Consider the following 72,089-nt stretch of genomic DNA (forward strand, 5'->3'; position numbering starts at 1 on the left):
CTGATCAGAAGTTGTAGGTTAAATCCCAGCACCACCAAGCCTCCACTCCTGGGCCCCCAAACAAGGCCCTTAACTACTCAGTTGGATAAATGAGATAATTGTAAGTGGCTATAGTAAAGGTTGTCTGACAAATGCCCTAAAAGTGAAACAAGGTAAGGACTAAAATTCCAATTCCCTACAAGCTCAAATTTTTATTACACAAGTCATATTGGCAGAAATGCTGTCAGATTAGTATTCACTCTAGATAATTTTAGAATTAAATCTAGATCCAGACACTATATGTTCATACATGGGTGAGATATGGGTGTGATTTTCCACCCACTGAATAAAATGTCACTTGCATCATTGCTATTTCTGTGTAAGAACCTGTAAATCTCTGTTTTTAATATAACACAGAGACAGACTGTGTGAGTGTGTGTATAAAGGTGTGTACAGTGACTAGTTTTTCACAATGTTGTGTTACTCTGCTCCTCCCTTAGACACCCGTACACACCACATCTCTGTTATTTTCTTAATTTATCCACTTGTTGTTATCTACAGATGATTAAACCTGTGCTAACTGTAGTTTTACACTTTTCTATCAAGATTACTAGTAAATAAACCCCTCACACTGTCATGTTGTATATAGGAAAACCTCCGCTTGACTATGATAGAGTACAGCAATCATAGTAAAGTTAAATGTATTTAAATTCAAACTGTCCTGATAAATGACCCGATGTTTGTGTGTGTGTATGTGTATAGTGTGTACAGTCAGTGTGTGGGTGGGATGTGTCTTTAGCTGTAAGGGCTCAGTCCTCACACCCTCATGCCTGTCCATGCACACTACCCACAATCCTCTGCCTCAGTCAACAACCTGTAACATTCCAACATTGAGGTCTTCAGTAGGAACGATGACGTCATGGCTTTAAATTTGCCCTGCAAATCCAGATGACACAGCCACATCAAACACGTGCCATCTTCACGGATGATAAAGAAGAATGACTTTCATTATTTACAGTAGTTGTATAAAGGACCGAAAATAAACCTGCTAGCTCACTCATCTGGGACTTTCTTTCTTTCCTACTGCTATGGTCTTTGCAGCCTGTCACCTTTCAGTGTCAAAGATTACCGTGGCCCCTCTGCTCTGTTTAGACACTTAGGATGGTGTGTGTGGGTGTGTTTGCGTGTGCATCTGTGTGCATTTGTGTGTACATGTGAAAACCCCTGTTGATGCCAGACACATTCTGTTCTACACAAGACAAAGGACAAACACATGAATCATAATACAGTGGCAAAATTTGACACAGAAATTGAGGAAGATGACTAGCATAGCCGTGTTAGAAGAAACACACACATCCTAATCTTGTACATGTGTGTGGGCTCTTGTCTTCCTATGGAGCATTGGTCACGGTTGTTAGAAAACCATGCACATGGCCGTCAAGCCCCATTTGGTTTAGACAGATGAACCTCTTTCCATTTTCCTTCCATTCACCCCAACATATGCACAAACAAACCCCAACATAAACACAATGAGTGATTTTAAATGATTGAGCCACTTTATTTCTTAAAACAGGAAAAGGCGCATATTCAGACGCATATGCTGTATGCTGCAGTGCAGCATATTAATATTAATGTTCTGAATGGGCACAACATATTTGCACAACACATACAGCTATTACATGCATTGGTGGGAACATGTATACATTATTTTCACGAATATACTGCTAAATAATGCATACTTTGATGTTTTTACACTCTGTAGTCATTTAGTTAAATGTGTATTTGAAATACAAATCAGTTGATTTTTGATGAAATAATGCAGAACTAACTAAGATGGAACTACAGAACTGCATAACATTTACATATTTGTGCAAAAAAACACAATGTCCCAGGTAGCAAAGACTTCTGGCCCTGATTTGACATGAAGCCGCCACAACTGGAATTCAGTCACCACTGGCGTAAGGCATGTAAACCGAACATGGTCAGGTTGTGTTGGAGATGGAACCATCTTCAAGGTGGCAAACAAGATATGGGCCAGTTGTTAAGTGGATTATTTGGCCCAGATTTAAAATATGGAACTGTGAGCCTTATACTGTGTATATATATATATATCTCTCTATCTAAAAAGTATAGTAATTTAATTATAAAACCCTTTATAATCTATAATAACAATCAACTAATTTCAGATTTTCTGCACAAGGCAAGGCCAATTTTCACACATATTCCTTCTCTCCTAAAATGTCCTATTATGGCAGAAAATCAATTAGCCAATCAATTAATCAATCAATCAATTAAAAAAATCTACCAATCAAGTCGCATCTGCGCAATGGTTCTGGGTTTGCAGTTTTTTCTCATTGTAGTGTTACACACGTAATCTTCGAGCTTTATGTTGTGTGTTGTAGCTCTATGTTTAGTGTAGCACCAGGGTTCTGGAGGAATGTTGTCTTATTTTCACTGTGTACTGTGGACCACTATGTATGGTAACAATGACAATAAAAGCCCCTTGACTTGACTTGACTTGATTTGACTTGACTTGACTTGTACGTTTATCTTTTTGCTCTATTTTTAAAAATTATTTTCTTCAGTTAAAAATTTTGTATCTTGTGATTTAGCTGGTTGGTATGGTTAATGGTTTATAATAATTTGACAAAAAAAACAAAAACAAAAAATAATATATATATATATATATATATATATATATATATATATATATATATATATATATATATATATATATATATATATATATATATAAATAATGAGAAAACTACTTCCAGAACCAGAGCTGTTAAAGAAGTGGGCGAACACCAATGCATTCTTGAATGCACTCACAGAAAAGGAAATTGATTCCAAAGTGATGGTGGCAGGAGAGAGAAGATAAAGAGTAAGGAGCTTCAGGAAAGTACAACAGGTTCACCGACTTGTGACTTGTTTGGATGTTGAGTTGTGTGCACAATGCCGCTTGTTCGTGAACTGAAACATAGTTGTTTTGTTTGTTAAAATGTACAATAGTTTGAATGTAAAACAATAATCAATACTGCTGTTGTTCAGGCATTTTTCATCTGGGCAAAGGGTGTGAATAAAGTCGCTGGATTAAGGTTTTGTTGCGGCTGACATGTGAAACCAACTTGTTGGGTCCCACTTAGAAACAGAATTGGTCCAGCTATAGTCATTCATTTGGCTGAGATATGGCTATGCCATGAGCCATATCTGGCCTGGGTTCTGGCAATCAGACCTGATCCAGTCATGTACTGTAATTCATTGATGTATTTGGAAGTGAAGTGAAAGTGGGTTGTGTGGCCCATCACTGGCCAAACCAATCTTTCTATGTGGGGTTATGCAGTGCAATAATAACAACAGCACAGTGAATGGCCGTGCAGCGCTGACCTGTACACAGTAAGCCACCATTAATATGATGTGGCGTCAAGTAAAGTCAATAGGATTGGCAGACCCTCGCAGCAACTGCAATCACCAACTGCATAATTCAGAGACGGACTGAAACCAGCTGTATAGATTTCCTTTATAACAAGGACCCATGTTTGTAATCCCAAGAAAAACTCTTGGATTATTTATTCTAACTATTAATGATGAATGCTTCTCTTGTGGGTATAATTATTATATAATTTCTGTCTGATGAAAACAGTCTGGCCATTTTCTCCATAAATACACAAACCTGTAGCCTGTTGGATGCTTTTTCTTTTCTTTTGCACACGAAGCAGAGTAAAAGTCAAAATCAATAAACCACAATCCTTCCTTGTTCTGTTATTTGATGTGAGCACTTGATCTGTTGACCTGTATCTGCATGAACTCATGAATTTATCAAAATACATACTGACCTCATGGTTGGCTGATTATTAAAAATATTGTGTGCTTATCCATTTAATTGAGTGTTCAGTCAGTTTATATTGTATGCCTGTATGAACATACAATTTTTCATTTATAGTGACTACTGTATCATATATATATATATATATATATGTGTAAATACATTATATATGATAATATATTTAAAACAATGCATTTTGTTTACATAAGACACAATTTTTTATAAATCATAGCATGTTATTAATGCCCGTTGCTGTCCAAGTGTGTTGCTACTGAAAAGGAGAAAAGAATCACCTTTTCTACCAGTCTGATGACAGATACTGTACAGAAAGAAATGTATTGTTGCTACCCTACCCCACCAATAGATTACAGGTTACAGCCTATGCTCTGTTTATTTATAGTTCTGTTCTTCACATTTATTATCTTGCACTTGTCTTAGACTGTTTTTGTATTAGTCTTGAACACTGTGTTGTGTTGCACTATGGTTCTTGAGAAATTACATTTTGTTTCAATGTATACAAACTATATTGAGAACAGACAAAAAAAAAGTCCTGGCCTGACATGACTTGATGTACAGTTCATTGCATCATGTGCAAGAGAGACAATAACTCTTCAGAAAACTTTAGCACCTGAAAATGTAGTTGCTGTGTGAACAAATCCAGGAGTAACTACACTGTACTATCAATTCATAAAGTAAGTAATACCTAATGTATCTGACAGCCTTAAACTTTGATCAAATACTAGTACTATGTTTTTGTTTTAGTCTTAGGCTTCATTTGTCATTCATGATTTAAATATCCGATGTTATGTGGTGATTTTTTTTTGCTATAGAACAAGCTCAGGTATATGGGGATTCTCCAGGTGTAGAGAAAAAGTTCTGCATAAAGCAACTCGTGACTATGGATACAAATTTATTTTCCCAAAAGTTTAATCTAAAGTTTAAACTATGTGGCATAGTTATAGGTATTTTAAAATTATATTTATTGAACAGTCAACCTGCAGAACAACTACCTTCTGCTCTTAGTTCTATTTTAGTTGTTCAAGGAATAACATAGTTTGGAATTTATGGTGTGCTTCCTGGTCCAGAACATTCTATAAAGTGTCCATGTATAGCTATTTAATTTAGAAGGCCAAACTAAATATTTGGTGTTATTTTGGGCTGTATAAAACCACTATTGTATGTGTGGGGTGTGGAGTTTATTGGTATCTTGTAATGTGATGTGGAACAGCTGAAAAACCATAAGGTGCATTTGGTCCTGTGCATCTGGTCCTCATATGCCTTGGCCATTGCATGGTGTTGCTAAACAATTATCATACTTAATGAGATCCAGGAAATGGCTGTCTAAAACAGCATGGACCCACCTGCATGTTTAACTGTGCATAAAAAAACATAAGCCAGTTAAAATCTTCGCTGAATTAACACCGACTTCATGCTAATACACCAAAGGCAGATTATTAACAGCTTGACTAGATCTGTAGGAGACCATTAAATCGAAATGTATATATTGTATATGTGTAAATCTGAAAATAAACCCAGACAAAAGAAAATGCTACTTTAAATTTTTTGCACTTTTAATTCATTTGTGCGATAATTTATGTCATAAATTCTGGCTTTTCCTTAACTACTGGGATTCTGTTGAGTTAAGCCTGTACCTAACTTTAATCCAAACCCCAAACATAACCTCAAACACTAACTCCTAACCATGACCCTGATGTAACCCTTAACCCTAACTTAAACAACCTAATCTTAATATAACCCTTCCCAAACCTTGACCCTAAATTAACCTAACCCTACCATAACCCCAGTATAACCCTACATTAAACCTAAACATAACACTAAATATGACCCCAAACCTAACCCCTAACCATAGTCTTATCATCCAAAACACTAAATTTACTTTACCCTAAACCTAATCCTCAACCCAAGCCTTAACATGACCCTAACTTAACCCTAAACTAACTTAACCCTAACCCTAAAATTAACCCGAACACTAGCTTTAACATGACCCTAACTTAACCCTAACCCTAATATTAACCCTAACCCTAGCTTTAACATGACCCTAACTTAACCCTAACCCTAATATTAACCCTAACCCACGCTTTAACATGACCCTAATTTAACCCTAACCCTAATATTAACCCTAACCCTAGCTTTAACATGACCCTAATTTAACCCTAACCCTAATATTAACCCTAACCCAAGCTTTAACATGACCCTAACTTAACCCTAAACCAACTTAACCCTTACCCAAATAGTAACCCTAACCCTAGCTTTAACATGACCCTAACTTACCCCTAACCCTAATATTAACCCTAACCTACGCTTTAACATGACCATAACTTAACCATAACCGTAATTTTAACCTTAACCCTTAACATAACCCTACCATAATGCTAATATAACCCTAGCATTATTAACCATAACCCTAACTTTCCACATAACGTCAACCCTATCATAACCTTAATATAACCTTAAGTGTAACTACAACCCTAACCACTAACCATAACCATTTTATTAATACTCTGACCATAATTTTAACTTAACCCCAACACTAACCTAATCTAACCTAACCATTTGTTTTACTAATTTTATTGTTTGTTCAGAATTGTTTAGTCAAGCATGAATTGGCATGCATTTTGTTAATGTTCCTTCCCCACACATATAATATGAATACTTTGAATGGTGGGGTTGTGAGTTGTTTCTTCTATTTAAACCTACCAATTTAGCCTCTAAAGCATTTTTGGTTTCTAGTGTTTCTGGGAAAATTCCTGTTACTGTATTCAAAGTGTTGCTGAGCAAAACTTTGTAGATGATCTAAGGTGACTTACACATGTAACTAGAAGGTAGTTGAAAAAAAAACTTTCTTTCGGCTTCTCCCATTAGGGGTCGCCACAGTGGTTCATCCTCATGTTTGATTTGACACATGTTTTTACGCTGGATGCCCTTTCTAACGCAACCCTCCCCATTTATCCGGGCTTGGAACCGGCACTAAGAGTGCACTGGCTTGTGCCTCCCTAATGGCTGGGGTTGGTTCCCTGACTGGGGATCGAACCCGGGCCGCAGCGGTGAAAGCGCCGCATCCTAACCACTAGACCACTAGGGAACCTAACTAGAAGGTAGTTGAAAGAAACAGTAAAATGCTCTAAACTAGTTTTATTAGTTTGTTTGTTTAATGTATCTTTGCACTCGGGACCAAATTGGTCACACGAGTAAACTAATATTGAATAAGACTAACATAACTTTTGCAGCTCAGACTCATTTATAGACAAATGTGTGTAGTAATAAAACAAAAGATTTAAAAAGTATACCTCAAACGTCAGGCTCAGTGCTCTGGTAAATGTGTGGCATTTATTATGTGATATATGAAGAGTTTCGACTTCATTAAGTTTATATTGACCTGTTTTTTTAGGTCTCTCTCAGGAGAGACTGTAAGTCCTTAAGGACGTTGAGGTAAAATCAAATATATTGCTGTGTTGAGAGCAGTAATGACAACAAGTGACTAATATACAGTGGTGGACAATAAATGTACCTACTGTACACTTTTTTATTTACTTCTTGCTTTACCACAAAACATCAACACATGCTGTTCCTTGCTACTTCGACACTAACACATAGGTTGTGTTAAATAAAAACCTGTTGTGTTGCAAAAGTTATAACTCGAAGATTCTCAAACAGTCCAACTGTGTGTCTGTGACTGTATTAATCTGTATTAAAAAAGTATAATAAATAGAAGAATTAGTTGCAAACATTATTAAAATAAAGCTCTCATAGACACAGTACATACATTTACTTTTTATATTTAAGTTCATTTAGGATGAATTTTAATGGTTACTTTTATTTTTACTACAGTCATATTTAAGCAGAGGACTTTTACAAAAGTACACAAATCGTGTACTTCATCCACAACCGCTTATATATGAACAGAGAGAATGAACAATCACAGTGGAACAAATCCAAGCAGACATTTTACCAACCGCATGCTGTATATGTTAGTGGTCAGGAAATGAAGGCAAATTATTTGGAGAATATATAGAAAAGAAACAAAACAACTAAGCTAAAGTAATAGGTCAGAGGCAAACCTTTCAATTTATTCAGACAAGTATGCTCACATTTATATGTATACATTAAGAATAAAACACTCCAGGGCATGCTGTTTTTGGAAAGTAATCCGTCCTGAGCTTGGCTTTATTAACAGCATATTGCAAATAGGTTATTTCTTTTAAAGCATGTCAAACATTTTATTTTTTAATTTATTTGTTAATGACACTTAATCATTTTAATGGTTTACAGAAATATTTATTTATTTTGTAAAGCAAATTACTTTGTTATTATTTATGAAACACTCCTGGACAAGAAAAATGGGCCAAGCCTTGAATTGCAAATATGAAAATTGTCTTAACAACAAATCATTGGTCAGGAAATGGACAAGAAAATGCTCTCCCCAGAGCTCCTTTATCAGCATTTGCTATTTATTTTTTGCTGTAATGAACTGCTAGGGAAAGCCATAGACTGGGAAATTCACTTATAAAGTATTTTTTATAAAAAATGACAACAATCATGATAATGGGTAAAAATTGTTCGTGTGCAAAATGTTTCCCAAAAGATCTTATGGAATTCAATTTTTTTATGTTAGTCATCTGATTTCCTGCCACAGCTTATGCAGGTCTAATAACATAATAATGATACTGGGAGAGATAAACAGGATTTATTTCATGTTTGCTAATTGTTTGATCAATGATACCATTAACACCATGTGTACAAGTGTAATCATTTGTAATACTTGGATTATTTTGCCCAAGACTGTGAGTCTGAATGGGGGGTAGGGGTGGGGAAAATGGGGGAACTTATTGACTATTACAAATTGCTGACACTGGTGGCTCTTTTTAAAATGTTAAATAAATATATCTTTACTGAAAACCTTAATTTACAACACAAGTCAGTGTGAATTAGCTGTTATATAAATGGTAATTTGCTACAAGTCCATTCATGCAAACGTGTTATTTAAATTACAGTCGACACAACTGCCAGAACCAATGCTGCTTAGGGAAATCAACACTGTCTGAGCTGGGAATAGGGCAACAGCTGGATTATACATGGGAAAAATAAAAACAGGTATATCCTAAAGACAAATGTTTGCAACATCATGCATTATGATAATTACATTTAAAATTTTTAAGATTAGTTTCAAATTTATTTCCATTTTGCAGGGTACATGTTCAGAGCCAGTAAAATGCAGTTGGCATCTAACCAGATGTGCAAATAACAATGTACAGTATTTCACAAAAGTGAATACACCCCTCATAAACATTTAGCAACTATTTTAGTATCTCTTCTCAACGGTCAATACAACAATTAGACATATTTAAGAGTAGTCATTGTGTAGCTTGGATAGCAGTACATATTTACTGCCCTCTAAAAAAAACTCAACATGCAGTCATTATTGTCAAAATAGCTGACAACAAAAGTGAGTACACCCTAAGTGATAACAGCTGTACATCATGTAACCGTGCAAAGCCACATGTCCTCTTCATTACGTTCATGTTTTTGTTTGCTTGACAGAACCATACAAATTTGTGTATATTGTATTAGAGCAGTTAAAATTTGTTGCTTTGAGTACAATTCTCTCATAATGACCACTCAATGTTCCACATGGCACCTCATGGTAAAGACTCTCTAAGGATTTGAGAATTAGAATTGTTGCTTTCCACAAAGATGCCAAGGCAGTAAGAAGATCTGTTACACCCTGAAAGTGAGTTACAGTGCAGTGGCCAGGGTCATACAGAGGTTTGCCAAGACAAGTTCCACTGAAAACAGACCTCGGAAAAGGTTTGATCAGAGAAGTTGAGTCCTTGTGCTGTGCATCAGGTGCAGAAGCTGATTAAAAAAAGACGCATGAGTGCTGAAGCATTGCTTTAGAGGTTGCAGAAGCGGAAGGTCCACTTGTCAGTGCTCAGAACATATGCTGCAAACTGCAACAAGTCTGTTTGCATTTGCAGAAGGAATGGTCTTCTGAAGCTGGCTCGCAAGAAAGCCTGCAAACAGTTTGCTGAAGACCACCTGCTCAGGAGCATGAGTTACTGAAACCATGTCCTGTGGTCTGATGAGAATAAGATCAACTTATTTGGCTCACATGGTGTCCAGGTACACCCTGGTGAGGAGAACCAAGAAAATTATGTTTTGCCTACAGTCAAGCATGATGGTGGTAGCATCATGGTCTGGGAACTGCGGTTCACTGAGGGAATTTTGGATTTCAACATTTACTGTGACATTCTGAAGCAGAACACGATGCCCTCTCTTCAAAAACTGGACCGAAATGGCAGTTTTACAACATGAAAACAACCCCAAACCCCAGCAACAACCTGTGCAGCTCTGGTGAATTCCATACCCAATAAGATTAAGACAGTGCAAGATAACAATGGTGCTTAAACAAAATATTGACACTTCACACACAGTTTTGGCATGTTGTGGGTGTACTCACTTTTGTTGTCAGCTATTTAGACAATATTGGCTGTATGTTGAGTTATTTTTAGAGGACCGTAAATCTGTACTGCTATACACATTGACTACTCTAAAATATGTCCAATTTACAATTTACAATACCCATTGCAAATTAAATACAATCATATTATATGTACTGTATATTTAAAAAGAGACAGATTACTGCTATTACAAATGTTCATGCGAAATCTAAAGCCAACATATAGCTTCACAAGTCAGATACTGCATGAGGCCCCTTACATGCACTCATACTGAAAGGGGATTGTGAGTAACACCAAGGTGGAAAAATGTGAGGAATGTTCACTACGTTTACCTGGGACAAAGCACATATGCACACACACACACACACACACACACACACACACACACACACACACACAAGAAATCTTTGTTTTTTCTACAGATTTATGACAGTATATTCAGATATTCTGTGTAAACTAGGGCGGGTTCTCTGTGACTCGGAGGTTGGGAAATTATTCCCGCAATTTCCCAAATTTCCATTCACTAATGAGTTCTCTTAGCAAGCTAGCAGGTGCTTGCAAAAGCAATTGAAACCAGCTACCGGTGCATCTTTTCAAGCTGCGGATCATGCTACGTCGCAGAGCAGCTGAACACACTTGGAGGAATGCGCTAATTGCATACATGAGCTCACAGACACCCATGACTCAAAAGTGTCACCGTGACTGACAGGGGAAAGACTCATTCCATGCTTCTCTCAGAGACCACGTGCAATTTTGCTTCATAGTGCCACAAACTCTATCTGTATTTGTTTAGTGCTCGGAATATTTGTGAGTGAATAAAAATGTATGAGTGGATAAAAACTTAAGTGGTTAAGCACTCAGCAAGCCACCAATCAGGGTAGAGCGTGCGCTGTTTTAAACTTGTTTTCATTGTGGTATGTGGTACTTGTTTCATTGGTGCTATCTACTTAGCACAAACAAACAGTTCAGCATCAGTTCAACAGCAAGCAGAACATTTAGAGAGGAATAAATGATGGAAGAAACTCCTGACTCTAAATTGGCACAACAACTGTGGCCTTATTTGTGCGATTATTTTTAAGTAGTTGAAAAGAAGGTTTTGGGCTCATGAAAATTTTAATAGATATCACTCAGTGTTTGACTCATTAATATCATTCTAATAATAGATGGGTGTGCTGGGAGTAACATTAGAGTTTTTTCACATAAAGTGAGTTGATTAAGCAAAGAGTCTTGTGACAAAACATTATAATAGGAGTATTATAGCCATAATAAATCATAGTACTTTGAATACATAAGTACATTTAAAGGCAAATATTTTTTTCACTTTTACTCAAGTAAAAGTACTTTTACTGTAGTAATATTTTAGCAACTGTATCTCTACTTTAACTGAAGTACATGCTTTGTGTAACTGGAGTGTGGGTGCGGTGAATTCTGATGTAATGATGTGGTCATGGTATTTTATAGTTTGTTTTGTTTACCAAATCCCCCAAAAAATGTCAGAGGATCAACTGTTCATTGCAAAGATGATTATTATTATCATGCACAAAGTCATTACTAATAGGGTTTTCTAGATGGTTATAATCCATAATCTGTGCCTTTCTCTCAATGATTAAGGAAATCTTGGTGGCATGAAGACACACACCAGCTTGAACAATTTCCCCCAAACTTGTTTTGTTAAATAGCCAGCTCCCGTGATATGTAGTGTATTTGTCCTTCTTCTGTTTATAAAATTCACCTTATTGCTGAATTACCTTTTTTTTTTTTCCCCAAACATCTAGTTTACTTAAAGTAACTAATTTGTCACATATATGTCAAAGTTCTGGACATGGAGCTTCTTTTGAGAGCAAGGTCCAGGATGAAGACTTGTTCTTCATGTCAAAAATGATTTCACGTTAATCACAAAGGTAAGCAAATCAAAACATAATCATTTCCCTATTACATGAGACTTAAATTACAGCATACTGTGTCTCTGCTTTTGATAAGGGTTTTCATGAAGGGAGATGAAAAAAAAAAAAAGTCAGTGAGCTACTGCATTGTCTACAGAAGAGACAAGAGACGAAGCTTTAACAGGGAAAGTATTATTATGATGATGATGGGAAGGATACTCTTTATTAATTTTTATATTATAAACATATAAATATAATTATATTCTATTTAACATTTACATATATTATTAATTATAATATAAGTAATTATTATACACACAAGACTACATTTAACACCTCATGATAGGTTTGGAAAAGGCAGGATTCACCTTTGACCCATTTTAACCCAGTTGGTTTGAATGTAATACAAAAGTAAAGTAAAGAAAATAATTTTTAACAAAAAAAGTCTAGTTGAAATAAATTTTCAGATAGCATAGAAATCATCCTGATTAGAGTTTCTGGTATAATTTTTAGTAAATATACGCTATTTCTTTAACAAAAGTCTCATACAATCAGCCGGTAGATCGGCAGCCTGTGGATTGTGTGTCAACATTAAAGAAAAAAAAGAAAAAAGAAAAAACACAGTGAAACCCTAGTTGTAATTGACATGACATATTTGCACACTTTCAAAATAGCACCATGAAATCGGAAGAACAGTGTGAAACTCTATTCAACCGGACTGGGAGGTGAAGAGTCGCCTGCAGTCTGAGGTAAAATTTCACACGTGTGCATGTGTGTGCATAACCCGTGTGCCTAATGTTGTCTAATGTGAGAACCCAGACAGACTTCTAAGAAAAATACACAACAGATGCAGACAGAAATCTGAAAAAAAACGAGAAAGTCCTTTCTGTAACACACACACACTTAAGGAGATGGCCTGTCTACATGTCAAATATATGTGAATGTTTGCTTGTGTAAATTACTGCAAATCGAAGTGTACTGTTAGAGCCTATTTTACACAATTACAAATATATTTGTTGTTCATAGACAAAAATGCATAACCTGACAACATTCAGTTGCTCCTAAATAAAAAAAAAACTATCTATCTATCTATCTATCTATCTATCTATCTATCTATCTATCTATCTATCTATCTATCTGTCTATCTGTCTATCTGTCTGTCTGTCTGTCTGTCTGTCTGTCTGTCTGTCTCTTTTGAATCTGAATTCTTGAATCGGATTTGTCAGAAGGCATCAATCAATTTCCTATAAAAGCATAGACATGAAATGGAACGTTAAATTGGCAAAGCAAAAATTGATCAATAGACATAAAACAACATAAGGAATCTACCGTAGTTGAAAAATTAACAACTGTAGTGTGGTTACAGTAACTCTAGAGCTTTAATATATAATATCAGAAAGAACGCATTAAAGTCCATGAATAACTTTAACCTTGTAGCAGGAAGGAATGAAACATGGAGTAGGGAGCAGGGAGTGCTGTAATACTAATAATACTTATATTAATCCACAACACTGTGGTGTAAAATCTTTACCACAGCATTTTGGACTCATTTCCAATTACAGCACATGTTAAAGTGTTTTATTACTTGTATATAACAGCAGTTGGAGACTTAAAAAAAAATAAAAAAATTATTAGAATACACTTACACAACATAAACATCTACTGAGTATTTCAGCTGAAACTAATGTCAGAACTACATTTATTGAAAGTAGATCACTGTGTGACAACCAATTCCAATCAAGTATTTAACATACACTGTGTGAACAATAGTTTGTGGACACCTGCACATAAGATTCAAATGTGCTTTTTGAACATCCACGTCCACATTTAGTTCCCATTTACTGTTATAATAACCTCCACTCTTCTGGTAAGGTGTTCCACTAGTTGTAGTTGTAAGTAAGCTCGTGGAGATTTGTGTTTTTCTCGGTTAAAAGGGTGTTAGTAAAGATACTGATGTAGAGTGAGGTGAGGAGGCCTGGGGTGCAGGCAGTGTATAAATACATCCCAGAGATTTTTATTATTGTTGAGGTCAAAGCACTATATCAGGCCATTCAAGATCTTTCATGCCAACCCATGGGAACAATATATACATGGAGCTTTGTGTGCAGAAACATTGGAACAGGTTTGGGCCTCCTAGTTTAATTGAAGAAGAAATGTAATTCTGCCAAATTCAATAACATACAATACAATCGTGTGCCTCCAGCTTTGGTATAGAACCACTTACAGCTGAAAAAGCCAGGAAAATACTTTTTCCCGGCTATGTACGTCGTTGACATGCTTTATGAAACTGAATATACACACACACACACACACACACACACACACACACACACACACACACACACACACACACATATATATATATATATATATATATATATATATATATATATATATATATATACAGGTATATATATATTTATACACACACACACACACACACACACCGACACACACACACACACATACACACAAATTATATATTATATATAAATATTATTGAAACTGACTATATATGTATTTCAATACTATTTCAATACTATTATGAACTGCCAATTTACGACCCACTATACAAAGTTTTTTCTATTTCATGACACACACAGTAAAGTAAATGGGTAGAAGGGTTTCTATTTCCTGTGATAGACGATGTGTGACAGACTGAAGAGTAAACTCCCACAGTGGGACATTTCATGCACATACACACACATACACACACTGACACACACACATCATCTTGAGCAGAATGTTTGTCAAGGTGTGTCTTTTAACCACATATCTCCCTAACGGTCTTTCATGCATGTACAAAGTTCCTTGGTTTGTATATGTATTTATGTGTGTGTGCTGTGTGTCGATTCGGTTCTGCGCATATGTGCGTTTTCCATATGCGTCATGAAAGGATGCTTTGTCTTACTGATTTTCTCACCAGGTGTGTATCTGCGTGAGTAAGAAAAATGGAGGAAAAAGGAGGAAGGATGGTAGAGACAGAAATAGAGAGGCATCTTTCATTAAATCTGGTACTGAACATTTTTCTTTCAGACCATTTCCTGTATGAAGATTAGAGGTAAGGAAATTAGGTGTGATTGTGTCTGGTACATGAACTCTAGATTACCCTTCCTCTAATATACTCTGACCTAGAAACTATCTGTGATATTTATTCGAAGAAAAAACATATATTTGAAGACTAGTACGCACCTTCGGCTACACACAAACACACACACATACACAAACACACACACACACAAACACACACACACACACACACGTATCCACACAGCGTGTAATCAGTATTTTCAGAGGCGTGCATGTGATAGCACTTGACTCTCCTGGGTTTTTTCTTCTTAGTACTTACTACAGCCTTGAGCAAGTTGAGAGACACTTGACTGATGAGCTCGTCTTCAGCGATGAATTGCTATGATGTTTCTCCTCAAATACAGAATCAGCAGCATGAAGAATCTGTGTTTGCATGTGATTTATTTATAATCAACTTAAGAAACCTACTTACTATGCAAACCTACACATAATTTGGTTGAGTTTTCTCTATGTATGTGTGTTTGTGTGTGTGTGTGTGTGTGTGTGTGTGTGTGTGTGTGTGTGTGTGTGTGTGTGTGTGTGTGTGCATAAAAGTGTCGATGTTCTGCTACGTCTCTCTTCAAATTTGGTTTATTTATCTGCAGATTTTTCACTACAGAAAATCAAAGCATCGTTACACAAACCATCAGCCATCAACATGATCACTCCAGCGCTTATGCATTCCTGTAGCATTGTTATATAAAATGCAGTGTTATCCTTAACAAAAAGCCTATAAGTACATGTTGTGTTCAAGACAGAATCAAGACAGAAATACTGTATGTATCTGTAATGTAGACTACAAAAGGCTAACCCTTGTGTTTGTGTTACATCAGTAGTTAAGATGTCAGAGTCCTAATCAAAAGGGCATGAGTTCAAACACCAGCACTGCCGAGCTGCCACTCCTGGGCCCTTGAGTAAGGCCCTTAACCCTCAGCAGCCCAGTTAAATACATAAGCGAATTGTAAGTCACTCTGAATAAGAATGTCTGCCAAATGCTATAATTGTAAATGGTCACACTTTGGCCAGTACATTTTAACAGAAATTTGTAACCATTTAATTCACACATTTGTTTGTAAATTTCCTGCATTTCCACGGTATTAACAAGGCATCAGTTTACAAGCATTTTTTATATCCGTTATGCTTTGAACCAACCCCAAATTCCCCAAACTGTAAATATAATTGTATGCATAGACAGTGAAAACCTACCCATGTGTTTAAATATTTTGCCCACACAAGTCAGCAAAAAGTATTAATTTACCCCAAAACTGCATTATTTCCACTCATAAATAAAGCTTGACATATGAAGCCACCATCTGTTACATTTTTATGTTCTCTCTTTTTTCATTTATTTTCAAACAATTTGTCTATCCAATGTAGCACACCAGTACTTTCAATACACCAACATCTCTTAACTAGAATTTATGTATTGCTGGGTCTCACTCTCTGTCTTGACACACAGCCATGAGAGTGGTTGTGCCTGCTCTGGCAACCTGCTGATCACCAAAGCACATAAGAGGCTTTATGGTGAGATATGCGGAGTGCTTTGTTTTACCTGACTGTAGCGAATAAGCAGGTATGGGAAGTAAATTGATTTACTTTTATTTGTTGAACAGTTAACAGCAGCTTTACAAAGATCCAGGTGTAGATATAAATCCCTAATGAGCATGCCAGAGCCAAGGAAAGGAACCCCCCCTCAGACAATGTAAAAAAGAAACTTGGAGAGGAACCAATTGTTTTCTGAGTGACACAGAGTAGTGGGGTTATATATCATTACAGTGTAGAAGAGTAATGGAAACTGGTACTTTGTGTGTGGGAAGGAAGTCCTGAGAACACCTTTATGTTGTTCCTGGGGAGAACTCTACAGTGTTCAGAGGAGATTATCTGCTGAAGCGAAAAAGTGTAAGCTGTTCTTTTAGTGTATCCACATGGGAACGTCTACAGCAAGTGAGTCATAAAGCTGGAAGCAGAAGCAGCATAGAAATGGAGTGTGAGGGGAACCACATCACCTCCACACCAACCTCAACCTCATCAAGCAGCAGATGAGCATGTTCAAGTAGATTAAAAGCTTTTATATCAGGTGTCAGGTGTGACATTTAACAGGGGGTGTAATTAGTTTGGATCGATGTTGGGTATTGGATTCCTAAATGTCCAAAAGCGCATATAATATATGACAGCCACTTGACAGCACTGGAGTTAGTAGTGGAGAAGCTTTACTGGTGGTTTTATGGCTGTAGTGCCTCTGTGGTGCTCCTGTGAGGATGACTGTATTCAGTCAGGGAGCCACAAGAGGGGGTCAGAGACTGTAATGTCACGATGTATAAGGGTTAGTGTGCGTTCTCACTATTTCCCCATCTCTCTCTCTCTCTATCTCTGTCTTTTACACACACACACACACACACACACACACACACACACACACACACACACACACACACACACACACACACACACACACAGTTTGTGTGGACACTTCGGCAGAACTGATAAGATAGTACTTGTGGCTGAAGGACTCTGATTCACTACAGAAGCATGCCAAGGACAGGGAACGAGTGAGCTTGTTTTTCAGGGGAAGAGACAGTAATTGGCTGCGGCAGGGGCGTTTGATAAAGAATAGTCCACTAAGCCTGCGCAGCAGTTTTTTCCCTCCCTGTAAATATCAGGCTGACATTTTGTCCTCTAGGCCTGCACACTCAGGACGAGTGTACACCAGTGAACTCTCTGGTAAAGTACATTTGTGTGAAAAAAGATAAAGCAACTGGTGAGTCCAGATGCCCCTGTGAGAGAGACTGGTATGCTCTATGTCTGACTTATGAGGCAGAGGTGATATTAAATCCCAATTCAAAAATAGGATCCTGAAGAGCTACAGCCTGCTCTTTCTGGACAATATCATCTAAACATTAACAAGTTCGGAGCCCAAGTAAGAAGAAAAAAGGAATCATTGTTCATCTCACAGTTGGGATTTCCTCTCATAAATTTATTTCCTTTGGTCAGATTTCAGGCACTCGATATGGTTGATTTAAAAAAACAAAAATTGACTATTGTGTTGAAAGAACCTATCTACCCCCCCCCCCCCCCCCCCCACTCTCTGCCTACCAACATACATACTTGTCATCTATCTATCTATCTATCTATCTATCTATCTATCTATCTATCTATCTATCTATCTATCTATCTATCTATCTATCTATCTATCTATCTATCTATCTATCTATCTGTCTGCAAACCCCTGTTAAAATAGAAGGCTTTTGTGATGTAAATAAACAAACAGATAGACAAATAAATAAATATATACCCCACCTTTAAAATGATAAAGCAATCAACAAATTTGTACTGAACAACAATAGAAATGATTTAATAGGGGAAAAGGTGTATTTAAAAAATATATTTTTAAAAAATACTGTTTCATAAACATGCACACACTTTTCGAATAAATCTGTGCTCAGGATGAACCAATCACATTCAGGTTTAAATGTAACTGTAGTACACCTGCCATCAATTAGGTGATTCTCAATGACCCCAAATAAAGTTTGGCTGTCTGTAGGATAATATTTACATCTTGGTTCCTTCCAAATACTGAAGCCAGAGTCTTACAAAGCAGGTACGGGATCTCACTGTTGAAAGGTATCGATTAGGAGAGAGGTATAAAATAATTTCCAAACCGTCAGATGTATCATGAAACACTGTAAAAATCCATTATCAAAAAAACAGAAAGAATGGGACTCCACGGTGACATTACAAAGAACAAGATGTCTCTCCAAATTTGATAAAAGGTCAGAAAGAAAGGTTATCAGAGAGGCCACCAACAGACCCATTAAGAGCACCAGTAAAGGGCTGTATAGATAGAAATCTATACAGCCCTGTAGAGAGAGAGAGAGAGAGAGAGAGAGAGAGAGAGAGAGAGAGAGAGAGAGAGAGAGAGAGAGAGAGAGAGAGAGAGAGAGAGAGAGAGAGAGAGAGAGAGAGAAAAGAAAACATAAAACATCCAAGCCAAGCTAAATTTTGTCTAAAACCAGGTACCTAAAAGGGCTGTGGTCAGCTAAGTTCAAAGTAGTCAAGATCTAAAAGACCAGAAACTTAAAAAAAAAGAAAAAAACTGATCACCAAAAGAACCATTTCTGTGGTGAAGAATGGTTGTTTGCAGCATGCTGCTATGAGACTGCTTCTCTTCAGCTGGGATGGTTAGAAAAGACAAAAAGGAATCATGCATGTACAGTGGGTCAAATAAGTATTTGATACACTGCAGAGTGTTTTTACTGCTTACAAATAACAGCGAGACAGAATCTAAAAAAAATAATAATAATAAAAAAAAAAAAAAATCACATTGTATGATTTTTAAATAATTTCCATTTTATTGCATAAAATAAGTATTTGATACAATAGAAAAATAGAACTTAATATTTGGTACAGAAACCTTTGTTTACAATTACAAGTCAAGTCAAGTCAAGTCAAGTTTATTTGTATAGCGCTTTTCACAACAGACATTGTCTCAAAGCAGCTTTACAGAAAACAACAGTGAAGGTGAATGGTGTGCGTTTGTCCCTGATGAGCAGCCGTGGCGACAGTGGCAAGGAAAAACTCCCTTAGATGATATGAGGAAGAAACCTTGAGAGGAACCAGACTCAAAGGGGAACCCATCCTCATATGGGTGACATCAAAAGTTTGGTCATAAATCTTTCAACAATACAGAACAATTTGTGATCATCATAGATCCAGCATCAGCTTCTCCATGCCAGGGCCTTTAAACACTCGGCATCTACTTCTCCATGATCATCCATAGGTCCATAATCACGAGGTGGGACGTGACTGGAGCTGGCCAAACCTCAGGATGCCTCGGGATGGGGAGAGAAAGAGAAGCAGTGGAGAGGAATTAGCGTAGCTGCTGTTCATGATATTAACAGCACAAGTTGATAATGTGCATGTGATCAGATGTTCTGGAGCACAAGGTTGTGATGTGATGTGTGTGATGTGTGTTATGTGTAGGCTTTGCTAAAAAGATATGTTTTTAATCTGCACTTAAACTGGGAGAGTGTATCTGAGCCCCGAACACTGTCAGGAAGACTATTCCAGAGTTTAGGAGCTAAATGTGAAAATGCTCTACCGCCTTTAGTGGACTTTGCTATTCTAGGAACTACTAGAAGCCCAGAGTTTTGAGATCTCAGGGAGCGTGACGGATTGTAGCGTGTTAAGAGACTGGATAGATACATGGGAGCCAAACCATTTAGTGCTTTATAAGTGAGTAGCAGTAGTTTGTAGTCTATTCGAAACTTAATAGGAAGCCAATGTAGGGACGATAAGATTGGGGTTATATGATCGTATTTTCTTGACCTAGTAAGAACTCTTGCTGCTGCATTCTGAACTAACTGAAGCTTGTTTATTAATGATGCAGGACATCCACTTAGTAATGCATTACAGTAGTCTATTCTAGAGGTCATAAACGCATGGACGAGCTTCTCTGCATCAGTTACAGAGGTCAGATGTTTCCTGTAGTTCTTGACCAGGTTTGCACACACTGCAGCAGGGATATTAGCCCACTCCTCCATACAGGTCTTCTCCAGGTCTTTCAGGTTTTGGCGCTGTCGCTGGGCAACACAGAGTTTCAGCTCACTTCATAGATTTTCTATTGAGTTCAGGTCTGGAGACTGGCTAGGCCACTCCAGGACCTTGAAATGCTTCTTACGGCGCATACCAACCATCAAGAATTCTGTCTTTCGTAGACCTGTTAGTTTGTCTTTAAAAAGCCCTTCTATCCACCACTCATTACCTGTATTAATTTTACTTGTTTGAACTCGTTACCTTTTTACAACTTGTGACACCTGTCCACACACTCAATCAGTCAGACTCCAACCGTTTCACTATGGGCAAGACCAAAGAGCTGTCTAATGACACTAGGGACACAATTGTAGACCTGCACAAGGCTGGGATGGGCTACAGAACAATAGGCAAACAGCTTGGTGAGAAGGCAACAACTGTTGGTGCAATTATTCGAAAATGGAACTCGATAACTGTCAATCTCCCTCAGACTGGGGCTCCATACTTCTTTCCTCGTGGAGTATCAATGATCCTGAGAAAGGTGAGGGATCAGCCTAGAACTACACGGGAGGACCTAGTCAATGACCTGAAGAGAGCTGGGACCACTGTCTCAATAGTTACCATTAGTAACACACTACACCGTCATGGATTAAAATCCTGCATCGTGGGCAAAGTCCCCCTGCTCAAACCAGCACATGTCCAGACCCGTCTGAAGTTTGCCAAAGACCATCTGGATGATCCAGAGGAGGCATGGGAGAAGGTCATGTGGTCAGATGAGACCAAAATATAACTTTTTTGGTATAAACTCCACTCGCTGTGTTTGGAGGAAGAAGAAGGATGAGTACAATCCCAAGAACACCATCCCAACTATAAATCATTGGGTGGAAACATCATGCTTTGGGGTGCTTTTCTGCAAAGGGGACAGGAGGACTGCACCGTATTGAGAGAAGGATGGATGGGGCTATGTATCGTGAGATTTTGGGTAACAACCTCCTTCCCTCAGTAAGCACATTAAAGCCGGGTCGTGGCTGGGTCTTCCAGCATGACAATGACCCCAAACACACAGCCAGGGCAACTAAGTAGTGGCTTCGTAAGAAGCACTTCAAGGTCCTGGAGTGGCCTGGCCAGTCTCAGACATGAACCCAATTGAAAATCTATGGAGGGAGCTGAAACTCCAGGTCCCAGTGACAGCCCCAAAACCTGAAAGATCTGGAGAAGACCTGTATGGAGGAGTGGGCCAATATCCCTGCTGCAGTGTGTGCAAACCTGGTCAAGAACTACAGGAAATGGCTGACCTCTGTATTTGTAAACAAAGGTTTCTGTACCAAATATTACGTTATATTATTCTACTGTATCAAATACTTATTTCATGCAATAAAATGGAAATTAATTATATAAAAATCATACAATGTGAAAATGACAGATCTCTCCATTCTTTGTAAGTTGGAAAACTTGAAAACTCAGCAGTGTATCAAAAACTTATTTAACCCACTGTATTCATCCATCAATCTATATATCCATGTTTATATGTACAGTATATATGCATTAAATATGGAACAACGTGCAGTGTACACTGTAATGTTTAACTTTTTTAGTAACTGCCGCTACAAGTTTCAGAGAGTGTGACAAATGCACAGCACACAGTGTATATACAGTATTAAATTATTTGGTGTGTAAAACTGTGAATACTTCTCTTTTCATTCCGTATACTTTGTATGTTCTTTAAATTGGCTACCTCACTTTTTTTTATAAATGTGAATCAGCCACATTCAGGAAACTATCTAACCAGCCAATCATGTGGCAGCAGGGCAAGGGGAAACATCATGCAGATACTGGTCAAGAGCTTCAATTCCATATTAAACATTAGAATGGGGAGAAGTTTGTTTGTACCAGATGGGCTGGTTTGGTTGGAGTGTTTCGAAAACCGTTGATCTCCTGGGATTTTCACACACAACAGTCTCTAGAATTCACACATAATGGTGTGAAGGGAAAAAAGCATTCTGTGAGTGTATTGTTTAATTGTAGAACTATTGTCTTATGAGTTCCTTATCAAAACCTGGTATATTATGACACCTAAACATGCATTTATTTAAAAAAAAAATTATTCACTGTATATTGCTTTCTAAATGTAACTATTAATATGTATAGCATGCTATATGCATAGGGTGTTCGCTCGGTGGTTAAGGCATTGGCCCTTTTGTAAGAAGGTTATGGGTTTGAATCCCACAACCACCAATCTACCATTACTGGGTCCTTGTGCAAAGCACTTGTCCCTCAACTGCTCACTTGTAAGTCTCTTTGGATAAGGGTGTCTGCCAAATATACTAAGTTAAATAGTAATAAGTAACATATTTAGGCAAGTTCGCTTTTTTCGAAACTGCTTTTGAAGGAGACTCTCAGAGATGTGTCACAAAGCTTTCCTGAAAAGGAAGTGAATACACTAACCGAGCTCACCACATTTTATAGCTGCGTGTAAACTCTGCTTATGTGGCAGTCTGGGAAAACCTGTCTAATGTGGCTGAAGTGTGGTGAAAAGCCAACAATTAGCAAAAACATTTTGTTTTGTCCCATAGGTTTTCACAAAAACGTATACTTACTGGTATAGAAATGTTTTAGTAACTCTATAAACTTGCCTAGGCTTTCTGCAAAGATCATACTAGGTGCATGGGCAAAAATGAGGTGATCATAACATTCCTTGGTGATCCTTTGTTTCAGGTTTAGTCTTCTCTTTCTCTTATAACCTGCATTCTTCTAGAAAGGCTTTTCAAGTCAAGTCAAGTTTATTTCTATAGCGCTTTTCACAACACACATGGTCTCAGCTTTACAGAATTTAACAGTTAAGGTGAATGATGTGTGTTTATCTGAGCAGCCATGGTGACTGTGACCAGGAAAAACTCCCTTAGATGTTATGAGGAAGAAACCTTGAGAGGAACCAGAATCAAAAGGGAACCCATCCTAATTTGGGTGATATCAAGAGTGTGATTATAGTCTTTAAACAATACAGAACACTGGAGAGTGAGAACTAACATGAGCACTGGAATGTAAGATTATGATTAATGTCCTTTCTAGAGTTTTATACAGTCATTTGAGATTATGGAACCAGGAGCTACTGAGCAACTCATAAAATAGCTCAGTATTTCCACTAAAATATGGAGTGTGCCTGTGGTGATTTGTCTTCTTTCATCCACCCGAGCATTAGTGAGGCCATGCATTGTTGTAGGTGAGGAGCTCTAAGGTGCAGTCACGGTCCAATTCATCCCAAAGATGTTCAGTGGGATTGAGGTTTTTTTCACTGCAACTTTGCCAAACCATGTCTTTACAGACTGTCCATTGGGTTCAGACTGAGTGCCACATGCTATCTGGGTTGGTTGTCTTATACCTCTATTCCACCGAAATGCTTCATGTTCAGCTTCTCAGCCAGTATCGAGGTGGGAGAGCTGGAGCCTATAATGAAGTTTCCACAGACTTGAGAAATTAATTTTGCCATAATGGTGTTACAACTGTAGTGTCATTGCTAGGTGTTGGTTTTATGACTACATAACCAGTCCTTCATCACTTTTTCTGATATTTATTGTTAAAAAAAACTCCTGTACTCTTTAGGTTTTGTGTTTGTTCGCTCTAAAAAGGTCATGATGGACCTCATGTTTCCAGTCAAGACACAGTCAAGGAACCTGTGTGGGAATCATGTTGGTGGAAAAGTGTCATTAGATCCAGTGAAAAGAGGGTCTTATTAGGGGCAGGTTGTACATATAGGTGTGATGGGCAGGTGTATGCAGGCTTTTGGCCACGTTGTGAACAATATTTGGTGTCCCAGAGAGTGAGCCGGTTCCTGGCGGCAGTGGGCGCTGTGGCGCGTGTAAGGCCGGGAGGAGCGGAAGCGGAGGAAGTGGCAGAGCGGATCCCATGTGTGTTATGTGTTTTGTGAGTGTAAGTGAGAGCTTGTGGTGTGTCCTACCAGCGAGGCACTATAAGAGACCACTACTGGCGGACACTGACACACACACACAACCGAACCGAGCCGAGTGAATGAGCCGCGCCATTATGCGTTCGCTGCGTGATCAGGGATGGAGGCGCCGCTAATGCTGGGGAGGGGGGCCGGAGGAACTGCGAGCTTCGCCCTCATCGTCGTCGTCCTCCTCTTCTCGACCAGGGGCTTCCGAGCTCAGAAAGGTAATTAACACCACTCAGCAGGCGTGCTTTATTTTCTTTCTGAGTTCGGCAAAAAGTTTTTGGTAACTGTAGGCATAAGGGTCTCCCCCCGTGTTTGGACGGCTCCATGGTTCCGACTGGGAGCTCGGCTGCACACCGTGGTTTCCAACCCAGAGACCTGCTGAATACCTTACATGGGCTGATCGCTCTCTCTCTCTCTGTCTCTCCAGAGTCTCTCTTTTTCTCTCAGAGGCTCTCGGTGTCTTTTCTCCCATCCCAAATATGTAGATGCATCACACCGCACCGGTGGATCAGAAGTTTTTGCCCCCAGAACTCAGTTGTTTTCATAGAAAGGGGTTTCAGGTGCTCTGCCGATAGGGGGGTCGTACCATTTGAGCTCAGCTGTAAAGGGGGGAAGGGCGACGACTGTAAACCCTGCAAATGTATTATTAATTATTTTCTTCATTACCACACGCATGTTTTTTTTTTTTTACAAGGCATATATTCCGGTAACAAGTTCCCTAACAAAGCACACGCATTTTTGTGTGATGTGAGCATGCTGACCAGGGCCAAGGTCACCCCCTTATGTGGTGTTGAATCACAGGAGGCAATAAAAGAGAAAATGCTTTCAAGGTAATAAGTAAAATCCAAAGCTAAATCAGCTGCACACTGACTGTATTAACATGTAATGTAAATATAAATATAATAAGCCCCCTTTTCTGCATTTTTGGAGGTGTTAAAATCATTCATTTTTTGTAAATATGTTTACATTGGTGTTCTGGTGCATGTTTTGTATTACAATAAAAGTTTGTGTGTCAGCAAACTGTAATTTACTTTATCAGTATTTGGTAGTTCTTGTAGCCGAATCAGGTCAACTACAACACTTTTTAGAATAGGTAGAGGTCCGAGTGTATTTTTGGTCATCGAGCATGTCATCATTAGGGTTTGTGTGTATATATATATATATATATATATATATATATATATATATATATATATATATATATATATATATATATATAGTATTAAGAGTTTACTAATTAGATCAGACGTGTGATTGGAGGTGAGTGTGTGTAAGATGTATAGGTGTGTGTGTATGTGTGTACGAGAGATGTAGAGGTGTGTGTGTGTGTGTGTGTATACGAGAGATGTAGAGGTGTGTGTGTATGAGAGAGAAGGTGGTGAGATGTATAGGTGTGTGTGTGTGTATATGTATGAGAGATGTATAGGTGTGAGTGTGTGTGTGTGTGTATGAGAGATGTATAGGTGTGTGTGTGTGTGTGTGCACATATGAGAGATGTATAGGTGGGTATGTATGAGAGAGAGGATGAGATGTATAGGTGTGTATGTATGAGAGAGAGGAGGTGGTGAGATGTATAGGTGTGTATGAGAGAGGAGGATGAGATGTGTGTATGTATGAGAGAGAGAAGGATGAGATGTATAGGTGTGTGTGTGTGTGTGTGTGTGTGTGTGTGTGTACGAGAGATGTAGAGTGGTGTGTGTGTGTGTGTATGAGAGATGTATAGGTGTGTGTATGAGAGATGTATAGGTGTGTGTATGAGAAATGTATAGGTGTGTGTGTATGACAGATGTATAGGTGTGTGTATATGAGAGATGTATAGGTGTGTTTAAGAGATGTATAGGTTTGTGGGTGTGTGTGTGTGTGTGTATGAGATGTATAGGTGTGTGTGCGCGTATGAGAGATGTATAGGTGTGTATGAGAGAACGGAGGTGGTGAGATGTATAGGTGTGTATGAGAGAGGAGGATGAGGTGTGTGTGTGTGTGTGTGTGTGTGAGAGAGAGAGAGAGAGAGAGTAGGATGAGATGTGTGTGTATGAGAGAGAGAAGGATGAGATGTAGAGGTGTGTGTGTATGAGAGAGAGGAGGTGTGTGTGTGTGTGTGTGTGTGTGTGTGTGTGTACGAGAGATGTAGAGGTGTGTGTGTGTACGAGAGATGTAGAGGTGTGTGTGTGTACGAGAGATGTAGAGGTGTGTGTGTGTACGAGAGATGTAGAGGTGTGTGTGTGTGTGTGTACGAGAGATGTAGAGGTGTGTGTACGAGAGATGTATAAGTGTGTGTGTGTATGAGAGATGTATAAGTGTGTGTGTGTATGAGAGATGTATGTGTGTGTGTGTATGAGAGATGTATAGGTGTGTGTGTGTGTGTGTGTGTGTGTGTGTGTGTGTGTGAGAGAGAGATGTATAGGTGTGTGTGCGCGCGCGCGTATGAGAGATGTATAGGTGTGTATGTATGAGAGAGAGGAGGTGGTGAGATGTATAGGTGTGTATGAGAGAGAAGGATGAGGTGTGTGTGTGTGTATGAGAGAGAGAGGAGGATGAGATGTATAGGTGTGTATGAGAGAGAGAGGAGGTGGTGAGATGTATAGGTGTGTATGAGAGAGGAGGATGAGGTGTGTGTGTGTGTGTGTGTGTGTGTGTATAAATGAGAGAGGAGGAGGATGTATAGGTGTGTATGAGAGAGAGAGAGAGAGAGAGAGAGAGAGAGAGGAGGTGGTGAGATGTATACGTGTGTATGAGAGAGGAGGATGAGGTGTGTGTGTGTGTGTGTATATGAGAGAGGAGGATAAGATGTATAGGTGTGTATGAGAGAGAGAGAGGAGGTGGTAAGATGTATACGTGTGTATGAGAGAGGAGGATAAGATGTGTGTGTGTGTGTGTGTGTGTGAGAGAGAGAGAGGAGGATGAGATGTATAGGTGTGTATGAGAGAGGAGGATGAGGTGTGTGTGTGTGTGTATGAGAGAAAGGAGGATGAGATGTACAGGTGTGTATGAGAGAGGAGGATGAGGGGTGTGTGTGTGTGTGTGTGTGAGAGAGGAGGATGAGATGTATAGGTGTGTATGAGAGAGAGAGGAGGTGGTGTGTGTGTGTGTGTGTGTGTGGGGGGGTGGATAGGTGTGTATGAGAGACAGGGGGGGTGAGATGGATAGGTGTGTGTTTGGGGGTGTATAGGTGTGTATGAGAGACAGGGGGGGTGAGGTGTGTGTGCGTGTGTGCGTGTGTGTGTGTTTGTGTATGGGGGTGTGTAGGTGTGTATGAGATACGGGGGGGGGGTGATCTTTATAGGTGTGTGTTAATATGCAGAGAACTGGAGGAGAGCTGAGGATGTTTTTGCTTTTGGCGGTCTGGCGGTTGTCCAGGACGAGTTACGCAACAGCGAGAGAAGATTCATTTGGTGTGTAAACGTGTGACAGGCTGCGCACTCAGTTACAGCGTTGCTTTTACTGTTGCACTCAGTTTGTGTGTTTGTGTGCATGCCTGTCAGGGATCAAACAGAAAATAAGAGATCCATTTCACATGTTCTCATGTTGCGTCTAACGTGTCCGTATGTCTAGCTGTAGAAAGGCAGTAACATTTGATACGAGACTCTACAGAGCTCAGAGCCACATGACACAATAAACTGGTCTTCTAATCCATGTAATGTGTGACTCCACTGGTTCTGAGCTGCCTCCTGTCTGCTTCCCTCATTTTGTTGGACTTCAAAGGAAAAATATGCCTTTTTTCCCCCAGATATTTCACCAACACTTTAAAGGCTGTCTATGGAAAGGCTTTAGAGCACGTGTGCTGTCAGACTAGAACTTTGATTTTAATTGAAAATTTTGTCGGTGATAAAAAGGAGATAAAATAAATAGAATTACACTTAATCATATGATAAATAAACTCTACATTTTTATAATTTGTAGATTTTTTTTTTTTTTTTTAATCTTGTACCATATTTTGATAAACATTTCCCAGAGACGTGAGTATTTTCAGACTTTTTAAGTATTTTATTAAGTATTTTAATTTCTTTTGTCAGTACAGCACAAAACATAAGGATTATTGTCCAGTGTGATCACATAAGCACGACAGATGCAGCAGATATGGATTTGGTTAATGCAACATGCTGGAGTATTACTTTAACATAGACTCGGGGGAAGGGGGGGTTCCCAAGCGTCATGTTGCCAGTAAACCGTAATGCCGAAGCCTCAACTGACAAAACTCTAAAGGAATATTATTGGAGCTGTGTTTGGTCACAAAATATTTTTTCCTGAGGACCGATAACCTGACGCATTGCGGTGCATTTTTTCAAAGCTTAAAAAGACTTTGCACTGTCCAAGAAATTTTTTTAAAGCTGGTAAATTGGTGTAAATTACAACTCAAAATTGATACGGTGAAATGTACCCTCGTACATACTTATACATTCTTAAACAATGACAAAGTGATGGTTTTGTATGGTCAGCAGACACATTATCTGTAAAAACCAGTGACCCGTGATCTTTATTGGGACCCCTCCATGCCACTGACAAATTATATGGTATGCTTTGGATCATGAGCCCTTCATTTTTCTTTTCCGCGTTTCTCCTTTTCCTATACAGTGGCCGTATAGGAACATTTATGAATGACGCATGCATGTTTTTTTATATGTCTATAGACAAAAAAACTAGCACCTGTTAAAGGTATCATTCCCTATGTTGGTTATTCCTTTCTGACCTTGTGATCCAGTCCCCTGTCCTCTACATCTGCTTCTTTCAAACCAACTACCTGCAAGTCTTCCCTCACCATAGCCATAAATCTATATCCATATCTCACTCCAGAATTTTTCCTTCTCCTCCATTTCACAACCCGCTTGTGAAGCATAGACACTGATGATATTTATCATCACCCCTTCAACTTCCAGCTTCAGAAGCTCTCTTCACTTCCACTACACTCTCCATTCAGATTTAACCCTATACCATTTCTCTTTCCATCCACACCATGATAGAACAGTTTAAACCCACCTCCGATGTTCCTGGCCTTACTCCCTTTTCACTTGGTCTCCTGTACACACAACATCTCTACCTTTCTCCTCTCCATCATATCAGCTCCCTCTCTTTACCAGTCATACCCTTTGCCAGTTATAGTACCAACATTTAAAGTATCAACCTGAACCTCCACTCTCCTACACTTCTCCTTTCCCTGCTGTCTCTGTGTACGTCTTCCTCCTCTCCTTCTCCTCCATCAAACAACAGTAGCCCAATTTCCACCGGTACTCTGTTGACTAACGATACCTGTGGCGGTCGTTGTTAACCCGGGCCTCGACCGATCAGGTATGAAATTCTGATTTGTGATCTGCATATTTGATTTGGCACATGTTTTACGCTGGATGTCCCTCCTAATGCAACCCTTCCCATTTATATAAGAGTGCACTGGCTTGTGCAACCCTAATGGTTGCACAAGCCAGTGCAAACCTAATGGGTTTAATTGTTTGCTTTTCCAAATAACGCTTACAGAGCTTGGACGTATACTTTGCTTCGGGTCGTTGTCTTGTTGTATGGTGAAGTTGCTTCCAAGTAGCTGCAGTCCAGATGGAATTGTATGGTGTTGAAGTATGGAATAGTAGCCATGTTTGTTTAGTATTCCTTTCATTTTGAATAAGTCTCAAACCTTCCCTGCTCCAAAATAACCCCAACCTTTAAGTGTCCACCTTCATGTTTCACTGTCTCTGTCCACTTCTCCTTCCATATACCTTTCTGCCAGTTATTCAGTGTACAAGTTTTCTGGTGTTTCTGCTTTTTAGTTAGTTTGTTGCATCTAAACAATAGCAACATGTCTCAGAAATGACGACTAGGTGTGAAATGCTTGACAGGCCCTGTAATTCTGGTACAAATTAATGTTGGTGTCATTTGTCTAAAGAACGCTGTTCCAGGAAAAATCCAGGCCCAAATACTTATGAGGCTGATTATATGTACAGTATTGGTCGTAGTGGTCAGTGGCCAAAGGTGATTGAAAACCCTTCAGCTATTTACTTCTTTAAACAAGGCACACTTTATGTCTGCATAGACAGAATGTGCACCAGTTGGTTTTTATGTTTATTGGTGGTGTGACTTGCACGCTCTGATTGTTCCCGAAGCCTACAGCCATGCAGTACACCACACATTGATCAAGGACGCAATCTTGCCGTCAGTACGACTATTTTTACTAAACGGATTAATTAGCCTTCACGGATGACAGACGGTGATAGAGACACACAAAATATAAACCAAAGAACACTATGGCTCGAAGCCAGAGTATTTACCAGAGACTCAAGGCTATGAATGTGACATGCTACATCAGAGACATTATCTGGAGAGGATTATAAAGCCTCTCTCTCTCGCTCGCTCGCTCGTTCGCTCACTCTTTCTTTCTCTCACTCTCTTTCTTTCTTTCTTTCTTTCTTTCTTTCTTTCTTTCTTTCTTTCTTTCTTTCTTTCTTTCTTTCTTTCTTTCTTTCTTTCTCACTCTCTCTCTCGTGCTCTCTCTCTCTCTCTCTCTCTCTCTTTCCTTCTCTCACACACTCTTTCTTTTACTCACTCATTCTTTCTTTCTTTCTCTCTTTCTCTCTCTTTCTTTCTTTCTTTCTTTCTTTCACTCACTTACTCCCTTGATCACTCACTCACTCTCTTTCCTGCTCTCGTGCTTTCTTTCTTTCTTTCTTTCTTTCTTTCTTTCTTTCTTTCTTTCTTTCTTTCTTTCTTTCTTTCTTTCTTTCTTTCTTTTTCTTTCTTTCTTTCTTTCTTTCTTTCTTTTTCTTTCTTTCTTTCTTTCTTTCTTTCTTTCTTTCTTTCTTTCTTTCTTTCTTTCTTTCTTTCTTTCTTTCTTTCTTTCTTTCTTTCTTTCTTTCTTTCTTTTTCTTTCTTTCTTTCTTTCTTTCTTTCTTTTCTTTCACTCACTCACTCACTCACTCACTCACTCACTCACTCACTCACTCACTCTCACTCTTTCTTTCTCTCACTCTCAATCTGTCTCTCTCTCTTTCTTTCTCTCTCTCTCTCACTCTCACTCTCGCTCTTGCGCTCTCTCTTTCTTTCTTTCTTTCTTTCTTTCTTTCTTTCTTTCTTTCTTTCTTTCTTTCTTTCTTTCTTTCTTTCACTCACTCACTCACTCACTCGCTCTCTTTCTTGCTCTCTCTTGCTCTCTCTTGCTCTCTCTCTCTCTCTCTCTCTCTCTCTGGGAATTGAAGAGTAGGCTGGCTTCTTCATCTGCACTAACATACTGTTTATTATATCCGTAGGTATCGCACATTAGTCTATAAATATGTTATTCGGTGCTCTGGCATATTAAACGTCCTCGAAGAAAGCTTTCACGTACCAGGTTGCCAAATATTTGTTTAGAAATACAATTGAAGAACAATTGAATTTCAAGTGTGTACTCTGAAGGTTTACTCAGCATGACCAAACAAAATCGCTATCATATCAATCGATACCTTTTGTCTGGATTTTAATTTGTTTATTACTGTGTGTTGTAGGTGATGGCTGTGGGCACACGGTGCTGGGCGTGGGAAGCGGCAGCCTGGCGTCTCTGGGCTACCCTCTCTTTTACCCGGCAAACTCCGTGTGTGAGTGGGAGATTAGCGGGCGCGCCGGACACACACTCCTCCTGCACGTGGCGGACCTCGACATCAATACACACAACTGCCAGGTGTCCTACCTCCGGCTGTTTAATGGTATCGGAGCAGGCAGGACAGAGATAGGTAAGAGGGGGGTTCTTTTACGTCTCATTGTTGATGTTCTTGTGACTCTCGTAAGGCTCGTCGCAAAAAAATAGAGCCAATTAAGGATTTAATGGTCTATAAAACAAATCATGGGCCAGAAAATGAGCAATTAAACATATAGATAAAGTAAGTTAGTTCATTTGCTCATTTCTCTTTGAATTCTTATAGAAAAAGAAGTCATGGTTGTTCCTTCCCATGTTCATTTGCTTTAGGTAATGAGAAGTTTTAAACCTGGATATGTTGTTGAGTTTCACATCCAATATTTGAAGCATGTTTTGACATTTGTGTACAAAAATACATACAAGCGAATTTCTAGCTTTTCCTCAAACAGTTCAACAAAAGTAAACTAGCAAATGGTGGTGCAGGTGGTCTCAGTGGTGGTGCAGGTGGTCTCAGTGGTGGTGCAGTGGTGGTGCAGGTGGTCTCAGTGGTGGTGCAGGTGGTCTCAGTGGTGGTGCAGGTGGTCTCAATGGTGGAAGAGGAATCTCAGTGGTGGTACAGGTGGTCTCAATGGTGGAAGAGGAATCTCAATGGTGGTACAGGTGGTCTCAATGGTGGAAGAGGAATCTCAGTGGTGGTACAGGTGGTCTCAATGGTGGTACAAATGGTCTCAATGCTGGTACAGGTGGTCTCAATAGTAGTACAGGTGGTCTCAATGGTAGTACAGGTGGTCTTAATGGTAGTAATGGTGGTCTCAACGGTTGACCAGAAATGGTAATGGTAGTACAGTTGTTCATAGTGGTACATATGGTCTTAAAGGTGGAACAAGTGGTCTCAATGGTGGTAGAGAAACCTTTGTAATAGTACCATTAAAGTACCAAAAAAACTGTTTTGGGCTTGACCCACATTTTATTTGTCTAGTGGTTAATGCAGGGTGGGGATCGCATGATGTCTAGTAATTAATGTAAACCTACTAATCTTTTGTGCAATAGCGTCAGAGTTTAATAAAGTCCAAGTTAAATCAATAAGATGTGCAAAGTTTGTTTTATCAATGCATTATAAACAATTAAGTAAATTAAATTATGTAATTCTTTTACTAAAGAGACTGGAATCGGTATTCGCATAAATGCGGAGAATGTAGTAGGCTGGTTACGCAAACTATCACTGCAATCTTCATTGCCGCATCTCAACTTCACTTGTTATTCAGTATATCTTTTATATTGTATAACACAGTGTGCCATTACCCTGATTTATTGATTTATTTTAGCACTTTTTGTTTAAACTTCCATTAATTGTCATGTGACACACTCCTCCGCTGTAGTACATGTGGAGTTGTGGGTAAATACTACCTGAAAAAAGTGTTCGAAGATCCACCCTGAAAAATATATCCGGAAATCATATACTGAGTATACTGATTTCAACAGAATATGATTGAGACCTAATATTTTTAATTTAGTTTATTGTCTTGTAGTCTGTTCACTACGAAGTGAAGAATGCATTACATGTCAAACAGGTTTGACCTACTGCAGTGCATAAGCAGTTTCAGGAGTGTGAGGAGTGAGCTGGGTTTTAAGATGCTTTCAGAGGAAAACAGTCCGAACACCTAGTAAATAGGACATACCACATTTAGTGTGTATGTAGTGTAGGGCTGAGGCTATCGATTATTTTAGTAATCGAGGATTCTACTGGGTATTCTATCGATTAATCGGATAAGAAGTACTTTTTAAAATTCAAGAGCAATACTAAATATACAAGAGAAAATAATGTTTTTTTTTTCTTTCTTTCTTCGAATTACTTAAGGAATTGTTTTAGCCCTAAGAAAGTATGTGATTCTGAATGAAATTTTATGTATGTGTGTGTGTGTGTGTGTGTGTGTGTGTGTGTGTGTGTATATATATATATATATATATATATATATATATATATATATATATATATATATATATATATATATATATATATATATATATATACAGTGAGGAAAATAAGTATTTGAACACCCTGCTATTTTGCAAGTTCTCCCACTTAGAAATCATGGATGGGTCTGAAATTGTCATCGTTGGTGCAAGTCCACTGTGAGAGACATAATCTAAAAAAATAAATCCAGAAATCACAATATATGATTTTTAAACTATTTATTTGTATGATACAGCTGCAAATAAGTATTTGAACACCTGTCTATCAGCTAGAATTCTGACCCTCAAAGACCAGTTAGTCTGCCTTTAAAATGTCCACCTCCACTACATTTATTATCCTAAATTAGATGCACCTGTTTGAGGTCATTAGCTGCATAAAGACACCTGTCCACCCCATATAATCAGTAAGAATCCAACTACTAACATGGCCAAGACCAAAGAGCTGTCCAAAGACACTAGAGACAAAATTGTACACCTCCACAAGGCTGGAAAGGGCTACGGGGAAATTGCCAAGCAGCTTGGTGAAAAAAGGTCCACTGTTGGAGCAATCATTAGAAAATGGAAGAAGCTAAACATGACTGTCAATCACCCTCGGACTGGGGCTCCATGCAAGATCTCACCTCGTGGGGTCTCAATGATCCTAAGGAAGGTGAGAAATCAGCCCAGAACTACATGGGAGGAGCAGGTCAATGACCTGAAAAGAGCTGGGACCACCGTTTCCAAGGTTACTGTTGGTAATACACTAAGACGTCATGGTTTGAAATCATGCATGGCACGGAACGTTCCCCTGCTTAAACCAGCACATGTCCAGGCACGTCTTAAGTTTGCCAATGACCATTTGGATGATCCAGAGGAGTCATGGGAGAAAGTCATGTGGTCAGATGAGACCAAAATTCTACTTTTGTGTCATAATTTCACTAAACGTGCTTGGAGGAAGAAGAATGATGAGTACCATCCCAAGAACACCAATCCTACTGTGAAGCATGGGGGTGGTAGCATCATGCTTTGGGGGTGTTTTTCTGCACATGGGACAGGGAGACTGCACTGTATTAAGAAGAGGATGACCGGGGCCATGTATTGCGAGATTTTGGGGAACAACCTCCTTCCCTCATTTAGAGCATTGAAGATGGGTCGAGGCTGGGTCTTCCAACATGACAATGACCCAAGCACACAGCCAGGATAACCAAGGAGTGGCTCTGTAAGAAGCATATCAAGGTTCTGGCATGGCCTAGCCAGTCTCCAGACCTAAACCCAATAGAGAATCTTTGGAGGGAGCTCAAACTTCGTGTTTCTCAGCGACAGGCCAGAAACCTGACTAATCTAGAGAAGATCTGTGTGGAGGAGTGGGCCAAAATCCCTCCTGCAGTGTGTGCAAACCTGGTGAAAAACTACAGGAAACGTTTGACCTCTGTAATTGCAAACAAAGGCTACTGTACCAAATATTAACATTGACTTTCTCAGGTGTTCAAATACTTATTTGCAGCTGTATCATACAAATAAATAGTTAAAAAAATCATACATTGTGATTTCTGGATTTTTTTTTTTTATTATGTCTCTCACAGTGGACATGCACCTACGATGACAATTTCAGACCCCTCCATGATTTCTAAGTGGGAAAACTTGCAAAATAGCAGGGTGTTCAAATACTTATTTTCCTCACTGCATATATATATATATATATATATATATATATATATGTGTGTGTGGGTGTGTGTGTATGTATATATAAATTAGCAAATGGGAACTAAATCTGGAATGGAGTGTTTAATAGATCAGTGTGATAATTAGGGTGCTTACAAAATGTTTGATTCGTATGTGCTTTTTAAAAAGCTCATTCCACATTCAGTCCCCATTTGCGGTTGTAATAACCTCCACTTTTGAGTGTGAGATTTAATCAGACATAAGGATGTTGGTAAAGCCAGGTACTGATGTAGGTGAGGTGAGGAGGCCTGGAGTGCATTCAGGATTCCAATTCATCGCAAAGCTGCAGCTTTATAGAAGTTCTTTTACTCCAACCCATGTGAACCCAATGTTCATGGAGCTGGCTTTGTGCACAGGGGCATTATCATGCTGCAACAGGTTTGGCTCAAGTAAAGGGAAAATTGTGTAACTCCATCTTTGAGATAACAGAAGAACCACATATTGCTCTATTACGTTTGTTTATATAAATTTTGTTTGTAATATTGTGTTGGTCCCCCATTTATTGCCAAAACTGTTCTGAAATGCTGGCATTATAATCATATATTTTAACCACCTGCCTAACATTGTATTGGTCCCCCTTTTGGTGCCAAAGCAGTTGTGACCCATTGAGCATTAACTTCTTCAGCCATTTAAACTACAGTAGCTCCTCTGCTGGATCGGACCACACGGACCAGCCTTCACTTCCCACGTGCATCAGTGAGCCTTTGCCATCCATGACCCTGTCACTGGTTTAACACTGTTCCTTCCTTGAACCACTTTTGATAGATACTGATCACGGCAGACCAGGAACAGCCCACAAGAGCTGCAGTTTTGGAGATGCTCTGATCCAGTCATCTAGACATTACAATCTTGTCGTTGTCAAACTCGCTCAAATTCTTACGCTCGCCCATTTTTCCTGCTTCCAACATCAACTTTGAGGACAAAATGTTCACTTGCTGTCTAATATACTGTATATCCCACCCACTAACAGGTACCATGATGAAGAGATAATCAGTGTTATTTACTTCACCTGTCATAATGTTATAATGGCACAGTTTTTTGCCTGGTCTGTGTATTTTTGCAGTGTGCTGCTATGTTGTATCATCTGAGAATCAGGCATGCACATTCTTTGTTTTTAAAGTCTAACAAATCTGAAGCACAAACTCAAAATAATCCATCCATTCATTAAACCACCAGCAAAGTGGATTTGCTGGAGACGTCGTCCAGATTGATCTGATTAGAGACATTAAATGCCAGCCTGGTCGATCGGCATATCTCTTTACAAGAGGATGACCTGCAGTGTCTCAATCGACCCGTATTATATTCATACCTCAGACACATCTGTGGTGTCTGTGGATGAATTGCGGATTTGAACAACTCACCCGGGTATAAGAAGTTTTTCAGCATGCAAGCATGTCAGTAACGGCGTTCTGAAGTATTTTTTATTTTTTTGGCAAGTGTTCGCTGTTCGTCTGAAATAGGAATGGAGCGAGCGCTGTTGTTTTTCAGCTCGTAGTGAATTATAATCCTAGGGTCTGCTTTATCCAAGAGCACTTAACCAATGGATTGGCTCCAGATTTTCAATAAAGCGCATAACACTGGGATTAGTGTATGCTTGCACAACTATGTGCCTGTAAGCCACTTCACAATCTGTGTTTCTGTGGAGTTCTCACTTCCTGTCCCCTTCTTTTCTCTCATTTTCTTTCTCTCTTTGTTTGTGTGCACACATTATATATATTATATATATACGTGCAGTGAAGTTCTGTCACGGAGACGTGAGCGGTCTGAGGGAGGTGAATTCGTCTGGCCATCAGGTCACGGTGCAGTTTATGAGCGGCCCACGCAGCCTCGGGCGCGGCTTCTTCCTCTCCTACGCCAGCAGTCAGCAGCCAGGTAAACACACTCCCACCTCTGACTCACACTCACACACTCACTCGCACTCCGACACGATATCACATGGGATTCTGTGGGAAATAGAACAGACCCAGTCTGCTTTGTCAGACACTTTTATCCACCTTTCTGACTAACACAATTCAACAGACTGGTCTAAAAACGTTTCCAGCGGGTTTTGAAGGCGAGCTGCTGAGTAATCGTGTAGGAGTTTAACAATGGCATCAAAGTTAAACTTTTTTTTTTTTTAAACAAAAATTTTATATTAGGGATAGATTTAATGCAGACACCGTTAAAGATGATAATTACATGGTTCAATAAAAATGTTTAAAAGATTTTTTTATGGTGCTGATTTATTGGTTTATTTGTATATGTTGTATTCCTTTCCCTCTGAGAATAAGTGTTTAATGGGACTTCAGTGATCTCGGCACAACCGTTAACAACAACCGATCGTCTCTTTACTTGTTTTTCTATATAAATTCCATTTTATTTGTATAGTGGTTTTAACAATGGACACTGTCCGAAATCAGGGTATAAGTTTATTGGCTATTTTTTTTCCACCTCATAAGTTTAGCCCTAATGAATGAGCCAGTGGTGACATTGGCAAAAAAAATAAAAAACTCCTTGAGATGGTATGAGGAAAAAAATCTTGAGAGGAACCAGACTCAAAAGGCAACCTTTCATTATCTGGGTGACACCAAATGACCTTTGATTATAGTTCCATTATTGTTGAGGTGTTCAGTGATGGGTGCTTAAATGCAGAACGTATTAGTGTTAACTTTAAGTGTAAAATTAGTGAGTAATAAAGACAGGAAGTTCTTGAGTTCCAGAATCCAGGTTGACATGAAGAGCATTATTGAGATATAGCAGGAAAGTTTAGGGAAAACTGATCTATAAGAGGAAGAACTGAAAGAGCTGGGCACACTGAAAGATTAAAGTCCTGCTGCATCACTCTCTTTAGGTAGAGTTGAAACCAAGGTTAGCATTTTAAGCAGCAAGCTAGTCAGAAAATAAAAGTGAGCGATGTTAGCAGCAAGCTAGTCAGACAGCAATAGCGAAGAATGTTATCTTAATGTTAGAATGTTTGCTTCAAGCTGGTCAGCAGATAGTAGCGAGAGATGTTAATAAGACGCCACATAGAGGAATAGCAAGTAATGTAAATAAGAATCTAGTCAGCAAATAATAGCAAATAATGTTAATAGGTTAATTAGATAATCGTTAGCTAGTCAAAGAAAAATAGTGAGTAATGTTAATAAGAAGCTAATCAGAGGACACCATCATGTAATGTTTATAGAAAGCGAGTCAGAAGACACTAGCAAATAATGCTAATAAGAAGGTAGTCAGAGGACAGTAAAGATTAATGTTTATAGAAAGCTAGTCAGAAGAAACTAGCGAGTAATGCTAATAAGAAGGTAGTCAGAGGACAGTAAAGATTAATGTTTATAGAAAGCTAGTCAGAAGACACTAGCAAGTAATGTTGGTAAGAAGCTAATCAGAGGACACTATCACGTAATGTTAATAGAAAGCTAGTCAGAAGACACCAGCTAGTAATGTTAGTAAGAAGCTAATCAGAGGACACTATCACGTAATGTTAATAGAAAGCTAGTCAGAAGACACTAGCGAGTAATGTTAGTAAGAAGTTAGTCAGAGGACACTAGCGAGTAATGTTAAGAAGAAGCTTGTGAGAGTACAGTAGCGAGCAATGCTAATATTTGTTTCTTTGCTGGTTGTAAGCAGCAAATTGATAGTTGCAACTCAACCTTGAACGCAGCTATATTACTACTAGTACTGATTTCAACATAATTGTAGGTTTAATCAAATCAAGTGGCTTTATTGTAATTTCAGCCGTGTCCAGCCGATACAGAACATCGTGAAGCCAAGCGACATTCCTCCACAATCACAGTGTTACATGAAACACTACAAGAAGTTACAACACAACTAACCAAGAAACCTACACAGGATGCCATAAAGTCGACCACATATTCATTATAAAGACCAATATGCAGAAAGTTGAGGAAGGATTTTGTCCTTTGACATACCATGATGTCATCTTGTTTGAAAGTGCTGTCATCTAAATGGCTACGTCCCCGAGCTTCTCACGTCAGTCCATTAGTGTTAGCGAAAAACGAGTTGAAGGAAGGAATAGCAGGATCAGATCATGCTGGCATCAATGTGCATTGGGACTCTTGTGTAATCTCATTGTACAGTCATAATTTGCTGGGAGGACAGCATCTATATAAACACACCTTACAGGCTCTGAACATGGGAAATATGATGTGTTTCTAATTTTGGCCCAAAACACAGATTGGAGTCGGTGTATTTTCCTGGGATCCGTCCACAAATCGAGGAAAAGGAGCAGCATGGGTGTGACTCAAGGACGTGTGAACTTGTGTAATGATACAAAAAATTTAATAAAAATCATAACTGCATTTCTGTTTATTTTACAATGAACTGGAATGAGGAGCTGTTAGCAGGGTGAGTGCGTGTGCGAGCCCTTGTGCACGCGCGTGCGTGTGTATGCGTGTTCCTGCCTGAGACTACACCTCTGACGAGGTTGGCGTAGGAGTCACCATGGTGACGTCTGTGTGTGTTTGTACAGATGAGAGGGAGGGGCCTCATGTGCAACTGATTAAGAAGGAAAAATCAGAGCGAATTTCTTTCGGGTCGTTTCTTACAGAAGTCATGATTGCATTAGTGCAGACACAGGCTGTAAGGCATCAAATGTCCGGAACGCGTGTGTGTGTGTGTGGGGAGAAGGGAGAATAAAATCTCAGTGACTCCAGAGACAGGGTGTGCTTTCGAAAATGCATCACTTTGCAAATAGAATTACTAAACTGCACTCTTCGAGCGAAAGGAAGTGATGTCATATTCGGAGGTTATTGTGTCGATATAGGTTGAGAGGTTGAGCATAATGCTTTAAAGGGGACACGGAACAGAGCTGCGGGAATGCGAGCATTCGGGCGAGCGTCTGTGCCTTATCGGCATGTCTGTGTATCGTCAGTGCCTGTCCGAGGAGTCTAGACTAAGTGAATTAACTGTGTTTCAAATCACATGCTCATCTGTTAGACGGTTCTGTGTAACAGAGTAGAGTGTTCACACTGTGGCGTGCGAGCAAATGTTGAGTGAAAGGACCCAGATGATAAACTGTGGAACCATAATCACTGTGTTCCCATCATGTCTCATCCTGCATGGTGAAAAGAGGGAGGGGATTTTAATGGACAGGTAATGGACAGAACCATTATCTGTCCAGCCAAATGCTTTTTGTTTAAGTACAAATTAGTTATACGGCAAGTCGAGATATATCCATCCAATCTGATTATCCCTGATACTGCTGATATTTATAATTGCTTTAATAAGGAATTGAACCCCACAGGACATGCTGTTATTAAATAGTACTCAACTTGAGCGTGATGGTATCACACCAATCCTAAAGGTAGGATTATTTTCTTAAAGCAGCATGAACACAAATTTTGATTGTGTCTGTAAGTAATATGTAAGATGTAGATGTGACCAAATAGAATTGTAAAACAGGCATTTCTCTCTCTTTTACACTCACACACACACACACACACACACACACACACACACACACACACACAAATGCAGGTCAGATTAGAGCTCTGAACGGCTTGGCACATCCACAGCTTTCACACCTCTGGAATTCCAGCAGCTCACAGGGGGTGGTGTGTGTGTGTTTGTGTGTGTGTTTGTGTACATGTACATTAGTCTTGTGTTCTAATTATATTTTTTTCCTTGCGGGATGCCTACTAGTTTATTTACCAGCAAACAAAGAGAGAAAGAGAGTGTGTTCATAAGTGAGGTTGGGGTGTGTGTGTGTGTGTGTGTGTGTGTGTGTGTGTGTGTGTGTGTGTGTGTGTGTGTGTGTGTGTGTGTGTGTGTGTGTGTGTGTGTGTGTGTGTGTGTGTGTGTGTGTGTGTGTGTGTGTGTGTGTGTGTGTGAGAGGAAGAGATCCTCTTTCAGATGAGTCAGGATGACAGGAGCAGACAGTGCCAGGCTGTGCGTTTGAGTAATGGACTATATTACAGCACACACTACCACAAGATACATCTTGCCTTTCTGTCACACACACACACACACATACTTTCTGCCTTTTTGAAGCTGTTATTATTGATTGATGAAACCCAACACACAGCTGATCCGCATTACTCCATGACAGTGAGAGTGAAAGATGTATTGAATACATAAGTAACACTTGAAGGTTAGGAACAGCTCTCGCACACACACGTACACACATTGCACACCGCGCAACGAGACACATAAACCACTGGAATCAATATTCTCACCACAGCAACATACTGAACACTGTTGTATCTGTAGGAGAGAGAATTAATGAGCAACTCATAGAGCTCAGTATGATTTGTTGCCAGATTTAGAGGCTTGTCTCACATTTGAGCTTTTCATAATCATAGTATATACAGAAGAAATGGCTTAGGCTTGTAGAGACAATACAGTGTCAATGATTTTTAAAGACAAATGCATGTATAACAACTCAAGCTTAGTTCTACCAATGTAACATTCATTCACTACAATGTTTTGTATAATTTGCCAAATATGAACTATGTGCCTGACGTATGTGGACGCACATCACACATATGTATGTGCTTCTTTTCTCAGTATGAAACCTCTGTACTGGAACTAAGGAGTCCAAGCCTGAGCTCTATGACATGACTTACCAAGTTTGGACCTTAACCCACTGAACACTGCACCCCAAACCTCATCCAGCATCGTTCAGCCACAAAAGCATTAGTCAAGTCAAGTGCTAGTATTAAATCTCCACAGCCATGCTCCAAAATCTAGTGGGAAGCATTCCCAGAAGCTTGAGGGTCTCGAATGGGATGTTCAGCGAAGCACATATGCATTTATCCACAAACCTCCAGTTATAACTTCACCTGTATTACCTGAGATGATATCAGCTTTATTTCATCCATCAAGAATCTGAAAAAAGGGGGGGGGAAAAAGTATTAAACAAATGAATCTTTATTAGTCTTATTAGCAGTCAAATTTTCTCACACAATGTAGTAATGTACAAAAAAAAAAAATTCTCATCAGTTTTGAGACTCCTAGCATATTCTTCACTTTATTAGATACAATAGCTATCACACCAACAACAACAAGGCACTGCTGACAAAATCTAAACAATCCGACTTCAAACAAAACTGCTACTAGCATTAGAATACGGTATTACACATTTGCTAATATATACATATCAAATATGTTCAATTTGTAACTAGCATAAACTAGCTGGCTAGTCCTAGAATCTATTAAACCCCACGAGCCGCTATTTTATTTGGCTTATTTATTTAAAAAAAAAGCATATTTTTGCTGCAAGGGTTTGAAAGCCTCTTACTCGTTTTGTAAATCAATTTATGGGAGCTAGCACTGTTTAGCTAGCTATGAAGGTTGTTACACTTGCTGCAAAGCCAAATAGACATGTCCATGTTAATTAATGTTATTTTACAACCCTCTTTTTCCCCATTTCATTTGTCACACATACTGCTCCACACTATGTTTAATTTCTCTGGAGATTAAACACTGTTATCCTGAAGAAAAATATTTTTCTATGGGAAGTTTTGGGACGGGTGACTGAGTATCACACGCTTCTTCCAGACTATCAAATGAAGCAGTTTTTCTGTTGAGCTGCATAAACAGTAAGGGTTTAGGATTGATGACATAAAATGAAATGAGGGTTTTGCTCAAATGTTGTAGGGACGATTCTGGATTTTTTTTTTTAGACAGAAATACATATACAAACACACATGTTGTACATATATTGTATACACAGACATACATACATTTATATATAGATGGAAAGGAAAAGCAAGGTGTCACTAATTTCTTTTATCATTGTCTTTTAAACATTTTCTTTATGTATTTACTGTTTTATTTTTATTATGTTTTTATACAATTCTCCCTTCAACCATAGATTTAGTCAGAAGTTTGCTATTAGTGCTTGTTTTTTTGTTTAACACTTGAGAAAAGCCCCAGCATCCCTGACATGCATTCATATTTTAATGTGGATATGAGCAATTTATCTTGTGTATTTATATCTTTATAAAATATCTTGTGTATTTATGTCAGGACCGAGACCATTAGCCTGGAAAATCTGTTCTTAAGTCTGAAAATACACTGAAAATTTTCTTTGCAGATCTGATCTCCTGTTTGGAGAAAGGATATAACTTTACTGAGGCAGAGTTCAGGTATACCTACGCTTAAATTAAATGCATGCAATTGTGTATATACAGTCATAGAAATGTGCACGTATTCAGTACTTATTTGTGTGTTTGTATCTTTTCTGCAGTAAGTTCTGTCCTGCCGGGTGTCTGACGAACTTTGGCGAGGTGTCTGGGACCATACCACATGGCTACAGAGATGTACGTGCACTGACTTGTACGCACACGTGTACATACAGACCACAACAAAAGCCCTTAGAATTCAATCTGTTCCTCTTGTTCTCACTGTCTCTGGGTGATGACCTCATCCTGCCTTGGCTGCTTGCTGGCGCATTAATGGTCCCATGCTTATGACCTCATGAGAGGCGCGGTTGATGGTTTTCAACATCAATCTGTGGCTCTGTAGCCGGGAACAAATTGTTTAGTTTTATGCAAGAACAGCTTCAGAGGGTCCACTATGCAAAGGCCAGTTCCAAAAGTTCCTGGTTTATAGTTTTTGGATTTAGGGTTGTGATGATCAGAAACGAATGATACTCCATGGTGCAATATACACAGGCTGCACACTGCACTGTGGGATGAAGGAGTACTGAGGTGTTTTTTAGATGGCTAACAGCTCTTTTTCTAAATTGGTTCTGCTTGGAAACTTTGGTATAAGGGTGAAAGGGATAGCTACTGTTTTGGGTGTTTTGAAGAACTACACAACTGTTGAAAGGTTTTCCCAGAGGAACTAGAGTGCTACATGGAAACTTGTTATCTGGAAGTATTAAGATTTATATATCGGCTCCTATTGACAAAAAAAAAAAAAAAGGTCCACATAGTGTCTTAAATGTGCTTATATATTTCCATAGCTTTTATTCTTGACCACTTAAATAGTATATTTTCTCAAAATCTGTGGGAGTCTAACGTCTTCTTCTTACAGTGGTATTCTTCCATGTACAAAACATTCAGACACTCATCATAGAACAACCCCAAACGACTCCTCACCATGACCGCCAACCTTCCATGCACTGTGTTCTACTAGTTTATTTGCGATCTCTGAATTAGCTCTAGATTGTATCATGTTGTTTATCATGTGCACAAACTGCTCCAGAGTGGATATTTCTGCCTAAGAAATGACCGCCATTAAAATGAGCTTTAAGTTCCAGGTTAGGATTGAGATGTTCGATTAGAAATATTGTGCACTTTAGGACATTGATCATATTTGGTTTAGTGAGATTTTAATAAATAAGTAACTCTCTTTTTTTCTATGTGCTCAGAAACAACAAGCTATATTCTCCTTTCAATATTAACTGGACGATTGCATCATAATTCACATTCTCTTATACTGTAATTGCATATAAAAATTTATAAATAAACGCAACTTACTGAGACCGAAGAGGCCTCAAATCCGCTATGAAGTTTCGTTCTACGGTATTTGACCTGAAAACTGTTTGCAATTCAAATTCTTTGAACAGCGTTTTGTAATAACAGTTACCGAGCACATTAGCAGTAATTTCCCTGCAGCTGAGCCAGCCTGATGCTACTCAAAGGAGTTCAGTAAAGATACTGAAATGATGCCTTCCAGGTTTTTTGGGAAAAGCAATTATCACCCAGGCCCCTTTAGCTTCTGTTTGGGCTTGTTTCGGGTTTTTTCTTTTATGTTAAGTACAATAACAGTATTTCGGCAAAAACTGGCTGAAATTCTGCAGTTTGAACTGTAAAAGAAAGTAAACTTTCCGTGTGTGTGTGTGTGTGTGTGTGTGTGTGTGTGTGTGTGTGTGTGTGTGTGTGTGTGTGTGTGTGTGTGTGTGTGTGTGTGTGTGTGTGTAGTTCTGTATATGAGTCTCTATGGGAAATGTTAGGTCAGTATTTGGCTGATGGACTTTGTAATGCAGGCCAGCTGACAGCAGAACGAAGTCATCCCGTACGGCTCTCTCGTACACGCCGAGTAACACGGGCCTCATGCGAGCGTGTGTATGCGAGAGGATGTGTGTGATTTTGTGAGAGCAGGAGCAAGGCGTGCACGTGTGCTGCTCAGCAGCTGGACCTGGCAGCGCTTTTATTTTGCCACTAGGAAGTGGTGTATGTTTTGCGGCACGCTCGTGTGTGTGTTGAGAGTTTGCCTGCCGACTGTGGTCGGCCTGCGGTGGAGAGCAAAAGAGGGAGAGCAATGTCAGCTTTCAAACAGACAGCTCTCTTAATTCCAGCGCTAGTTTGGCAGCGCCTGTGGGAACTGTGTGTGTGTTACCATCTGCCTACCATGCTGCGTTTTAGCAATCATGTGTGCGGCAGTGTAATTAAAGCCAAACCCACAGCGACTCTTTTAATGACACGCACTGCTACAGTATTTCATATCACCAACAACAGTGGCGCTGTGGAATCGCTCCCAGTGACATCATCAGCCAAGTCATGTCTCTTGTGGCTTATGGCTCATTTAGTCAGCATCCACCATTTCAATCTTGTGTCAGTCTCTCTCTCTCTCTCTCTCTCTCTCTCTCTCTCTCTCTCTCTCTCTCTCTCTCTCTCTCTCTCTCTCTCTCTCTCTCTCTCTCTCTCCTCCTTCTTTCTCTAACCGAAGGACATTACATAATAAATATAGTTAAAGCTGCTGTCTTATCACTTTGCAGTGTTCTATGCTGTTCCTCAGGCAGTAACGCTGTCTCCTGAATATTTTTTTAGCAGTATTGTCTTCACATTTGTGCAATTCACAAAGATTTAAATTACTGCATTGCTGTAAAACTGGAAGGATTAACAAAAATAAGGTACAGAGTCTGGAAATGTTTGATTTCAGATTTCTAAACATTATCTTAAATTGCATTTAGTGCCTCTAGATAGTGCATAGATGCATCTTTATTCTTTCTGCTGCACCTGACTTTCTTTCTTTCTTTCTTTCTTTCTTTCTTTCTTTCTTTCTTTCTTTCTTTCTTTCTTTCTTTCTTTCTTTAAAATATTGAATATAAATTGTATTAATGCTTATTTAAAAAACTACTACAAGAAAAAATGTTTTTGAGTTGTTTTAGATGTTTCAAATTCCACTCAAAATGATCTGGAGAACCCTAATGGACAGTAGTGTTTAGGTTATATAACATATTTAATTTCAGATTTAAAATGCAATCGTTTTAAAATCATCAAATCGTAATTTTGGGTTTTGACTCGTCCACATCAGACACTATACCTTTTTCCTTTAGCCACAAGGGTGTTAGTAAAGTCAGGTACTGATGTAGGTGAGGTGAGGAGGCCTGGAATGTAGTCAGCATTCCAATTTATTCCAAAGGTGTTCAGCTGAGTAGAGGTCAGAGCTCAGGCCACATAACATCTTCCACTCCAACCCATGTAAAACATAGTGTTTGGGTTTCCCTGGTCAGAATCTCTGTTAATGTGAACATTTAATCAAGTGGACGATAAAATTATTTTAAAAAGGCATAAAGTTAAACATGAAACACTCTTTTGCAATATTTTAAGCAATATCAGTGTATTGTTTTTGTTTTCTACAATTTGGGTGAAAAAGGCTAAAGCAGCACTCTGCAAAAGAATTCTCTCGCAGATAACTTTGACCAAGATATCAGACCTTAATTTGCCTGTTAGGGTCATGGGATTGTTTAGTCATTATTATAAAAGGCCAGGTGATGCATATTTCAAAGCTTTATAAATACCCAGACTCCTCTAACCTTGTCTCAACAATCAGCAGTCATGGGTTCCTCTTAGCAGAGGCCCAGCACTCTGAAAATGAAAATGATTGACGCCCACAAAGCAGGAGAAGGCTATAAGAAGATAGCAAAGTGTTTTTAGGTACCGATTTCCTCAGTTCGGAATGTAATTAAGAAATGGCAGTTTACAGGAACAGTGGAGGTCAAGATAAGGTCTGGAAGACCAAGAACAATATCAGAGAGAACTGCTCCTAAGATTGCTAGAAAAGCAATTCAGTACCCCCACTAAGATTTGGCAGACTCTGGAGTTGTGGTCGCTGTTCAACTGTTCAGAAGAAAACTTCTCCTGGATCCTTACCAAAAAATTCAGCATTTGAATTTTTGCAAAAGAACATTTACACAAGCCTGGTGCATTTTGGAAAAAAAGTCCTGTGGGCCGATGAGGTTAAAATAGAACTCTCTAGCTGCAGTGAGCAAAGGTATGTTTGGAGAACAAAGGGCACTGAATTAGATGAAAAGAACACATGGGGTGGAACGATCATGCTTTGGGGTTGTGTTGCAGCCAATGACCCGGTGAACATTTCACAGGTAGAGGGAAGAATGGATTCAATTAAATTCCAACACATTCTGGAAGCAAGCATACCATCTGTAAAAAAGCTGAAGTTGAAAAGAGGATTGCTTCTACAAATGGATAATGATCCTAGACACACCTCAAAATCCATGGTGGACTACCTCCAGAGGCGCAAGCTAAAGGTTTTGCCATGGCTCTAACAGTCTCCTAAACTAAACATCTGTCGATAGACCTCAAAAGAGCAGTGCTTGAAAGACGGTGCAAGAATCTCAGAACTGGAAGACGGTTGTAAAGAAGAATGGGAGAAAATCCGTCAAACAAGAACTGAAAGATACTTGGCTGGCTACAAAAAGCATTTACAAGCTGTGATACTTGCCCAAGGGGGCGCTACTAGGTACTAACTATGCAGGGTGCACAAACTTTTACTGCGGGCCCTTTTTCTTTTCTGTTGTTTTGAAAATGTAAAAGTAATAAATTAAAACAAATGAATTTGTTTAAATTCCCTAAAGGGAATTTGTCATCTGTAACTTTATGCCTTTTGAAGATAATTTCATCTTCCAATTGCTTAACTGTTCACATTAACAGAAATTTTGACGCAAACTTTCGCACACCACTGTATCTTTATGCAGCTGGCTTTGTGAACAGGGTCTTTGTCATGCTGGAACATGTTTGGGTCTACTAGTTCTAGTGAAGGAAAAATCTAATCATTCTACATCCAAAGACCTTTACCTTGGTGTGTATCTTTGTGGGCTCAGTCCCAGTACTTTTGTCCATATGGTCTATATTGCCCTCTTTATCTCTTGTTGAAAAGAAACCCCAAAGCTGAACCTTTTTTATGGTATATCTGGTGTCACCCAGGCTTTGGGTTGTATTTAGTCTACATTGCGGATAATATTGTGATTTGTGGTGAGAGTAGGGAGCAGGTTGAGAACAGCCTTGAGAGGTGGAGGTATGAAAGGGAATGAAAGTCAGTAGGAGTAAGACAGAGTACATGTGTGTGAAAGTGAGGGCAGTGGAGTGGTGCAGTCGCAGGGAGAAGAGGTGGAGGAGTTCAGGTACCTGGGGTCAACAGTGCAAAGTAATGGATAGTGTGTTAGAGAAGTGAAGAAAAGAGTGCAGGCAGGGTGGAGTGGGTGCAGAAGAGTGAAAGCAGGAGTGATTTGTGATAGAAGAGTATCTGCAAGAGTGAAAGGGAAAGTTTATAGGACTGTGGTGAGACCTGCAATGTTGTATGGTTTAGAGACAGTGGCATTAAGTAAAAGACAGGAGGCGGAGCTGGAGGTAGCAGAGCTGAGGATGTTAAGGTTTTCGTTGGGAGTGACGACGATGGACAGGATTAGAAATGAGTTTATTAGAGGGACAGTGCATGTAGGACGTTTTGGAGACAATGTGAGGGAGGCGTGATTGAGTTGGTTTGGACATGTGCAGAGGAGGGACATGGGGTATATTGGTAGGAGAATGCTGAGGATGGAGCCACTAGGAAGGAGGAAAAGAGGAAGACTAAGGAGGTTTATGGATGTGGTGAGGGAAGACATGCAGGTAGTTGGGTTGAAAGAGGCAGATGTAGAGGACAGGGGGGTATGGAGACAGATGATCCGCTGTGGCGACCCCTAATAAGAGAAGCCGAAAGAAGAAGAAGAAGAAAAATAACGTATATTGAATTTTAAGGTCATTGTAAAGGGGCAGGAGAAATCTGATTGTAATGTAATGGGTAAAATGGTAGGGGGATTTCCTGGAAGCTCTGGATGTAAATTATTTAGCTAAAAGCAAATCAGACCAGACATTAGGTCTGAAAGGAGAGCGCTTTAAACCCAGTATGTAAAATATATTTTTTAATAAATGTACCATTTCTGGTCTGATTAGTGAAATAGCATTGCAGCCTGTTTATTTTTCTTGCACTAAAGAAGTGATGATGGGAAATAAAACCAGTTCAAATGACTGATTTATTGACAACTAGTTGTTGATTTAGGCATTAAGACATAACTGGGGTCAGGTTAGCTGCTTGTCCTTATAAGCTTGGAACCCTATGAAACTGGACCTCACATACCCTGGACTGGACTTTACATATTATTACTTGAACACCCTTCATCTGTATTGTGTTCCATCATTAAATAGTAAATTGTGTCTGTATGTATCTCCAGTCTTCTTCCTTGTGCCTGGCTGGTATCCATGCGGGCGTGGTGTCAAACACATTAGGAGGCCAAGTCAATGTAGTGAGCAGTACAGGAATCCCGCATTATGATAGCACACTGGCCAACAATGTCACCTCTGTAGGGTGAGTAACCACTGTTTTACTCTAAGCAACCTTTCACTTTCCTTTGCCTCCCCACTACATAGGAGCTACCTTTTAGTTTAATAAGTAGATAATTTTTTCCTTCTGGTTTGTCCTTGACTTCTTTTAACATTTATCAGGGCTAACCTGATTGTTTTCTGTAGTCCAGCCTTCAATCTCCATGTTTAATTCTTTTTCTGTCTCCAGAGGGAACCTCTCCCCCAGTCTCTTCACTTTTAAAACCAGTGGTAAGTCTGTCCCAGGCTAATTTCATTACTTGCATTGCACAGTATATTGCTGCTCCCCCCCCCCCCCTTTTTTTTTTTCTGATGGATTTTTTTGATGAGCACAGGGTCATAATCCTGACCAACGTGAGTCATTATAGGTACAGCTTTCTTTTTTTTTTTTTCTTTTTTTTTTTTCAAAAAACAATAAATCCAAACTGTTTTTGGTCAATCTTTAACCCGATCGCATCTCCGGTGCGTTCATAATAAACTGCAGGGCGTATCACATTCGCAATCAATCACAACCTAATGACAATTTGATGTGTTTTGCAGCTGTGTTAATAACTCCTACAGAGTCTAACTGCCTGTTTCTGTACATCCAAGTGGAACTAACAGTGTGTATTCCTCTGTGGAGAGATCGGGGAAGACATATACACAGTCAGCACCACAATTATCGGCCTCCCCTTGAGAGACTTAAAGCACCGAACCTCTTACTATAGCATCTAACAAGCTTGGAGACAGATACAGAGAGATCTTCAAGCAAACATTTAATTTTATTTGACGCTCCTTTTATATTCAAAAGCGTTTGTGCATGTAGAAATTTATTTTATTTTTTTTTTCACTCCAGAAAACAGGTTTACTGGTCAATTCAGACCTCAAAATTTGCTTTTAGAGCTCTGCGTTTGGAGCATGCACAACAAAATAAGCCAATAAATAAGTATTCTCTTTAATAAAAAGCAGATAAGCCTGCATGAATCTGGAATAACTAAGAATTTACTGACAGCCCCTTGGAAGCCCCGTCCCCTCACCCTGTCTAGTAGTAATGTTTTTGTGCTGGGTTTATCCATTATTAAACAAGTAGGTGAGTGGGTGGGTAGGTACTTTATTCATCACAATAGGAAATTTACAGCTTCCAACCGTATCCACAAAAATAGGCATTAAGGCATGCAATAAATACAAAAAAAATACCCGAAATCTTAGGGTAAGTTAAAGAATCTGTGCGAAAAACTGTTTGAGTCTGTTCAAGTTGAGTGTCTGAGTGTTTTTTTAAGTCCTGTGCAACTCAGTGCTGTTGACCATATACCGTATTTTTCGGACTATAAGCCGCTACTTTTTTCCCACGTTTTGAACCCCACAGCTTAAACAACGAATCGGCTAATTTATTAATTTTTCTGGGTTTTTCCCGGTTTCACAAGCTTCAATCCAAAAAACTGAGACCCATAACATTAGACCAATGAAATTTCCGAACGGAAATGAAAAAACGCACTTCACCTGTGTTCTGAGCTGCACGGCTTTGGGAGAAAAAACTTCCATCGGGTGATTTTTAAACGCACAACGATGCCAAAAGATAAACTCCCGAGAGAAATAGTTGTGGAAGGAAGGAAGGAGGAAGACAGTGAACAATGACTTTCTTGCTAGGCTACTGTTTAGATACAAGTCGTTGTAACGCGTTGAGTCTGGGTGAAGGGAGAGCTCGCTAACTCCAGTTGCAACGGAAATCATATAAGCACAGACAGGTTTCCAAAACTCGTGCTTTTAAATTTTTTTTGGCAACAGCGTTACGGGTTAGTCAAAGAAACTTAGAAATGAGCATCAGAAAATAATAAGCACATAATCCTCAGTCTTACACACACGCAATAATACCGGAGGAATGCAGTGGCAGGCTTTTCCCAAAATACCGCTCTGCTCTTACAGGAAGCGCAACATATTTCACCCGTTACGCCGTGTGTAACGTGTCTTTCGTTAAAACCTGTGTAAAGGACAGGTGCGGCTTATTTATGTAAAAAAAAATTTTTTTGGTAAAATTCAGTGGGTGCGGCTTATATATGGGTGCGCTTTATAGTCCGGAAATTACGGTACTCAAAGTATATGGTCCATATCAGGTAAATGAGCACGTCTGGGACACCAGACTTTTCCATCCATATGTGGAAGGTGGTATCTTAGTGGTTAAGGCATTGGACTTTGAATCCAAATGTCAGGAGTTCAAATCCCAGCCACACATAGCTGCCAATCCTGGGTCCCTGAGCAAAAGTTTTAACCCCATAGCTGCTCAGTTGTAAACATACATAAACATTTGTCCATTAGGGATGCCACTGAATATTTTTCAGCCAAAAAGCGGTGAATTTAGTAATAGTTCCTCCCGATACGTCTAACAGAGGTCTGAGCTCCAAAGGAGGACATTTGAGTAGAAAAAGTGATTTGTTTAAGGATAATGTTAAAAATGCACCTTTTTTTAAATTAATTAATGTTGTTATTACTGTTATTCACTGTGCTTATCCCAATGCTGACATTTCCATCTTGAAAAGGTGGTGTACTCTAAATGTCTGACCTTAAATAACACAGTTAAAAAAAAAAAAAAATTCTGCCAACCTTAATAGTGGAATGGCGTACAATTACACAAAGTGTATGGGGAACAGGGAGAACACATCTGTTCAGTCTGTCAGAATAAATCCACCAGCGAAATCCCACAGTGTATAACTGGCTGAAGCTTTTCATATAAACTCCTTATAGCCCTTATTAAGAGCAGTGCAGGGATAATATACCAGTGTCACAGTTTTACTCAGTTGTTCCACCTTGTTGTTCACTTTTATAAAAATTACAAGCCGTTAACCATTTTGCTGCTGGCACCGGAACGATCGCTCCATCTGACAGGTTCTGACACTGACATGGTAGCAGAGAAATGGGGTTGCGAATGCAAATTTATACCCTGGAGAAACTGACATATTCTGAGGATGACAGAGTGCAATTTTTAGGAAATAATTTTTTTCCCCCCAAGGATGGCATTTTGTTCTTACAAGACAAAATTCTAGGTGCCAATGTTTTTCGAGCTATTAGGTAGAGAAAATGGCAGGTGCAGTTCTATCTAGAATTCGTTCCTAATATCTTATACGTTTTTAGGTTGTTACGGCACACTGGGCTTGGAGTCAGGGGTGATTAGCGAGTCTCAGATCTCGGTCTCCTCCGTTTGGGAGTGGGATCAACATGGCGACAAGCCTTCGGTGTGGGCACCTTCAGGGGCGCGTCTGAAAAAGCCTGGGCTTCCCTGGGCAGCTGCCAACAGCGATGCAAAACAGTGGATACAGGTGGATTTAAAGAAAGAAAAACGAGTGACAGGTAAAAGAGAATGAGGATGGGGGAGCAAGAAGTGAGAAAGAAAAGACAGCGAGGATTCAGTGATGGATATTAAGAACCTGTTCATTTCTTTACTCAGGAATCATCACCACTGGCTCCACCTTACCCGAGTACCAGTTTTATGTGTCCGCCTATCGAGTGCACTACAGCAGCGATGGACACCAGTGGACAGCCTATCAGGAAACAGGCTCAAATCAAGACAAGGTATATAAATCACGTGTGTGCTGTGTTTTTTTTTTAAACCCTGTATGACTTTACAGGCGGTGTGTTTTCAGCAAATAGCATTAAGTGCACTTGCCGGTCATTAATAATGCACAGGCATCAATTGGCAGAAAGCTTAACGAGGAGCTCATTGATTGGCTGCGTTTAAGTGGAAGGTTGTAAACCATTGTTCTGGCAGTGATGTAATACTGTGCAGAGGGGGCCGATAGCATTGACCGGACCGAGGGAATGAATGGTAAATCTATTCTGTCGTTTCTGTTTAAATCAACAATACAGATGGCTCAACTGTGCTGTAACGACACCAAGTTATCGATTGCCCCCCATTGAAACAATGGTTCTCGGTTGGGTTGACTTAGGTAAATGGGTGAATATTTGCTATTCCGTAGCGACCCATCACGCGTGTGTGTTTGTTTCATGACAGATTTTCCAAGCGAATACAAATTACCCTCAGGAAGTTCGGAACAACTTTATCCCACCCATTGAAGCGCGGTTTATCAGAGTAATCCCTGTGCAGTGGCATCAGAGGATCGCACTGAAAATGGAGCTGCTCGGCTGTCAGGTATCCACAGGTAGGACTAATCACACATCTGATTGGAGGATAGAGATTGTATAAGACGGTCAAGTCAGTCCTTTTACCTTAATTGTTTTTTTTCTTTCTTTATTTTGTTTGTTGTCCAGTGAGTCCACGAATGTACAATCCAGCTCCCGCTCCTCCGAAAAGAAATACCGTACCTCCATTACAGGAGCAGACAACACACACTCCCAATATCCGAAACATCACCGTGCCTCCACACACTCATAACGGTGAGAGTGATGTACTCAGCATGAGACTGATTATTTTACAATTTTCAACAAAAAAGATTTTTATTGTCTGTTTTATGTTTAATAATTGAATATGACCCAGGAATTCTGTGAGTGCTGATGTCAGTGATGTTCTGTTTTGTTGTGCACTTGTTTCAGAGGTGGCGTTAGTGGCCGTGTTGGTTCCTGTGCTGGTTCTGACCGCTCCAGTGCTGTTGCTTGTGTGTGCGTGGCTGTGGAAGAGCAGGTTTGTAAGCTCTAAGATCCATTTATTCTCATAACAAGTAGTCTAATAGCAGAGTATCATGCAGAGCTTTTAATCAGGTGCTATTACTTATGAGACAGACCAACAAATTGCTAAATCAATTTATTTTCTTCTGAATATTTATATTTAGTTGACTGCAAAAGTTTGCACACCCAAGAACAAACTCTTTTTTTTTTTTTCTTTTTTTTCTCTTTTTTTTATTAATATAAGTAATTAAAATAACACCCATTACATTATGATATTTCAGGATATATTTGTCACATTTTATTTGTAGACAATTTGTAAAATAGTAAAAATATTTTACTTTCTACGACCCAGAAACCATGGGTTCACTTTTGCACCCAATAGATGTGTTTCCTCAGTTTTACAGCATTGTGTTACCTAAAACGCGACATAGAAACATAACACATCGCATTCACAAAAAAAAAAAAAAAACTTTATGGTATTTAGTTTCATTGAGGTTTTGCTAACTAAGAGCTGGAAGGCAGTGAAAAAAACAAAACAATCGATTTTATGAGGAAAAGATGAGAAAATTGCTATATAATTACTTACTTAATTCAGTACAATAAACTTTTATTACTATAGCACTTTTAATAATGGACATTGTCCACAAAGCAGCTTTACAGTAACAAATAGCTTAGGAATTAACATTTTAAATGTATAATGTAGTCCTTTGAAATGAAATGATGCATGAGAACACCAGCTGTGCTCAGGAAAAGAAACAATGATTGTTTATAGCAAATTGGTGTCATGGTATATCACCCAGTGGCTCAGATATCATTTGTTGAGTGCAGACCAGGGTTCGAGCTAACGGGTGATTACAGAACTGTGAAGAGCTTTGTGAGCATCGGTTAGGGTTCTAAGCAGGTCGTGCTCTGAATTTGGTGGCAAATTAGTGTGTATGATTTAACAGTAGTGTTGCTCTGTCTTGTTGAGCTCTAAATTTGATTCACTCTTATTTATTCTATCCAAAGGAAAAGTCCTGAGGTGACGTATGACCTTCCACACTGGGACCGCACAGGTACTGTACACACTGTTGTGCTGGCTGAGGTGTCACAGCGTATATGATAACATATACCTAAGAATAATGTATAAGGTTTGGAAACACTTAAATAGATTTTGTGTCTGTTCCAGTGTGGTGGAAGAGCATGAAGCAACTGTTGCCGTCTAAGCTGGATGGGGAGGAGTGTGTGCGCTACAGCGCTACTGCTCGAGCTGAGCACCAGAGGCCACGTGCCGAACCAGCAGGTAGGAAGTGCAGCTCTCACACACACACACACACACACACACACACACACACACCTTTTTTCATAGTGTTATTTCTGTGACATTCCATTAGTCATCATTTATACACTTCCCTTAATATTATGTCTTTAACCTATCTTTGTAGAATATGCTCAGCCTCTGGTAAGCGGTACCATGGCCTCTCTGGGTCAGAGGTCAACGTTTAAACCTGAAGAAGGAGCCGACCCTGAGTACGACGCCCCCTTGACCCCTGAGCAATATCACGCCTATGCTGAACCACTGCCCGCCTCTGGAACGGAGTACGCCATTCCCATCACGATCGACAGGGCCAATCACATATCAGGAGGCACTCTGCCTTTCCGAGGGCAGGGTTTAGTAGCCAGGACGGACAGCAACCAATCAGGGAGCTCCATGTACGACACGCCTAAAAGCGCATCCGAACAAAGCGCGCCTACAGACGGCCAAATATACCAGGTGCCTCAGAACTCCCACAGTGAACAGCGCCAGGAACCGACCAAACCCCCCGAAGCGTAGTGAAACGGACGAATGTGCATGTGTGAAAGTGCATGTTTGTGCTTCTAGCTGTATATAGTTTCTAGTCTCCTCTGCATGCCACAGCAGTCTTATCACTGAAATAACACCAGGAATCTCGGCGTGAGATGAGTCAGCCAGGGAGACTGTTACACTACTGTTTTAGGTCGTGTGTTTGTGCGTGAATGTTCTTCACTGTTAAACTGTGAGTCCCTGCACATTTTATTTTCATGCTGAGAGGAATCAGTCCCAAAGTCTTATGTGTAGAGTCTGTTTCACAACTTGGTGCATGCTCATGGTGGGTTACACTGTTTATTTTTATCAACATTTTTATTTTGGTTCCTGACACTTAAAATCAAAAAGACCCTTTTTCTTGCAACGGAAAATAACAACTTCATGTTCAGCATTAATATCCTATCCACTGGTAGGCTGTTCTACACAGCAGGGGATGGGGGAACGGTACGTGAACTTAAGCGTTCTTATCACCGTCTATGTGAAAGCATGTTTTTTTTTTGTTGTTGTTTTTTTGCGACTCACACCTCAAAAAATCTGTCACTGTTCTGAAAATTTGTATTTTATTTTTTTTTCTTCATATTACTTTTCCTGCTGAGATATGACAGCTATGTGGAGTGCCAAAACCACTAGCAGACCGTGCCTAAAATCTCCAGCGCTCATGGATGCACTGTTGTCATAGATACACTGTCGCCTTGGGGCGCGTTCGCCGAATGTGACACTTTTCGTACTGAAGGAAAATAACGTACGAAATAAAGATGCCACCATTCTTGCCATTAAGTAAGTACACCCGGCTGTAGTCTTCAACACTAAACAGTGGTGCACACTATTAAGCAGTGTAACATTTATATCAGACCAGAGGTTCAGTTTTGGGTGTGCTTTGTGCACACTCATCTGTTCAAAGTGGTGTTTTGTTTTGTTTTGTTTTTTTAATATCTAATAGATCGGCAGATCTTCACTCAACCTGCACTCCGCAGAGCATGAAAGTGTGTTTTATGGTACCAACTAATATCAGTGCTACCGGTCAGAACCTTTATCATTAACCAAAGCAGAATTTCACTTCACTGAGACTTGTGTGTAGGATCCGTTTCTGTGTCTGGTTTAATTTCTACAAGTTCTGATGATGTTGATGCGGCTGATTCGTTGTCTGTCATGTGCACTGTATTCATAAGTTCTTTAGTATGTGTGCGTGCGTCATGTGTCTGTTTGCTATTCACTGTAAGTGGCTTCCGAAATATGGTTTGTACTGTAGAATGACTAAAGAATGACTGTATAGAAAACTGCAAAGTTTTAATAAAAAATATGATTACAAATTGTGGTGTCCTACAGTATGTTCAGGTTTGAAAAGAAGGGCTGGTCTAAGTGACGATGATATTAAAATGTTACTTTTCAGGAAGGTTCCTGATATTTTTTGAATCCAGATTTTTGTTAGTTTGTTGATAAAGACAAAAGTTTAATACCTAACCATAAGGTTTGTATTTTTACGCATCCCATTCCTACATTTAGTCTCCTTTTTCCTTTTATAATGATCTCCATTCTTCTGAGGTGATGTTCCACTAGATTTTGGAGTGAGCTTGTGGAGATTTGTGCTCATTCAGCCACAAGAGTGTTAGTAAAGTCAGGTACTGGTGTAGGTGAGGTGAGGAGGTCTGGTGTGCAGTCAGTGTTCCAATTTATTTGAAAAATGTTCAATTGGGTTGAGGTCAGAGCTCTATAGCAGGTCACTCTCAAGATGTTCCTCTTCAACCAATGCAAACTGAATCTTCATGGAGCTGGCTTTGTGCGCAGGGGCTGAAACAGGTCTCGTATGTTCACTTGAAGGGAAAATGTAATGCTTCTGTGTCCAAAATCATCCGGTAAAAGTGTGCCGCCAAAATAGTGGTGACAGTTTGGGAAAGAAAATGTCCTAATACTTTTGTCAAAATTGTGTATCTATCCTGAGGCATATTGTTTAGTGCAGAAATGTCAAGATATATTTTCGTGAAGCAAAAATCCTTTCATGCATATAAAATGTTTTCTCTTGCTTTATGGTGGATCTCAAAAATTTTTCAGTAAATCTATTTTAAGCATAGAAAATAGAGTGGAACAAAATAAATCTTTTCACACTGTTTTTAACCCCTGGGTTACCGTCATTCTAAACCATGCATACAGAAGCAGTTTTTATACTTGTAATTTAGAATGACTGCATTGCAGTGTCGAATGTGTACAGTGTGAAACGATGATTATGTTCCATTGCTGCATTTATCCAATGAATGCTGATGGCACAGCAGATATGCAGATAAGAACGTTAACCCAGGGTTTGGAAATGTCAGCTTGTAATTACCCAGGATTGTGTTTACTCAGGGTTTTAAATAATCCAGGGTTAACTAAACCTCACAAAACTTTGGCAAAAGTAAACTTTCACAGCCTGAACCGAGGTCATGCTACAGCTGACCTCTACTGGAGAGAAGCAGGAATTCAAAAGCTTCAACAATATAAGATCCAGTAATGTTAATATAATTCAGTTCAATCCTGTTTTATTTGTATAGCTTTTGGAACACTGGACAGCTTTTACTGCAATAAATACATTGAGAATATAAACTTCAAATGCATAATTCAAAATATAATTAGTTGCCATAACTGTATTCCTAATGAGTAAGTCAGAGGTGACTGCTAAAAGGAAAAACTGACAATATAATGAATATAATTAAACTTGAGAAGAGCCAGATTAAAAAGGGAACCTCATCCGAGTGGCACCAGATATCCATTCATTATGGTTTATCCATGTTGAAGTTATCACTGTTGTGGTTCTATAATATTGCAATGGGCTAGATCACTTTTCACATCACCAGCCAGCCTTATTTTAACTACCAGCTTCTGATATCTGAGTGGATATGGCAATTAAATAAAGGTTCACTGACACAGTGTTTTCTCAGCTTGATTTTATAACATAGCACATTGTATAGCTGACACTGTGATCAACCTTAAATATCACATGGCGCATCAATCTCCAGCTTAAACAAAAGGGGATATAATTTCTTACTATGATTGCTCATGTTCAATTGCTATATACAGTGCATCCGGAAAGTATTCACAGCGCTTCACTTTTTCCACATTTTATGTTAGTCTTGTTCCAAAATGGATCAAATTCATTATTTTCCTCAAAAAAACGAAACCCCATAATGACAACATAAAAGAATTTGTTTAAAATCTTTGTAAATTTATTACAAATAATAAAAAAATAATAATAATCACATGTACATAACTATTCACAACGTTTCTATGATACTCAAAATTAAACTCAGGTGCATCCTGTTTCCACTGTTAATCCTTGTGATGTTTTTACAACTTGACTGGAGTCCACCTGTGGTCAATTCAGTTGATTGGAAATGATTTGTAAAGCTACACAGAGAAGGGCAAGAAGGGCAAGAAGGGCCTTGGTCAGGGAGGTGACCAAGAACCCGATGGTCCCTCTGAAAGAACTCCAGCGTTTCTCTGTGGAGAGAGGAGAACTTTCCAGAACAACAACCATCTCTGTAGCACTTCATCAATCAGGCCTGTATTGTGGTTTCCAAAAAGGCACCTGAAGGACTCTCAGACCATGAGAAAAAACTCTTTGCCCTGAATGCCAAGTTTCATGTCTGGAGAAAACCAGGCACAGCTCACCCCTGGCCAATGCAATCCCTACAGTAAAGCATAGTGGTGGCAGAGTCATGCTGTGGGGATGTTTTTCAGTGGCAGGAACTATAAGACTGGTCAGGATCAAGGGAAAGATGAATGCAGCAATGTACAAAGACATCCTTAATGAAAACTTGCTCCAAAGCACTCTGGACCTCAGACTGGGCCGACGGTTCATCTTCCAACAGGACAATGACCCTAAGCACACAGCCAAGATAACAAAGGAGTGGCTACCAGACGGTTCTGTAAATGTCCTTGAGTGGCTCAGCCAGAGCACAAACTTGAACTTGATTGAACATCTCTGAAGATATCTGAAAATGGCTGTGCACTGATGCTCCCCATACAACCTCATGGAGCTTGAGAGGTTTTGCAAAAAAAAAAAAAAAAAAATAGAGAAATTGCCCAAAAATAAGCTTGTAGCATCAAACTCAAGAAGATTGATACCAAAGGTACATCAACATAGTACTGAGCAAAGGCTGTAAATATAAATATAAAATTTAATAAATGAAATTTTTTTATTTATTTACATTATTTATATCTTATTTATATAATTATATATATAAAAAATTATATATATATATATATATATATATATATATATATATATATATATATATATATATATATATATATATATATATATATATATATATATATAAATAAACAGTTTAACAGTTAAGTAGATCATATTTTTTAAAAAAGGTTATACAATATTTAAATGTAAAACACACAAATACACACACAACCAATTGAATTGATTACTCAATTGAATCGATATGATAAAAATTTATTGCATTCATTTGATTGATTAAATTTGTATAAAATATTATTTAAGATATTATTTAACCAAGCAGGCATTTTATTAAAAATTGTTTTAAACAAATGGTAATAATAATAAACTGGGTTAAAAAAAAAATTACAACCAATTTTAAGTTTTGCATTTTTCCCCTCAAACTGTCCGGAAATTTAACTAAACCGTGATTTAAAACTGAGATACATACCGAACTATGAATTTTGTGTACCAATACACCCTAATATATATATATATATATACTAGAGGTAACAGAGCTGAAGATGCTGAGGTTTTCGATGGGAGTGACGAAGATGGACAGGATTAGAAATGAGTTTATTAGTGGGACAGCGCATATAGGACGTTTTGGAGACAAATGTGCAGAGGAGGGACATGGGGTATATCGGTAGGAGAATGCTGAGAATAAGGCCACCAGGGAAGAGGAAAAGAGGAAGGCCAAGGAGGAGGTTTATAAATGTGGTGAGGGAAAACATGCAGGTAGTTGGTTTGAAAGAGGCAGATGTAGAGGACAGAGGGGTATGGAGACGGATGACCCACTGTGGCGACCCCTAATGGGAGAAGCTAAAAGCAGAAGCAGAAAATGTGTAAAAATATAGTTTCTTTGTTATTTCTGTTTTCTCATCAAATATGCATATACTCAGGTACTGTAAAAAAAAAAATAAATAAATGCAAACGATTGTTTACAACATTCTTTTAGGACTGTGAATACACCACTCTCGCCTTCACCTACATCTGGCACAGGAAGGGGACGCAAGTCTCGTTCAGTTTTCAACTCCTATTTTACATGTTACTTTCGTTTAATTTATTTACTGTAAAGTAAAATATGTGTGCTATGTGGTAATTGTTTTTCTACAAATTAGTAGTATTAGTGAAACAGCATGCTTACTTTTTTATTTTATTTCAGGTATGAGAATAACAGTGCAAAAGAACCTGTTGCGAAGAGAGCCAAAGCAAATAAGCAGCCCATTCTGTCATGGAAAACAGAAACTGATGTTGACATGGTTCCGCAGGCTTTGAGATTCCTGCCCGCACAGGAACCTGGACCACAGCTAAGACCAAACTCCCACAAGTCTCCAATGAACAGATGTCAGCATCAGAGTTGTACAGCTACATTGGGCTTCTCTTCTGCATGGCCATGGTGAAGATGAGGTCCATCAGAAAATACTGACACAATCATGTCAAGGGACAAATACCGCACCATCTCATGGAATCTGCACATGAGTCACCTGGATGCAGGCAAGGACAATGACAGAAAGAGGGGCACAGCTGAACACGACCGTCTTTTCAGGGTCAGACCCCTCTTGGACTCTATCCAGCATTCACATGTATGGCCATCTATCATCCAAGAACAAATTTGGCAGCGTATGAAAGAATGGTGGCATGCAAAGCAAATACAGGAATGACTCAGTACATGAAAGCCAAGCCAACCAGGTGTGGCTTCAAGTTGTTTGTTTCTGTGGACTGATCAAATGGATACACTGTAGATTTTGCTGTGTACACAGGAAAGAACAACTTTCCCACAGACCATGGACTGTCATATGATGCTGTGACATCTTTTTTGGACCGTACAGTTTTGGGCTCTGGGTACCATGTATACATGGATAATTTTTACACTAGTACCAAGCTCCTAACATACTTGTTTGCTTTGAAGTTTGGTGCATGTGGAACCTACAGAGACATTAGGAAGGATTGCCCTCGGAATGCAGCTAACTCATTCGCCCAAAAATCTGTGAGGGGACAGGAGACACTGTGCAGAGGTGAAAACACACGATTTATGGATGACAAAGTGTTTTCCATGTCCTGCACTTGTAACTGCCTACAATCAGCACATGAGGGGCGTTGACTTGTCTGATCAGCTGTAACAGTACTACAGTACACAGCACAAAACCATGAAGTGATGCAGAAAGATCTTTCTACACATCTTGGACATTGCTGCCAACAAATGCTTTCATTGTACACAAAGAGCTTTGTGGCTCCTTGAGCCACAAGGAGTTTATGGAAGAACTAAATGAAACAAGAAACATTTTATTATTAATATTATTATTATTATAATAATCAATATTTTTTTCAATGGTTGACATTAACGGTTGTAAATGTAATTCCTTCTTGTACTTGAGTATTTTTTTTTTCACGTATTTTTACTTTACTAAAACATTTCTATTTGGGGAGACTTTTACTTTAACTTCACTTCATTTCACTTCAGTCAAGCATCGTACTTTTAACTTAAATACAATTTGAAAATTCAGTCATTCCTTTTTATTTATGAGTGGATTAAAAACTTTACTGGTCAAGCACACAGAAACCCGCCAATCAGAGTAAAGCACACGAGCTGATTGGAACTTGTTTTGATTGACGCTTGGAGATATCTACTCAACTTTTAACTTTGTGTATTTTTTTTCACCACTGAATTTAACTTGCATGCAAAACTGTTCATAGCAATTGCAGCCAGAAGCCATCATAGCAATAAATTCACTCACTTTTCAAAAACTATTTATTAAAATGAATCATCCTATCACACTATTTAATCTTTGTGTATAATTTAGAGCGGTCTAAATCTCAGCTTTAACAACACACATATAAAAAATAAAAATAAAAAGTCAAAATTGTGATTTAATTAACCTGAAAATGTATCATCATTTTTAAACTGCAAACATCAATGACAACTTTGGTGCTGGCAAGTGACCACAATATAGGCAGAATAATCCATGTTCCTTATACACAATTATAACACACTTCTCTGTGAGACAGGCAGTTGTTGTGCATTAAAGTCATGTAACATACGCCTAGCCATGAATTATTGCTTGGGTCAAAATTCTTTGCCTAATCAGCTTATATCATTCTTATCACTACATTTTTCTTCGGAGTGGAGAAACATCTAAGTGCAGGATTGACACATTATGCATATTCATTATACAGAACAGTGATAGAAATAAATAGTGTATATATTCCGGCTTCAATTGGATTACATCATCTTTCTGTGATGCTCTGTCTGCTCTATTATTCCTCCATGTTCTTGCCATCTCGGCCCACCTTGACGTACACTACAGTTAGAATGATGGCCACGATGAAGATCACGCCTCCGCTCACCAGGTAGGCAATGGGCAGGAAGGGATTCTGACCACCGAACCAGGTCACTGTGGAAAGCACAATTTGCTTCTTGCCATTGAAGTACTGAACAGGGAAATCTGGATTGGGGCGACGTTAAGTACCAATGCATGGATATATAAAAGATAAAAAAAAAAGTAAATATATATATATATATATATATATATATATATATATATATATATATATATATATATATATATATATATATATATATATAGTATACACACACAGAGTCTCAAAAGAGATAGATAATGGAACCCATAATGGCATACGGAATCTCACTGGGTATGAGATGATTTCTTTAGTGCATGAGTGTGTTCAAATTCTTACGATTATTATTTTTATCCATCGAAATAATTAATTGCCTGAAGAAAACAAACCAGCATCCTCCTACCTGCTTGATACCTTTCAGCCTTCTCTGTTATGAACAACAGGCTGCATGTGTGATATATAAAGAATAAACCCCAACGGTGAGTGCAGATAATATTGGAGCAAAATAATGTATGATGTAGTCATGTGATTGTGATGTTACAATAGTTACAAAGATTGTTCCCTTGAAGAAAAAAGAAAGAAAAAAACATGCTTTACTCATTGCATCCCACAGTGAATTGTCAACATGTTGCATTTTTGGTTTATTAAAGAACCTCTGCACTTGACCTCTAAATGTTATAGAGCTCTGACTCTGGAGACTCCTTCCAATATTGCATTTGCTCACATAAGACCTCACCATATTTCAAGTACACATTATGTTGGGGCAAATGTTATTACAACAGGGAAAAAAATAACATTTAAACAAGCTTTTCTGTCAGATATTTAATCAACACCTTATAGCGCTGTATAGTGCTTAGGATACTGTAGGTGATGAAGATGGTGTAGTTGCCAGCAGGCAGGCCGTGTGAGAACTGCGAATGCGCACGGTTGAGAATGCCGTAGAGTTTTTTGAAGTCGGGGAAGGCCGCTTCTCTCATCCACACGATCAGATCATCGTTGATGAAGCCGTTGTTGTTTGGATCAGCAGGGTCGAGGTCATATACCGGACGCTGCCAGTACAACGGCTGAGCTGTTTCTGAGACCACATGAGAGTAGATGAGCTTATATGAGATGTGTGGGCCTGTGAGTGGGAGCGCTCATATACGGTACCTTCAAAGGCCTGCTGGAGTGTCGAGTTGGATTTGGGATTGTGGAACTTAATGTTTTTGTCCGTGTACCAAGTGATGCCCTTCCGGAGGAGAGGAACGAAGATTCTAATACTTTCCGACAAATGATACACCAGACTGAAGGAATCTACGAACCAGAACAAATAAACAAATTAGAATGAGAATGATGGTGTTTTTAAAGCCTATATACAGTATATACACAAGTAGGTTCCCTTGGTTCGATATATACACATATGTAAACACTTTTGTATATACAGATCCCTGTGATTATATTCATTACATTCACAGCATTTGGCAGATGGGGTGAAGGGCCAATGCCTTAAAGAATAAGCTACCACCTCCCTACCTAACACCTCTATTCTTGAAGTAAGTGATGGTCCTTTTGGTGGATAACAAAGGTCGGGGGAAAATGACCAAACTGATTCAAGCTGTCAGAATGATTAATGATTATCGCTATTTATAAGTGTGTTGAGCAGAATCTCAGGGTGCACAAAACACCTAATCTTTGGGTGATTGGGCTACAAAACTGGACAGTTGAGAAAAAAAGTACCAGGTCTACCAGTGGTAGCTTGGCTGTGCAGGAATTTAAACTCATGAACTTCTAATAAAAGGGCCAATATGTTAAGCCCTGAGCTATTACTTCCCCAGGTCCCAATCACACCACTGCATCAGATATATTTCCAGTACACTCACTCTTATTTTATCCATTGTTCCTCATACCAGTATAACCACCATAGTATAATGTATCATCGTTCCTACAAATGAATCTTACCGTTAAACATGCTGTTAGCCACCGCACCACAGGGGGCGATAGGCACACCGTTTTTATCATAAGCAAACGGCTCACAGTATGAAGTAGGGGCCTGCAGGAGACACGGCAAAAAACGAATCAGTCTAATTACTAGCAACAATGGACACGACTGAAAAAAAATGACAACAAAGAAACCGAGCAAAAAGATGATCCGTGGTGTGAGTGCTTCCATATGGACTCACCTGAGGAGGTACATAGAAAAGAGGACTAATAATAATAAAAAAAAACTCTCCGGATCAAAGCACAATTCGTAACAGAAAAGATTGGGAGAAAAGCCGCAGGATAAAGAGAGACGAAGACAAACAGAGACAGCGGGACACCGAGCACCTTCAGGCTATTCTTCCTCCCGACCAGCTGGGCATCGTCGCGGGAGTCCATGTACCTGCGCAGGTTCTGGTGAAAATTAATCAGGCCATAGTAGAAAAAGACGTCCCCCTGAGAGACAGACAGACAGCACAAGCACATCAGCTTTGTTTTTCCTCTCTTTCTGACAGGTGTTCGAAAGAACAACAAGAAACAAGCGTCTACTTCAGCCAAAAACCTGGTAGTCTGCTTTTCCAGCCAACGAACATTCTCGTGATAATTGATGAATCCTCATTGGAATTCCATAAGTGTGGCTGGCAAATTGATAAAGCTCGGCACCGAGTCACCGATGGTAACATCGTTGCTCAGAGGAAACTCGTCACGGAAAATCCATGTGCATTTAGTAAGAGTAGAAAACAGAGGGATGAGCTGTTTCTGTTGGCCCTGAAGCAGAACGAAATGGCTGCGTATGCATTTTTTTCTAATTCAAATTTTCAATAGTCACATACACCTTCATACAGAGTACGACATGTAGTGAAATGCTATTTACGACTGTCCAACATGTAAATAGAAATAGAATCTGAAAATAAAATTAATTACAATTAAAACAAAGTATAAAAAGTATAAAAGTTTAATTAAAGTATAACATGTAACTAGGGGAGTGGGAACTCCGTGGTTAAGGTGCTGAGTTCCTGATCGGATAGTCAGGAGTTCAAGCCCCGTTATCACCAAACTGCCACTGTTGGGCCCTTGCGCAAGGCTATTAACCCTCTGTGCTCCAAGGGCGCCGTATCATGGCCGACCCTGCGCTCTGACCCCAGCTTCCGAGCAGACCGGGATATGCGAAGAACAAATTTCACCGGGCTGTAATGTAAATGTGACTAATAATTTTAATATTCTATTTTAAAAACCTTTTGTCAAATCTATCAAATGTCCTCTCAAATGACTCAAATCGAATGAAACAAATTTATTTTTCTACTTTGATTTATTTTGCTTGGATGGGCTTTTGTTCTCTTCTTCGACATTACTGCAGCTAGTGACCCAAAAAAGAAATCTGTTTTGTTCACACAATTGGCATGACTTAAATGAAGAAGCCACATATTGTTTATTGCCCTCGAAGAGGTGAGAAACTCTGTGAGAAATATGTGTAGATTCAATTTTGGAAAGTGTGTGACAAAGTTATAGCAACAAAATCCTGAGAACTGGCGAGCAATAAACTTTGCACGGTGTCTCTCAAGCTGGAATATACACTTACCAGGAAGGTCTTTGGGACATTGAAGTTGACAGCACAGTTACACGTGGTTGTGGCGTTGGTGGGATATTTGCGCATCTCTAAACAGTGGCCACATGAACCAGAGTCTGTGTAGTCAATCTGGGACAAAAAATGCACAAAATAAAGTATTCAATTCATAGTTATAATGTGTGATGATATCAATATGTAGCAGACATAACTCCTTAACTCCATGGACCTGGCTGGAGATCTGGACTTAATCCACACTCTATACACAACTACACGCTTTCATCCAAACTTCATTGCTGCTACTGAAACTGAATGATTCAAATATTACAAAACATTTCTCAAACACATTTACTGAGCACTTTATTAGGAACACTATACTAATACCGGGTAGAGCTGTTCTACCATATCCCATATTTTATTTGCTGGACTTAGATCCAGTGACTGTGAAGATCACTGACGTACACTGAAACGAGTTTAAAAGGACTTTCGCCTTGTGACGATTCATTTTAATGCTGGAAGTTGCCATTAGAAGATGGTGAATTATGTCCATTAAGGGATGCACATGAAATAGTCAGTGATGATTAGAAATAATGGACCCAAAGTGTTCCATGAAAACATTTCCTGATACAATTATACCACATTTACCAGCCTGGACTGTGGCCACAAGGTAGTTTGGTGCCAAATTCAATCCCTACCATCAGTGTGCTTAAGCAGAAATCAAGATTCATTTTTTAGTCCTCAACTATCTAGTTTTCGTGATCCTGTGCCCACTTAGGCCTCATCTTTCTGTTTTTAGCTGACAGAAGTAAAACATGATATGGTCTTCTGCTGTTGTTTCCATCCACCTCAAAGCTTGATGTGTCAACACATTCGTACAAAGTGGTTAATAGAGATATTGTAGCCTTTCTGTCAGCTTAAACCACTCTGGCCATTCTCAGATGACCGTTTCTCATCAACAAGGCAGCAGAAATGATGCTTAATGGAGTTTTTATTTTTATTGCACCATCCTGAATAACTCTAAAGTGTGTTGTGTGTGAAAATCCCAGTAGCTCGGCTGTTAAATAAATACACAAACCATCTAGTCTGGCACCAACTTTCATGCCACAAACAAAATCACTACTAGGGCTGTAACGATTCCTCGAGTAATTCGATTACAAAAATGAATAGAGGCATATTATTTGGCCTCAATGCTTCATTTAGTACATTGAACTACACACAGAGCACTGTGTTTCCTCACGGATCATTATTACTGACGCACCACCCGCTAAACTCTGAAGCGCTCTGGACAGGAAATCTATAAATTCATATCGAAGCCCTTTTCCACCACATTAAATAAAAAGTTTGCCTAAGTGTCACCCCCTCTGTAGGTTTTACACATTGAAAAGGAAATCTGCTACAATCGAATGAATCACATGGTATCAAACTTAGCCTCTGATCCCTGGAGAGAACTCTGTCTAACAATCAGCTTTGGAGAAGATGGAACAAGACGGATGAAGCAGAGGAGCCTCGCTCATACACCCACACCTACAGCAGGCCAACAGTATGGCTACTGGTGGATGCAGCAGAAATTTTGGATGTTTACAAGAAAAAAATGTCAGAATTACAAAAAATAAAGTTAGAATTGGGAGAAAAAGAAAGTCAAAATAGGCAAACTTTTTTTTTATGTGGTGGAAACGGACTTCCATATGATCCAGCCCAAAGAAAGAGAAAGTTTCCAAAGTTTGGGCAAATGTATATATTTATTTATTGAAATACAGTATCTCACAAAAGTGAGTACACACCTCACATTTCCGCATCCATTTTAGTTACAAAAATTATAGATATATATGCGCACACATAGAGAAACTCACCTTCAGCTGCTGTGTGGTCTGGACTGTTATGAGGAGCCAGACGCCCAGCAGAACACACACTAGAGAGAGGGAGTAGAAGATAGGCAGCACGGTGTGTGGTGTGAGTGAAGGAGACCATGCTGGCAGTCTTTGTTGTTTAAACGCAGAGTTATCAGGCCTTCTGGCGAACGGCCCTGTTCCCACTTGCACCTTACCCATCAACACACAACCCTCACACCCACTGGCTCAATATGTAAAAAATTCTGTAAACAAAAAGAAGAACACAACAGCTATTTCTGTCTCTTCCTGTATTTCATTCCCAGAGTCCTGTGCGTGTATGTGAACCTTGGAGCCTTTGTTACTTATTAACCTCCCAACACACACACGCCCTTCTTACCATTTGCTCTGTATCAAACTGAAACTCCTGTTAGCCACTAACATTATTTTTCATATTTTCTCCCCATTACGAGTGAACGGCTCCTTTCCTAAAGCCTTCCATCATATAGCTTCATCTTTGTGCGCGCGTGTACGATACACACTGGCTCATTAAAGAGGTTGTTATGTTCACGCACACTCCCTGCTGTGACTATAAACACATCATTGAACGCTCATGATTCCTCTCATGCAACAGACACAAGCGTACACATCGTTTGTCCTATCAGATGAGTTTATTTTTGGATCACTCTAGTGGAGTGTGTGCTTCTATGGTTAGACAAACATTTGGGGTTTACACAGCACTAAAATATAGAACAAAGCTTTACATTGAAAAGAAAGAAAATAATCAAAAATACAAAAACAGATCAGATGCGCATGTGGTTGAGAAGACATGAGTAACAACTCGGACTCAGAACAGGGCTATTTTAACAGCTCCTTCTTGACACTTCTTAATGATTCCAGTCTCCAGAAGTTTCAGAAATTCCCCTTTTACCTGCAAAAAAACACACACACAAAATCAAAAGAGCTCGAGTCACTCCACTATATGGACAAAAGTATTAGGATATTTCCAGCCATATGTGTTTCTTCCAAACTGTTATCACATATTTGGAGAGACACAATTGTATAGTATGATGTGGATGCAGGTGAATATCTGTGCACAAAGCCAGCTCTATGAACATATGGTTTCCATGGGAAAGAGTGGAAGATCTTGAGTGGCCTGCTATAGAGCTCTGACCTCAATAAATTAGAAGGTCCTGATCTAGGCCTCCACACCTCACCTACATCAGGACCTGACTTAAGTAATGCAGCACAAATCTTCATAAGCGCAAACTCAAATCTAGTGGAACATCTTCCTAGAAGAGTGGATAACAGCCAAAAAGGGGCTTAATGTAAAATGGGATGCTCCAAAAGCACGTCGCCAAGTGTCCACAAACTTTTGACCACACAATGCATGCACAATAGTTACTAGTTCGGTGCTCGAAATATGCCGGCTCCTGTCTCCATGGTGCTGGATGACAATGCGTGTGTATGTGTACGTTATATAAATAAACTGTTATTGTCGAGTGTCTCTACGTCTCAGGGAAAAACGCGACGCGCACGATCAAACGACTCGTGTATAAAATGTTGACGATCTTAAAAGTCTTAAGGCTGGTGCAATAAGCGGCAATGAGCAAAGTGATTCAGTGTTTGCACATACAGTTCGATATCAAAGAAAGTACGCCAGCGTTTTTTTTTTCCCACCCACCCTCTGTTTACCACGTCTGCGCTGGGTGTGCTAATTCTCTTGGGCTGAGAAAAGAACCGAAAATCTCCTGTAAATGTTTATGTCCAACTCATAGACTTTAAAAGCGCCTATCGATCGCTCGATCCTGTTTTATTCGACGTAATTAAATCTGTAAATCTGTATCCCCCCTCGGAGAAGTTGTGATGTTATATTCAAGCGGGTCAAACGAAGCCTTCAGAGAAAATGTACGCACCCGGAATGAATTTTTAACGAACCTTGTTGATGTTGTATCGGAAAGACACAGAAATTCCTCTCTTCTAAGTCATCCGAAAGACTGCGGTCTAGGAAGTCTTCTATTAAAAGCGAGTGCCGTATGGTTATGGTTTGTGGACGCTTGACCTATAAGATTTCTTTCTTTATTCCACATTTAGTCTCCATTTGCTTTAATAGGAACCTCCACTCTTCTGAGATGTTTGACTAGATTTTGGAGTGTACTTGTGACGTCTTATGCTTATTCGGCCACAGTGTCAAGTAAAATTAGGTAATGATGTAGATGAGGTGAGGATGCCGCA

General features: G+C 39.2%; 3 protein-coding genes across 7 annotated transcripts in view; 1 reads left to right on the forward strand and 2 right to left on the reverse strand.

Moving 5' to 3' along the window:
• Positions 1–24,430: 24,430 nt before the first annotated feature.
• dcbld2 (discoidin, CUB and LCCL domain containing 2) lies at positions 24,431–58,254 on the forward strand. The gene is made up of 15 exons (XM_083537005.1): positions 24,431–24,935; positions 32,178–32,402; positions 37,715–37,852; positions 44,016–44,067; positions 44,169–44,241; positions 50,379–50,512; positions 50,717–50,757; positions 53,632–53,847; positions 53,945–54,069; positions 54,509–54,656; positions 54,766–54,891; positions 55,048–55,135; positions 56,128–56,174; positions 56,288–56,401; positions 56,544–58,254. The coding sequence occupies exons 1-15, from the start codon at positions 24,830–24,832 to the stop codon at positions 56,930–56,932; spliced, it is 2,022 nt and encodes a 673-aa protein (XP_083393131.1). The 5' UTR covers positions 24,431–24,829; the 3' UTR covers positions 56,933–58,254.
• A 5,628-nt stretch (positions 58,255–63,882) lies between these two features.
• tmem30c (transmembrane protein 30C) lies at positions 63,883–70,370 on the reverse strand. 2 transcript variants are annotated; one of them, XM_083537134.1, is made up of 7 exons: positions 69,879–70,367; positions 68,044–68,160; positions 66,813–66,920; positions 66,447–66,537; positions 65,658–65,801; positions 65,371–65,583; positions 63,883–64,594 (listed from the first exon to the last, which is right to left on the reverse strand). In XM_083537134.1, the coding sequence occupies exons 1-7, from the start codon at positions 70,074–70,076 to the stop codon at positions 64,407–64,409; spliced, it is 1,059 nt and encodes a 352-aa protein (XP_083393260.1). In that variant the 5' UTR covers positions 70,077–70,367; the 3' UTR covers positions 63,883–64,406. The 2 variants fall into 2 exon arrangements, with proteins under 2 accessions (XP_083393260.1, XP_083393261.1); XM_083537135.1 differs by lacking the exon at positions 66,813–66,920 and having other exon boundaries at positions 69,879–70,370.
• A 136-nt stretch (positions 70,371–70,506) lies between these two features.
• The window catches only part of cmss1 (cms1 ribosomal small subunit homolog), an 11,970-nt gene continuing 10,387 nt past the window's right edge, over positions 70,507–72,089 (reverse strand). For all 4 annotated transcript variants that reach the window (XM_083537169.1, XM_083537168.1, XM_083537166.1 and 1 more), the window contains one exon: positions 70,507–70,785. In XM_083537169.1, coding sequence (XP_083393295.1) covers positions 70,702–70,785 — 84 coding nt within the window. In that variant the 3' untranslated portion in view covers positions 70,507–70,701. The remainder of the gene's footprint in view (positions 70,786–72,089) is intronic.

This window comes from Silurus aristotelis (genome assembly GCF_946808225.1).
Source record: "Silurus aristotelis genome assembly, chromosome: 3".
In the NCBI taxonomy this organism is placed as follows: Eukaryota; Metazoa; Chordata; class Actinopteri; order Siluriformes; family Siluridae; genus Silurus; species Silurus aristotelis.

Coding starts and splice junctions, on each gene's coding strand:
- dcbld2 (XM_083537005.1), top strand. CDS start 24,830: ATGGAGGCGCCGCTAATGCTGGGGAGGGGGGCCGGAGGAACTGCGAGC. Junction 44,242..50,378: donor TACCACATGGCTACAGAGAT/GTACGTGCACTG, acceptor ATGTATCTCCAG/TCTTCTTCCTTGTGCCTGGC. Junction 56,175..56,287: donor TCCACACTGGGACCGCACAG/GTACTGTACACA, acceptor TGTCTGTTCCAG/TGTGGTGGAAGAGCATGAAG.
- tmem30c (XM_083537134.1), bottom strand. CDS start 70,076: ATGGGTAAGGTGCAAGTGGGAACAGGGCCGTTCGCCAGAAGGCCTGAT. Junction 66,538..66,812: donor GGAGGAAGAATAGCCTGAAG/GTGCTCGGTGTC, acceptor TGTCTCCTGCAG/GCCCCTACTTCATACTGTGA. Junction 65,802..66,446: donor GGCTAACAGCATGTTTAACG/GTAAGATTCATT, acceptor TCTGGTTCGTAG/ATTCCTTCAGTCTGGTGTAT.